General features: G+C 36.3%; 1 pseudogene; it reads left to right on the top strand.

Moving 5' to 3' along the window:
• Positions 1 to 32,262: 32,262 nt before the first annotated feature.
• Positions 32,263 to 45,971, top strand: LOC149203762 (UDP-glycosyltransferase 85A4-like; annotated as a pseudogene).
• The last annotated feature ends 26,118 nt before the right edge of the window (positions 45,972 to 72,089 follow it).

Raw genomic sequence — 72,089 nt, 5'->3', positions numbered from 1 at the left:
AATCAAATCCCATACCTCATTTCGGTATGCCTTCAATATTGGATGTTTAGTTTGGAATTCACTTCAATTTTTTTTCACCACCAGCTATGAATCCCCAAATACTGCCAAGCACCCAATGTTGAGATTTCTGATAGCTTGCAGACTTAGTAGAAAAGCTTCATATTCAACAAAATTATTTATGGCTTTAAACTCTATCTTGAAAGAGAGAGGGATCAAGATGCCTTCTGGGGATACCAATAATACACCTCCCCCATTTCCTTCCCTGGAATAAGCGCCATCAAAGTATAACTTCCATACTTTGTCACACTCCATTGATTGTTGGTCTAGTCAGATAGAACATTAAAACTATGTCTCATCCATGATTTGATAATCTTCCTCTAATAGTAAACAAGAGAGATATTTTACTTTACCATACACAAGGGAGTTATTGAACAGCTAGTCCTTGTAACTATATTTACAAATCTTGCTTCTCAATATAATCAGTGCTCTTCTCCACCAAAACCAAGAATTGTAGCATATGTTAAATCTATTTTAATGGATCCTCCAATTTTTTATCCCCATGATTTGGACAAGAGCATACCAAACCTCATAGGGATATCAACCACTACAATATCCATTACAACACTCTTCACAGGGATCTGATCCAAATTGACCACTAGGTCTTTAATGAACCCTAGACATTTTACTCTCTTGCAGTCAAAATAATACAAATCTTTATATGGTCTTTTATTTGTAGCCCCAATTACTCCATAACAAATAATGACATTAGATTGTGAGAAGCTCCTGAGTCAAACATGTAATTATCTAAGAGAAGTTCATGAATTACCAAAGTGACATAGAAAAGGGGAGTGTAAGGGTCTTGTTCCTCAACATGAGGTCCAAACATAACCATGGGTATTTCTTCTAGGAGGTTCAAGATATCTTGTAGAGGGGCCATGGTGGGAGGAAACATGAGCTAAGATACTTGAACTTTGTAATTTAGTTGTTTCAACAATTCAGTTAAGGGAACAAATATTTTGACCTTCTCTAGCTCTTTTTGAAGACTAAATGCATGGGGATTCCTATCAGCTGTGACCACATGAGCAAGCTCTTTTTCTTTATCAGAGACTGGTTTGGATTATAAGGGAAATTGTTTTATTTTAGAAAACTCGGTTTTATGGACAATGGAATATGAAGAGTATTTATTTTTGAGTGAGGCTTAGTCTGGTGGCTTCTTTCCTTTCTCTGCTCATTTGGGAGGATTGGTGGGAGAGGACTCCTCATTTTGATCTTAGATTCTAGGTATTTTCCTAGAATATCTAAGATCATATTTCATGTGTACTTCGGCCTACGTGAAGTCAACAAATTGTCTACAATAATTTTCGATCTTGCCATCATCTAGTGCGCCCTCCAAATCATCCCCTTGTACTTTATTGACCTCTATTTCATTTTCTCCCTCTGAAAGAGAAGAAAACTGATTTTCTTAGACTTCTATTGTTTGTTCGAGATTTTCCTTTGGATCATCTTCCAAATACAATGAGGGTGAATGTGATCTTGTTTATCCCTTCTCTCCCTTTGGAAGAGATGCAAAGGAGGTATCTTGTACTGAGGATTGAAACTTCGGTTATGAGCTGGTTGGTTTTGTCAAGTAGGGTTTTTGCTTTCTAACTCTAGTTTCACAAGCTCATTAGATGAGTTTCTTATCAAATTGTTCATCTCCTAGAGTTTCTACCCGTGAGTTTCCTTTCCCTGGTTTGAGGAATTAGCTTCCTCTTTTCCCCTTCTCCTATTTCCATGATCATTTCTCCCTCTCGACTTTCGAGTAGTGGTGAAATTTTCTTCAACTTCTAAAGCATCTATTTGAATATGGTCTAAGAAGCGAGACTTCCTTCCTCTGAGAGTGAAACCAAATTCTGGTTCAAAGTCCCCAACAAAAGCCACTTTAGCAGCAACCTGTGGAGGTTTTATTTCAACATGGATACTATTGTACAATTTGTTAAATTTTTTTATGAATTCTGACACATCTTCATTGTTCTTTTCTTGATAGCATTGAATTCAGTGAGGATATACCCATGGTTCCTTTTCTCTCCACATTTTTTATGAAAGAATTCTCCATCTCCTCCCAGGAAGTGATTGAAGAATTTGGTGGGGCTTTAAACCATTTGCTAGCTTCCCCATCAAGATACTAGACAAAAGTTCTTAACACCAAATCTAGGTGTTCTACATTGATCTTTTTTGCAAATGTATAGAAAGTTTCTACATGCCTTTGTGCTGAAATGTCATCTTCCAAACTGAAACTTGAAACAACTTGAGATAGTCTTGTGGTATACCATTCAAGGATTGTGGAAAGTACAATAGGGCATATTTGTACATGAGGAAGCTTGGGACAACCATAGTCAGCAAGGGAGGTGGTAGAATATTTATTACAGATCCTTGTTGAGGGGCTATCTGAGTTGCAGCTAATTGGATTTGGGTTGGGAAGTTATTCACACTCTACGTGGAACTGTTTATAAGGATTTCTTTAACTTCTTTAGTTTCAAGGGAGGGTTGCAATGAGAAAGAGGGTGAATTGACATAAGCTTCTTCATTTTTTACACTAGAAGGAAATGAGCCAAAAAATGCATAATGTTCTTCAAGATATTACAAGACTTTGGAGGTAGACTCAGGGTAGTTTATCACAACCTTTTGAGATATAGTTGATGATATTTGTGCAAAAGATATTTTGGAATCTAGAGTAACATGGGTCTGCTCTTTCCAAATCCTCTGGGATACAATTTTCTTAGGTTTGAATATGGGAGGAGCTTTTGGTTGGCTTGTATCAAAATGAGTATGAGGTCTCTAGAAAGCTAGGGTGCTCAAAATAAGATTCAGATAGTGGAGTTGGCAAGGTGAGAGATCTTCAACCCACACTTCCTTTTCTTACCAAAGGGAATGTAAAAATATAGTACCCAGGGAAAAAAAAATTGATTCGTTCCCTAACAATGGCACCTGAAGATGTTGTAGCTCCTAGAGACAACCCCTAGGTTGAGGAAAGGGTCAGTGCCTATGAAATATTAGAGGAGTGCATTGAGGATTTGCTGATATTTCATGTTACACTTGGTATTTAATATAAATAGAATTAGATCGATTCAGAACTTGTTTCAACCACCCTTCACCATGGTAGAATTAAACATACACACATATATATTTGTACATAGATATCGCTCATCCCAAGGATAAATTTCCTAATATGGTGGCTGACACATAGTAAAATGCAGCTTAATATTTTTCGTTGTAGTAAAAATGGAGGGAGAGAAAGTCAGGAAGAAATTCAATGCAAAGGGCTAGATAAAACAAAATCCTAAGCAATGAATCCTAGCAGAACTATGGAAGAATAAGGAGATGAAAGTGCAGAAATTGTGGAGCACATTTAAGGTTTCTAGCTCTATATTTTCATGGGTACATTCTGTCAGAAAATAACGTTGGTAAATCTGTGATCTCATAGGTGTTGTTTGCTACAATATAACAGTAGTAAATCTATAATTTCACATATACCACTTCTACCCTAAAACATAAGTAAATCCATAATTTGAGAGTGAAACTAACAACTTATTTACACAATTTGGGAGGAGGATAGACATACATGAAATGAGAAACACAGGGGAACACATACTACACATTACTCCACTTGGAATCACCATATATGCTTCATTAATATTTGAAAATGGAGTCCATAGCATAGGTTGATCCAAAATGGATCCTAAAAACCCTCTAAGTCTTCAAAAATAAAAAACTATCGCAAAGGATGGACTTTTAAAAATGGCAGAAAACACTATCGGGAGTGAAAAACATGAAGAAACAATGAAAAGAAGAGCTATAGAAGGTCAAACGAATGATGCATAGGAGCCGTCGGATCTGTCCGATCAATGGTCTAGATCCGATTGGCATATCGCAATTAGGGGTGACAAGCGGAGTCCATTGGAAGCGGCTTTATGAAAAATCGTGATTGCGATCAGCGCAATTAAATGAGAGCCGTTGATTTATGCGCATAGATCATCAGTGTAGATCTACTTGTGCACCATCGCATCACAATAAACGCACAAATGGACTATTGGGGCCCAAGGACTATGCGATATGCAATTTTGATATATCACATCACGACAATATAGAGTGGCGGGGCCAATACATATATGACTTGCGATAAAGCTGGACCTGACGGGTCTTATGGGTGGAAATATATATCTTTTGAGTTCCATAAAAAGGAGTTTTTCAATGTAAATTTGCGTTTTCGTTAAATAAATGAAAAACAAAGGAAATTTGAATGGAGTAATAAAACAGACCCGAAACGGTTTATACAGACATCGATATATGTTTTGAGTTCTGTAACGAGCAGGATTTTGGGCTGGCCTTAGGTGGTAAGTGGTATTGGTCGGGCTCCGCCCGAGCCCATACACTGGCTGCCACGTGGCCAGGCATCGGAGAGGGAAAACCACCCTTTTCAGGTGGGTAACCTTCGTGCGTGTAAGCCACCCGAAATCAATAATAACTGTTGGATCAATGATCTCTTGCGATAACACCCGAAGATGGATCTGAAGGGCTTATAGGGCAGAATTGATAATATTTCAGATTCGAAAAAAGGCATTTGGGCAGATTTTTACAGTGTTTCTCTGTATTCTTTGTGTAAATAGAGAACAACTATTTTGGGGATTTCTAAAGCACCGATGGTCCCTTTTGTTACAAAACAGGTGGCCACCATCCCTGAAGACATTACACCATAAGTGGTTAATGCTCAGAGGGGGTTTGAATGGATAGAGGTCGAAAGCCAAAGAGCCCATAAGAGGAAACGAACAGACAATGATGATTGGCTTAAAAGCCATAGAGTGATAGACACATAAGCAAGCAGTGCTGAGATAGAGAGAAAACAAAAATAGAGAGCGAGAAGGAGAGTCTGTGTACTCAGAGAGACTTGAGGGATTCAAGTAAACTTCTGTTGTTTTGTATTTGTTGTGTTGAGACTCAAATTGAGCTCACTTTTATAAAACTCTACTTTTGAAGACATAATAGAGTGGTTACCACTGAAGGCTGGACCAGGAGACGTAGCCTAGGAGTTTTGGGTGAACTCCTTGATTATCTTGTTGTGTTATGTGTGTGTGTCTGTTATGTATCTTTAACTGCTTCATTGTCTATATTATTCACAATCTTTTCGATCTGTTGCACTAAGTGATATAGGAAAATCCATGTGCATGAGTCTGTAATACCTTAATATTAGTATAATATATCATTTTCAGATCTAGTGGTATCAGAGCTTTAGGTTTGCTGAGGTTAGACAAGCTTGTGCTGGATTGTTGAATGCTGACTAGGTCAAAGTTCAAACTAGGATTAGGAGAACTCGTTGAGACTAATCCAGAGATTGGAAGAGTCTACTCTCAGAGGAGAATGGCCGGAGAAGTCCCATTGGAATCAAATTCTCAATTCATGGACAGTTTCATGACCATGAGAGCCATGGTGGAAGAGATGTATTGAGAATTTAAGAAAGGTCGAGGTGAAAGCACCTTAACACCCAAACAAAATAGAGGAGCAGAAGAACCTTCTCTAGATGCCCTAGAGGGAAAAGGTAAAGGGGAAAATCCTCCTCCATCATCACCTCCGTCATCCTTATCTCCTAGCCCTAAAAAGAAAAAGAAGAAAACATCTTTGATTAAATTAGATGTAAAATTTTATTTGCCAATCTATGATGGAGAATTAAATGTAGAAAAGCTATATAACTGGATTAGACAGATTGATGTATATTGCAGGGTGTAGAACAATGACATAGAAAGGAGAAAAATTCAGTTGGCTAGCCTTCACTTAGGAGGAACTGCACTAGTGTGGTGGGAAGGCAAGACACAAGCTGATTTGAAGAAGCATGGTAAAATTCTTTCTACCTGAAATGAATTTGTTTCTACCATTAAAAAACAATTCTATCCACTAACTTATATGTAGCAAGCAATGATGAGTTGGCAAACTCCTCGACAATTAAAGGGGCAAAGTGTGCAAAGCTATACCCAGGAATTTAGAAAAAGAGCGTTAACTTTAGGCATTTCTCTAGACTCACCTAAAACTTTGTTGAAGTATATATGTGGTCTACATATCTATTTGAAGCACACCATTCTCATGTTTAGCCCCACTAGCCTAGATGATGTATCAGTTCAGGCTACACATCTAGAGGCTAGGGCAAGAATGTGAACCCAGAGATAGGGGGATCATCAAAACCCTCTGCAAGCAAGAACAAGGAAAAGAAGAAGCTGAAATGGAAGGAGAGGAAAGGAAACACCACACAGAAAGACAAACCTTCATGCACTCACTGCAAGAAGGATGGACACGATGATGAAAATTGTTGGTCTTTACATTCGAAGCTGAAACCTAAGAAGTTCGGTGGTAAGAAGAAGAAGACTGTTTCTTCTATTGAGAAAGACTTGGGGTCAGACTCAGGTGATGAAACAACAGCCACAAACATAGGTATAAAAGGTAAAAATTCTGAAGCATCTACAAGTAATTTTAGCTCAATTTATTGATAATGAAGATAACGAGAGGAAAAGACACGAGCTTTTTCATATTAGAGTTATTTCCAAGCCCCAAAAGATTGATACTTTATTTGATAGTGGTTCACAAGTAAACCTGATTTCTGAAACAATTGTAAAGAATTTGGGATTACTAACAACACCTCACAAGAAGCCATATCCATTAGTTTGGGTATGTGATAAAGCAAAGCTACAAGTGACTAGACTATGTAAACTTATGTTTGCTATTGGGTCAACATTTGTAGATGAGGTTGAGTTAGATATAGTTCCCTTGGATATATGTGGTATTGTTTTAGGAGGTCCTTACTTGTATGATAGAAAAGCCATTTTCTATGGAGCTGAAAATAAGTATCAACTCACTAGAGACAAAATAAAATATTTTTTAAGAGCTCATAAACTCAAAAATAACTACTCTCTCATAAACTCAGGGTAGATGAAAAGAATTGTAAATTCATGCAATAAATTTTTACTAATGGTGGTAAAGGAAAAGAACCTTGATAAAACCAATGTATTTGAAGGCCATGATGCTAAAAAGAAAGCTGATTTAGATAAAGTTGTTTCAGAATATGATATCCTATTTCAAGAACCTAAAGGTCTACCACCAAAAAGGGAAATAGTACATGATATTCATTTGCAGCAAGATGCTTCATTGCCTAACATCGGAATGTATAGTTCATCCACTTTAGAGAATGTAGAGATCAAGAAGAAGGTATAGGAGCTGCTTGATAAAGGGTTCATAAGACCAAGCACATCACCATGTGGATCTCCAATCGTACTGGTGAGAAAGAAAGATGGTTCGTGGAGGATGTGCATTGATTATAGAGCATTGAATAAAACAACGATCAAGAATCGTTATCCTCTTCCCCTCATTGATGATATATTAGATCAACTGAAAGAAGCAGTTTACTTTTCCAAGTTGGACTTGCTTAGTGGCTATCATCAAGTCAGAGTTGCAGAATAAGATGCATGGAAGACTACTTTCAAGACAAGGCAAGGGCTGTATGAATCACTGGTTATGTCTTTTGGCTTAACTAATTCTCCTGCCACTTTCATGAGAGTTATGAATGATGTACTCCAACCTTTTAATGATGATTTTGTAATTGTATATTTAGATGACATTCTTGTTTTCAGTAAAACATGGGAAGAACATTTGAAGCATGTAAAGAAGACTTTAGATGTTTTGAAACAAGAAAATCTCTATGTGAAGTTATCAAAATGTGAATTTGCGAAAACATATTTAAATTATTTGTGTCATATTGTAGGGGGTGGTGAATTGAAGATAGATCCCTCTAAGGTTGAAGTCATTGTGAACTGGCCTAAACCCAAATCTGCTATAGAAGTTAGGATTTTCCTAGGAGCAGCACAATATTGGAGAAAGTTTATTGCTAACTTTTCCTTGATTGCAGCTCCCTGACATGCTTTAATAGGATTGAACAAGGTGTTTCTGTGGGGAGGCAAACAACAGAAATCCTTTGACACCTTGAAAGAAAAAAATAGTACAACACCAGTACTAGCATTTCCAGATCTTCAACGACCATTTGAGATTGAAATAGATGCCAGTGACTATGCCATGGGAGCAGTGTTGATGCAACTTGGTAAAACCATATGTTATCATTCTAAGAGATTTACCTCTGCAGTAGTTAATTATCCCACATATGATAAATAATTGTATGCATTAGTATAGAGTTCGAAAAAGTGGAAACATTACCTAATGGGCAAAGAAACAATCATACATATAGATAATCAACGACTTCAATATTTACACTCACAAACTAAATTGCAGCAATCAAGACACTATAGGTGGATGGGCTTTCTATAGCAGTTTCATCTTGTCATCAGATATAAGAATGGAATACAGAATAAGGTTGCAGATATGTTATCAATACCAATCATAAATGCATCTACTATACATAAGCATAACTCAGTATTGCATGAAATATACATTGAACAATATGCTCAAGATGTAGATTTCAAAGATGTATATGCAACTTTAAGTTAGGGAAAACAAGTAAAAAATTGGATTATCATATTAAGGACCAACTCTTATATCATTTGGAAAAGTTATGCATTCCACAAAATGAAAGAGTTAACATAATCAGAGAAGCACATACTTCTCTTAGAGCAGGTCATTTTGGTGTAAGTAAAACAATTGCACAGCTGCAAAGGTTTTGTTATTGGCCAAAAATGCATGAAACAATTTCTAGATATATTAAAGGGTGTACCACGTGTGCTACAAGCAAGCCCAATAATAGAAAATTAGGCTTTTACACTCCACTTCCAGTTCCCTCTCGTCCTTGGGAAAGTGTTTCCATGGACTTTGTTGGGGGATTGCAAAAATCTAGAAAAGGTCATGATTACTTATATGCTATTGTGGACAGGTTCAGAAAAATGTGTATTTTAATACCTTGTAATAAGAAGATTATAGCTGAACAGATAGTGAAATTGTTCTTTCAGCATGTATGGGTTCATTTTGGGTTACCCACTTCCATTGTATCTGATTGAGATTCCCGATTTTTTGGGAAGTTTTGGTCAAGTCTATGGGAATTGATGGACACCAGATTGAAGAAGAGCACAACATTTCATCCACAAACAGATGGCCAAATAGAGGTGGTCAATAGAATAGCGAACCAGTTGCTCAGGGGCTATTGCAGCAAGTATCCCAAGCTTTGGGATGAACATTTGTGTTATGTGCAACATGCTTACAACCGTGCCAAGAACTGTTCTACACAGAGATCTCCTTTTGAGACTTGTTTTGGTTTTACACCAAAGTCTCCCTTGGATTTTTTCTTTAGTAAAGACATAGCAGTTGAGGGACATAGTGATGTGGACAAAGCAACCAAGTTCATTGAACAAATCCAAGAAATTCACTAGGTAGTGCAGGAACAGCTGGAAAGAAGCCAGGCCAAGTATAAGGCAAGGCATGAGAAGCATCAGATTGAGCATAGTTTCCAAGTTGGTGATCAAGTCTGGTTGTACATCAGCAAAGACAGAATGCAAGGTGAAGGTAAGAAGCTAAAGCCAATAAGGTATGGGCCTTTCAAGACACTTGAGAAAATTGGTGAAAATGGTTTTCGCCTTGATTTTCCAGCCTATATGCATATCTATTCAATCATTAGTGTAGAGAACTTGAGACTATATGAACCTTCATTGATTGAAGATCCCAAAGAGCAAAGTCAGTTGCCTTCTATTGATGATCTATTGCCTGAATATCTCAACGAGTTGCAGGAAGACATAGTTCTGGACAGCAAGGTGAGAACTACGCGCAGAGGGGATGTTGAGTACCTGAGAATCGGACTCAAAGGTTCAAAACCAAGTTGTTCAAGATGGATAGAGATTGAACAAGTGAGGAAGTTGTATCCTTGCTTGATTGATGCTTAAAAACCAACTTTTGGTGGTCCAAAAGCCTTTTTAGTGGGAAGGTGTGATCCAAAATGGATCCTAAAAACCCTCTAAGTCTTCAAAAATAAAAAGCTATCGCAAAGGATGAACTTTTAAAAATGGCGGAAAACACTATCGGGAGTGAAAAACATGAAGAAATAGTGAAAAACAGAGCTATCGGAGGTCAAAAGAATGATGCACAGGAGTCGTTGGATTTGGCCGATCAATGGTCCAAATCCGATCGGCATATCGTAATCGGAGGTGGCAAGTGGAGTCCATCGGAAGTGGCTTTATGAAAAATCATGATTATGGTTGGCGTGATTAAAAGAGAGCCATTGATCTATGTGTGCAGATCAACAGTCCAGATCTACTCGCACGTCATTACATTGCAATGCACATGCAGAAGGACTACTGGGGCCCGAAGACTACGCGATAGGAGATTGTGATATATCGCATCACGACAATATAGAGGAGTGAGGGCCAATATATATACGACTTGCGATAAAGCTGGACCAGATGGGTCTTATGGGTAGAAATATATATCTTTTGAGTTCTGTAAAAAGGAGTTTTTCAATGTAAATTCACATTTTCGTTAAATAAACGAAAAATAAAGGAAATGTTAATGGAGCAATAAAACGGACCCGAAAGGGTTTATACAGGCAGCGATATATGTTTTGAGTTCCGTAACAAGCAGGATTTGCAGCAGGCCTTAGGTGGTAAGTGGTATTAGTCGGGCTCTGCCCGAGCCCATACACTGGCCGCCACGTGGCCAAGTGCTGGAGAGAGAAAACCACCCTTTTCGGGCGGGTAACCTCCGTGTGTGTAAGCCACCCAAAATCAATAATAACCGTTGGATCAACAATCACTTGCGATAGCACCGGAAGATGGATTCGAAGGGCTTATTGGGTAGAATTGATAATATTTCAGATCAGATAAAAGGTGTTTGGGCAGATTTTTACAGTGTTTCTGTGTATTCTCTATGTAAACAGAGAATGATTATTTTGGGGATTTCTAAAGCACCAATGGTCCGTTCTCTTACAAAATAGGTGGCCACCATCCCTGAAGACATTACACCATGATTGGTTAATGCTCAGAGGGGGTTTGAACGGACAGAGGTTGGAAGCTAGAGAGCCTAGAAGAGGAAACAAATAGATAGCATCGATTGGCTCAAAAGCCATAGAATGATAGAGACAAAAGCAAGCAGTGCAGAGACAGATAGTGATAGTCTGTGTACTCAGAGAGACTTAAGGGATTCAAGTAAACTCCTGTTGTTTTATATCTGTTGTGTTGAGACTCAAATTGAGCTCACTTTTGTAAAAATCTGCTTTTGAAGACATAATAGAGAGGTCACCACTGAAGGCTGGACCAGGAGACATAGCCTAGGAGTTTTGGGTGAACTCCTTCATTATCTTTCCGTGATATGTGTGTGTGTCTGTTATGTATCTTTAACTGCTTCATTGTCTATATTATTCACAATCTTTTTGATCCGTTTCACTAAGTGATATAGGTAAATCCATGCACATGAGTCTGTAATACCTTAATGTTAGTCTAAGATCTCATTTTCAGATCATAGGTCCAACACAATTGGAATTTGTATAAGAATTAACACCTTGGGAACAAGCAATTGAATCAAGAATTGGAACCTCTTTCTGTACACAAAACTAGAAATACCACCAAAGCATATCTTGGACCTCTGAGAATAGGATTTGGGAACATTTCAAATGAATCTCTTCCATATTTGTATAGAGAGAACCTCGATAAAACATCTTACAAAATATCTCGCAATGCTACAACTATTTGATCGACTAGTTGTCTCAGCGTGCAAATATTAATTACATAACATATTTTAATTCCTTCTTTAAAATGTAACAAATTACAAAAAAGAAAGAAAAAAAACATTTTAAAATTGAATGATGGCCATAGAAAAATATCTCCATGCCAATTCTTGTGATCGTCTATGATTAGACAGCGTATCTGCCATGTTGTTCCTCCGCAATTACCGACTGATATGCCTATCGCTTTCTCCCCTTAACTACTTGAATTCCCCCTTTCTGGAGATGGAAGCGATCAACTATGGTGGAATTAGCAGTGCTCTGTAACATAACTACAAACACATCCATCTTTGGTTATCTCCATGTTGTAGTATCAGGCCTTATCATATTGTAATTCTTATGAAATAACTTTGCCAATACAGAGAGTTCCAATCACCCTTGGCTCCTCTTTTTAAGCTCCTTTATCACTTATCAACCATGGGACCACTACCTGTGACCAAAGGATTAATGCATAGGTGTTGTAATATCAAAGCCTTCTATCCTCGTAACTTCATTTGAAATAACATTCTAAAAACATAAAGTTTTGATGCATTCAAGCTCCTCTTCCATTGGCCCTCTTCTTGTTTATCCCATGGGACCAGGTGTCATGACCTCAAGCTCAATGCTTGGACGCTAAAGGATTTTAGCTGCCATCGGTGGCCTATCTCCCTTTGTAATTCATGCTTAACCCTTGGTTCTTTCGATGGCTATCACCAAGCACCACCACTTAGCAGAGCCCATTCATCGGAACATTTTCAAAACATAAGTATAAAAGAGTTTCATTTTCTCTCACCTCAAAAATACAGAACTTTGAAATGAAATCATGTTGGCCTCATCATCTTCACATGGCACCCTCTGAGTGGTGACATGTGTCATTGAGATTTATCCCTTTAGGCCCTCCAAAATGCCAAAATATCCTACCATGTGTCCTTGTCCTACCCATAAGGGCTTCATTGAGTGAGGAATACCATACCACGTGGGTTCATATTGGGGGATATATATTGAGGAAAAAATGGCACAATATATTGGGGGATATATAGGGGGTAAAGGGTTTTTATATTGGCAGGTATAGAAAATGACCTAAAAGTTAATGAAATAATAAAAAGGGGTATAAAAAATGTTAATGAAAAAATGGATACCTACAATATCTAGTGTAAGTAGGAGTTTCATAAATTGGGAAGGTGTATTGGGTTTGTATTGGTAGGGGGTTAAATAATGTGATTTTTAGGGTTATTTTCTAATGTGTATTCAAATAAGGGTATTTTTTAATATGCCACGAATGCATGTGATAGGTTAGAGGTTCATTGAGTGAATCCCCCATGGTCCTACCACATCATGCTAAAGTAATCTATCCTATTAGCTTCTCGAAACCAATTATCTGCTGCCATGTGTCAAATTTTGAGGAGAGAGAAAGGGTCCCCAAGGTCCTCGTTTTTTCGTTGGTTTCATTTGTATTTTCATGACGAAGAGCCAGTCTATATCAGAGACCCTCTTCATCGAACTTTTTTCAAAAAGGAATTAAAAAGAGTTTAGATGCCTACAACCTTCGATATTTCTTCTTGGCACTTAGGTGCTCTACCCGCTTTACGACCTCAATTCTTTTGAATCTTCATGACCAATTGCTACATGAGACCAGAGCTACTTTCATCAGAGGTTCTCCCAAAATAATTAAAATAAAGTTCTGATGGCCTCTCCTTCTGAAATTCTTTATAACATTTGGGTGCTTGGCCTTGGTTTGAGCCCTTGGCTCTTTTAGGCATTTGTGACCAAGTGTTATCATATATCAGAGCTCCTCTCATCAGAAGCTTTTCAATTAAGGATTAAAGAAAATTTATGATACCACCATCTTCTAAAATTCCATCTTAGCACATAGGTGCTCCACCCAGGTTTTTAACCTTGGTCCCTTTAGTTTTCCTTGATTGGGTGACATATAATATCGAAGCTCCCCTCATCGGAAGATTTTCAAATGATAATTAAAGCTAAGTTCTGATGGCCTCCTCCTTCGAAATGCTGGCCTCCAAAGTGACATCATGCCAACATCATCACCTCCATGTGGCACCTCCTGAGTGGTGACACGTGCAACCCAAATTTGTCCCCTTATACGCCTCCAAATTCAAAAACTAACTTCCATGTGTGAACCATGCCACCACGTCATGGTTATGTGATCAACCATGTTTTCTTCTTGCGACTAATCATGAGTTACAATGTGAATTGTTCAAAGGAGAGAGGAAAGGTCCCTCGGGTCTTTGGATTTTCATGGATTTCCTTTTTATTTCCTATTCCTACATGACTTCAGTGCCTTCCCCCATGAAACTCCAATGTTTTGATGACACATTATCTAAGGTCCTGCCTTGTTCTATGCACTTAATCCTTTGGAATTCTTATTAGTGAGTGCTATCCTATATTAGAGTCCCTCTCATAGTAGAATTTTTGAAAAGGAATTTAAAAGGGTTATGGTGCCACCAACCTCTCATAAACCATCCTTCAATATGCCTTTTTTCGAGTCTTCTTGATATCGGGTCCCATTGTGATAAGGTCCTAAATTTCGACACTCCTCTTTAGATTTCATCCTCTCTTTGGATTTCGACTTTCATTTTGGCTTCGAGACTTAGGATTTCAATTTTGGCTTCCTCCTTGTGATTTCAGCCTCCGATATTTTCTCTCCTCTTTGGCATTTTTGCACCTAGGCACTCCCTTTTGGCCACTTCTAGACAATATTTGAATAAGGTGTAATAGGTGAAAACATACACAATGGTTATATTTTGAAAATTTTGCTTCAACTGTTGGATCTACCATCATACACGACACTTGCAAAACTCATGCTCACAAGAGAAAAAAAGGATAAAGAAGAGATCACAAAGGAAAAAGGGATGGAATTTTCTAGATCTGCCCTCTTCTAATGAAGAAGATGAAGAAATGGATGAGAGTCAACAAAATTCAAAGTCACATAATCAACAATGATCCCAAATGAAGGAGGGAGAAGAGACGTAGAAGGATCATGCCAAACATTTAGAGATACCTAATGAGTTAGTAATGATTGAGACTCCTAGAAATCAACATGAGGAAAAGACCAACAATGAAGGAAGAGGTGGAATAAATAAAACTCATGTTTCTGAGAGTTTAGACTTAGGCAAAGAACTAACATAGTTACCGATCAAATGAGAACTTTACACATTACCCATTTTTTTGAGGCAGAAAAAAAATCATCCGATTTTGAAACGTGTTGATTCAGAATATGACTTTTTTTAACAATAATTTTTACACTTTAAATTTTCTTATGTGTCACGAACATTTGTTTTTAAATGTTAGTGAATTTCGTGCCGATTTTGAAAAGTGTTGATGCAACATCAACCCATTTTTTTTAGAAGGCTTACTTTTAAAACTTTAAATTTTATTATGTATCAAGAATGAACAATTTTTTTTAAATGTTAGTGATTTTCATGTTGATTTTGAAAAGTGTTGATGCAACATCAACCTCTTTTGTTTAGAGGGCTTATTTTTTACATTTTAAATTTTCCAATTTATTAACTGTGGAATATTTTTTATAATTGTTGGTGATTTTCATGTGGATTTTGAAAAGCATTAACATTTTATTTAAGACATATTTTTGACATGTTTTTGAATATCACAATGTTTTTTTAAATGTTGATTATTTAACCATTTTTCAAGTTATCTTATTCCTCTTCTTGCTTTTCATCCTTAGATGTTTATTTTTTAACGGTTTTTCAAGCATGTGTTTTTTGTTTTCCTTTGCAATTTTTTTATCATCAAAATTTTAACGTTTTTGCGAAGCTTAAAAAAAACAATAACATTAATATTTTGAGGTTATGATTTTTTATATAATTATATATCACTAAATACTTCAATACAAAAAAAAATTATCACTAAAAAATAATAATTTTAAACACTCAACAAAAAATTCACATTATGCATATAGATATAATTAAAAAAATACATATTTCAGGATGTCTTCTCTAAAAATTACATGTTAAAAAAAAATCTTATGCAAACATTAAATAAAATAAATTGATAAAATAACAAATTTTATTAAATTTTTATTAATAACATTTTAAGTCAAAATAATAAAAAGAAATGTAAATAAAACATATAATTAAAAAAAAAATTTAAAGCATAAAAAATTAAAAATACAATTAAATTAAAAGAAAAAACATATCAAATACTAAAAACATTAAAATAATATTTTTACAAAAATTAAAGAAAATGAAACATGTGAAAATTTGGAAAAAAAATTAAAACAAAAAATAATTAAATTTTGAAAACATAAAAAAAAATAAAAAAAAAAAAAAAAAAATTAAAAATTAAAACACAGAAGCATAACGGGGCTTGGGTAGCCAAAGTTGATTTTGGGAATCGAGCTTGGCCGTCGAGGGCTTGCAGGGCCTTGGGCTTGGGCAGTGGAGTTGCTGCCCTGCCTAGTCCTAGGCCCCTGCGACCCCTGGGCGGCCAACGTCAATTCCCGAGATCAACCTGGTTGCCTAGGGCCGCGGGCCCTCCTGCCTAGCCGAGGCAGAGCTTCCAAGGTCATCCCCGAGCATGGCCATTGTGCAGCTCCGCTCTACCTAGGCCCGAGGCTCCACGACCTTGGGTGGTGAAGGCTAGGCTGGGCATGACCATGGCCACCTAGGGCCATAGGGCCTCGAAACTGGCCAGTGCAGAGCTGCACAAGTCCACCCTTGTTAGGACCAAGGCCCAAAAGCTTGGGCAGGGCATAGTTGCATGGCTCTGCAACCCCTAGGTCCGAGGCCCCATGGGCCTTAGGCAGCTAAGGTCAATTATTGGGATCAATCTTGGCTGCCCATGACCTACTCAGCCCAATTTTTTAACTTTTTATTTATTTATTTATTTTATAACTGTTTGAAAAAAAAATGTTTTTAATGTTTTTTATTTTTAAATTCTTAATGTGTATTATTTATTTATTTCAACGTTTTTTATTTTGTTTGTATTTTTAATTATCCAATAAAGTTTTTTTTTTTTTTTTTTTTTTTAATTTTTTTTCCATTAATGATATGTTTTTTTAATATATATATATATATAGTTATTATGAGTTAATTTTATGTTTGTTTTTTTATCTTTTTATGTATTTTTTTATATTTGATTTTTTTGGGGTCATGTTATTCAATTTTATTTTTTATAAATGTTTTTATATATATATATATATATATATATAAATATAATTTTATGTTTGTTTTTTTTAATCTTTTTTATGTATTTTTTTATATTTGATGTTTTTGGGGTCATGTTATTCAATTTTTTTTTTTTTAATGTTTTATTACTTGTTATTATTTTTTAAAACAATTTGTGTTTTTTGTTTAGTTTTTGTTATTGATTTTTTTTTTCGATGTTTGGATTTTTGTTTTTTTTTTTGTATTTTTTTTATTTATATATTTATTTATTATTTTGTTTTATTGTATTTTTTTTTATGGAGAGTCCATGTCGATGCTTGACTAGCAACCTGACATCATTATGTTTCAATTTGATAGTTGGTTTGAAAGTTTCCGTTATAATGAATTGAGTTTTCCCCTACAATTTTCAATTTTGTTGTTGATCTTGAAGCTTTTACTATAATTGATCGAGTTCACCTACACTGCATGCCAATCTGATGGTTGATTCTTATTTTTTTGTTGCAATGTATCAACTCATCTTAGGCTAAGATTTTAAAATTTCTATACATTTAAGATTTAAAAAAGAAATTACTCTTGGTATAATGACTTTTTCATTCAGGTGTTCATTTTTAAAGCCTTTTTAGTCATAATTTGTTTCTATAATATCATGCTTGAAATATTTTGAAAACTTAATAATTTTGTAGTCATAATCTTTGGTTTTAATTCCATGGTTGAAAATTTGTCAAGATTTTAAGGTTTTTCTAGGTCATGATATTTTATGTTTAATGCTATGGTTGAAAACAGTGATACATATTTTTTCTTGAGCACCATGACTGAAAATTGTTGGAATTTTAAGGTTTTTCAAAGATGTGATATTTTATATTTAATGTCATGCCTAAAAATCGTTGAATTTTAATGCTTTTCAAAGAAGTGACATTTTATCTTTAATGTCATGCTTGAAAGTCATTGTCATTGTAAGGTGTTTCAGAGTCATGATGTTTTATCTTAAAAACATTATTAAAAAATGTTGAAAATTTACCAAAAAAAATATTATTCCAGCATCAATGCTTTTCATTTTCAGAGTTTTCTTTGGACAAAACAATTTGGGATTTATTGGCTTTTACCACCATTTTTAGAAATTGTCAAAAATTAAAAAAAAATAAAAATAAAAAATGTTATTCCAACATCAACACTTTTCATTTTCAACCTGTATTTTCATGCTTTAAGGGGTTTTTGGCTAGAGTTCGTGTTTTGAGGTAATAGTTCTCGTTTAATCGATAACTTTTCTAAGTGTCAACAATATCAGAAGAAGAAAATTTGTCTATTGTTATGGCCACTCCAAATTGTAGTGTTTGGAATACAATTCAAAAGAAAAATGGTAAGAAAGGGAAACCCAACTTATCGTGGTAAATGTAAATTTTGGTAGCTATCTATGATGAGTTCTTTAAGCACATAAAAATGGTCTTTTAGGAAAATATTTGAATGCATGTGTTTATATACTGATGGAACCTTTTATTTCTATGAATAAAAAGTTGCGATTTTTGCTTAGAAAAAATAAAAAAGTATAAGATTTTAATTTAATAATTAATTTTAATATATTTTTGTTAATTACAAATTTATTTAATATTTAAAAAATAAATTTTAATTTTAATTGTATTATTTTTATGTAAAAAATTGACTAAAGTATTATATATAAATAAATTTGATACATCTTAGTAATTCATAAATTTAAAGTTAACATAGATTTAAGTTGGTAAGAAGTAGTATATCATAATTTTCTTTTCTTTTAGAAAATTATATTGTCAAAAGGCTGTATAATTTAAAGGTATTAAGAATTATTTACAAACTATATCATACTATTAAGAATGCTACATTAAAAATTATATATTAAGAATGCTACATTAAAAGTTATATAAAGAATAAGATGAATAGTAAAAAAATAATCATGTTCAAAATTTAATTTGAAGAAAATGCATAGAATAAATAATATAGTATTACATAATGATCAATCTATAGATGCCACCCTCTTTCTTGGGGGAGCCGCTAAAATAATAGTAAAGTGCTTTCAAAAAATTTATGAATTCCTATTTTGATCTATCAAGAGGGATGACCAATAAAAAGAAATGTCAACTATATGGTTGGAATTATTCTGAAACGACCCTGAATCATATCTAAGGGATCTTAGAATTGCCTCTTGTGCTCGATTGAAGATAATTTAAATATTAAATAATTCCAATTTCATTAGGAACAACCAATGCAGACAATTGGGAGGTAGTCTTGCAAGAAAATGTGGAAAAATATCCAATCCTAGGGTGCACAATGGTTAAACGTGGTAGGAAACATTGTATTAATCAAGTCATTGTTGTCATCATTTCCAATTTAATGGGTTCAATCTTGCTCACCCCAAAATGAATAATCCATCAAATTTGTGGTCTCTTGCGAAAGTTTCTTTATCTCATGATTTGAAGCACAGTGTCTTTACCCAAAATATTTAATGGATTAGCGATCAAAGATCCTAAGCTCATGAATCTAGCTTTGGGGACAAAGATAGTGTGGCATCTTCTCTCATATTCTGAAGAATGGTAGAAGCAAGCCTATGTGTACAAATATTTCTACAAGGGCAGACTCATAAGACATGAAGGATAAATATGGCCAGATCAGTGATCTAAAATTTGGAAATTATGCAAAGTGGTGGCCCTTGTCATCACTGATCATTTGGAATGGAAAGTTGCAAATGGAGCACACATTAGCCTATGGAAATATCAAATCCCATCAAGATATCTATTCGATAAGAATGAAAGAGTTAACGGATTGGCCAATTGGATGGAAGCAAATGGACACAATAGGATCACTGATATATCCAAATGGGATTCCAATCATCATCGGGTTGGTTGGAAATTTCCTAATATCAACGCTAATCTCCAAACTCTTTGGATAACATTGGTTAAAGAATTAAAGTTATCCACTCCAATAATAACCTCAAGGTTGTTTTGGAAAATATGAATGAACAATAAGAAGAATGTTTATTCAGTAGGGGTGGGATATGAATAATTAATACAAAAATTTCCGCACCCTAATCTAAAAAGGCTATGGGGAAAAATCTAGAATAAGGATGGTCTACCAAAAATTAATCTTTTCTAGTGGGAATTGGTCCATACGAAGGCTTTGACAACAAAAAATATTAAAAAAAATAGAATACTCAAGTTCCATCCTAATGCGTTTTATGAAAGAAGACAAAAGAAGACATGCCTCATGCCTTTTGTCAATGCTCCTTCAATATGGAGGTCTATAAAAATTCCTTCGAAAATGTTAGAGATATATCAAGCATCCTTGAGAATTGGCAAGAAATATTCGAGCAATGGAAATTAAAAATTCCTTCATAGAGAAAATAAACTTCAATATGCATGAGATGTTGGATGGCTTTACCAAATTTCCTGTGATGACATTTTGTATTTCTTGCAACCAAGCAATTTTTAATGATGTCTATGAAAATTTTATTTCCTCGGTTTCTGAAGCAACTCAGTTTCTTTTTGAGTCAATATGTGTATGTGGGAGAATTATGTAATATGTTGCCCAGTAAGAGGGAATGGCTCGATCTTTGTCAAATTGCATATTAGGTTGGAAGCTTTAATTAAAAGCAACCTATTAAGAAATCATATGCAATCAAAATGAACCCTAATTAATTACAGAACTAGAGGATCAACAAGGGACGATATTCTCTTTTTTCGATGGAGATTTGACAAGTAACGTCTGGGAGGTAGGAGCAAGAGGGGTTAATTTTTTCCATTATAAAGAAATAGAGATACAATATGCATGGGATTTGGGAAGTTAAAATAAAAACAAAGCCAAATTCTCAACATTTTGACAAGGATTAAAATTGGAAATATTAACGGAAATTAAACAATTAATAATGTTTGGAGACTTGATGATAGTTATCGAATTGGTGTGCATGCTTAAAGGTAATCCTATGCAGATTCAATCCTCATTTCTGCATAGAATAATTTTTCAAAAACTAAAGTTTGGTGTTATTGATTTCTATCACATCAAGAGACATCTCAATTCAAAGGAAAACCCATTAGAAAATAAGGGTGTCTCCCTAGAACAAGGAATGATGGCTCGGGATGAAAGAAGTATTCTAATTATATCCTTACCATGAAAATCTCAAATACAAATAAGATTTCAAGGGTAGTGAAAGTCTTAAAAAGCATTAAAGAAATAATGAGTGGGTTGGCTATCCGACAATCTAATGTCAAAATGCAACTTGGTTTGTTGATCATGTAATTTGTCTCTCTATTGTTTTGGAAGCTTATCTTCTCTCCTGAGTGCTCGGTTCATGCATACATTTTGAAAGCCCACATGATCATGGTCACTGTAAGACACATGTCGAAGTTGGCTCATTTCCTTAATAAATTTGAAAGGATGCAAAGAGTTGGTATTTTTATACTTGATATGCAATAGACGCGTTCATGGAAATTGGCTTTAGTAGAGTGGAATGTAAGTTGCAAAGACATTAATTTAGTGATTTGTCTCTAGGTTTAGTGAAAGCACATGGATGGTTGTCACATTAAAGACGTTGAGAGAAGAAATGGTGTAGTGGGGAAAGACACATATGGCTATAAGGAGAGCACACACATAATCATTTCTCTTGGAATTTGTGTTTAGTTATTCAAAAGGCAACAAGGGAGGGAGGTGTTTTTTTGTTTGTATTAAAATAGAGTTCTTTTATGGTGTAGAGAAAGAATAATTCAATCATAAATTGGATCATTTGATAAAAACTATGGGATACATGTTGACATTGTTAACCAGGCAGGGGAAGTGGGGAAGGTAGAATTACAAGCTCAATTCCTCCTCTTAAATAAGAAAATTGGTCTGGTGCAGATGAACATAGACAAATTGCAAGTGGAATATGATATTCTCAACCTCAATCTTACTAGAATGACACCTTTATACGTTGCAAGGACAATTGGGGTGAATAAGAAAATTCTTTTGGAATTTGATGTTCAACAGGGAACAACACTAGAACAATAGGAGACAACAGTTGAGCAGGAATTTATGGAATTGGTTTCTACTCCTTTTCATCCAAGGCTTGAAAATGATGGAATTGAATTCAATCGTGTTATTAGGTTGAATAATGAAGCTTATCTATTTTCTTTTAATTTTAATCCATTTTATGCAAGTATGTAGTTATTTTAGGAGTTTTCTTAAGGATATATTAAAAATGCCAGATTATATTAGTAGTATGTAGACATAAAATTAGAAGTTCGGGTATTTTTTGGGTACTCTCAAACTTAGTAGATGAAGATATTGTAGCAGATGTAAAAGTTTATGTCCTTCGGACCAGATTGAATCAATAGAAAATAACCTACCCTTTTCATTTCAAAAACATGATCAATCTATATCTTACAAATGAGTAAAGAGGTGGAAATTAAAAACTTTAACATAGATATTATTGTAAAAATCACTCACACTTTACCTTTTATTTAAAATATTAATATATTTTTTTTTGGAATTATATATATTTATCATAATTTTGTGTATATTCTATAACATGCTCTTGATTATATTGAATGATAAAAAGATGTATCTTTTATTTGATGGTCCATTCATTATCAAATTGTTTAATGTTTGAGTTTTTGTATCAGTAGTTGGTACAACCAAATTACAGTTTGCGTACTAGTATGTTGGATGAAATCCACATTAACTCGTAGATTGGATGAGATCCATAATTTTTTTTAAATAAATAATAAGGTTTTTCAAGTCATTGAAAGAAGATAAAGGTGAGTGATTCTACTTGAGTTTATTCCCAGAGAATCTAAGAACATAATAGATGTTTACTAACTAAGAAAAACAGTTAGGGGATGATGTAAAGTAGTTGCAATAGAATGAATTAGAAATACATACAAAAATTATTAGAAGTAAATTAATGAAATATAAGAAATAGAATAAGCTACCATAATAAATAAAATTTATGGAAATTTATATAAACAAGAAAATTGCATGTTCTTTGAACATTAATATGTTATTTTTCACTAAAATATAATTCATATGTTAATGTTAATATATTTATTTTGTATCAGACGCAAAAACTTGGGAGAGAGGAATAGTACAATGGGATAATAAATAGAAGCAAAAACTTATGTCACAAGTTATCAAACAATAAGTTCTTAAGTTATTTTGTAATGGAGTTATTTGAGCCTTTAAATGCACTTAACCATATGTGATAAGATGGGCTACCTGATGTCATGAGCTCATTAACAAAGAATGATAAACCCATCAAAATTAAGATTATCTTAATTATTCTATAACTAAGTCAAGATTGACCGAAAATTTCAAACTTTAAATTTGACTTGGATGAATCCTCCTTCAAATTTTATTTTTGGATTGTAACAATACTACATATCATGTATCACCACCTAATTGTTTCTCCAATGCATCATCAAACCAATATGTGTATACCTAGATAGCCTTACTACCATATGCCTAATTACATGTGTAAACTTGAACGAGCCTTAGGGTTAAGAACATGTGTTTCCTTCTTGGAAATAGAAGAGTAGATTTTGTAAATATTAATTGATTAATATTGGTATACATGTGGGACCCAAAAATGAGCATTAATGGGACTGTATACAAGCATATACAACCTTTCCAAATCACAAGTTCCAACTAGTATTTCCCAAGCGCACATTGCTATGAAACATCAACATGTTTGATTACTAGCACATCGCTTTGTTCTAATATGATTTTATTACAAGAATCCCTCTCTACTCCAAATAGAGTAAGTTAAATCAAACACTTCTTATATAATTATTTTCTCATCAAAAGTATAGTAGGTCTAGTATTAATTCAATATTTGGCATCCTACCATAATTAATATTTTTTTTAAGTTTGTACGTCTCCATCTATACTATGCACTATACAATTTATTTTCTAGATCGGTTAGGGAATAAGATGTTATGCAAAATAAAAGGCATACATATTTTAAATTATGATATATATACAAATAAAAATAAATAAAAAATAGAAAGAAATATTTTTTTCTTAAAAAAATATTTAAAATGTACATAAAAATCTCTATAGTTATGTATATTCTTTATTAGCCTCCAAATTAGACACAAATTAAGGGCAATCTAGCCTTTCATAGGCACATAAAGGCTATATTAAATATCTCCTTCCACACTTAATAATGTTTTTTTAGCTTTAATATGTTCTTCGGAAGGTTTAGAGATAATTACATCTTATGTACCTAATATTATTTATTTTTGTAGAATATTGAGTAAATTCTGAATGAGATAATATAGTGACTTTATCCCTACTACATGATGGACTAAGATAGGATAGTAGATGAAAAATATATTATGAAATTAGTGAACGAATTCTGGAGCTCCAATGATTGCAAAAATATAGGAATGTGTTCCCTGTCACTACATGAAGATTCCTCATGTTGGGAAGCAGATCCATTTTTTGAGGGTTTTGGAGGGGAAAACTGCATTCTTTCAAGGAGTATGCTTACCCATCAATTTGTATAAGTAAAATTTTGAATTTTCGTCTAGTGGCATGTATTTCTTGGTATTCTTGTGGATAAAGCTCCACTTTCATTTCTTGCAGGGATGTAGTTGGATTGATTTAGATAACGAAGTTTGGTGCCAGTTTTAGCTTATAAATCTTGTTTCCCTTCATCTAACTATGAGTCTACTTAGGCTTGACCATCATAGGAGCCTTATATCCCTTATCTACAATTTCTTTATCTTCTTTGATTTTTTTCACTTGCATCTTTTATTCTACTTTTTCTTATTTTTGCATTTAGTATTCATTCTTCCTTTGTTTTAGGTTATATTTTTTAAATAAATGAAGTTTTTTGTTTGTAGGTTATTTATAGCATCAAAATAATGATACATTTTTTAATTTTGAAGGTCATATTCATCATTGACCTACTTGGATTGGTTTACTAGTTCACAATTCTGGAATTTCTGGAAATCTCTTATAGCAAAATAGTAGTCATTTTCTAATATTTTTAGCACATGTTAATGGAGATATTTTTAGTTGATTCCACTTGTATTGAGTCCTAAAACTATTCAAGTTATAAAAAAAATTACCCCATAGAATTTTCACTTGGTCAGGTTAGGCATTTGATAGGTTAACTAGCTCACTGATTCTTGAATTTCTAGTTTTGGGAGTAATAATGTTCTTCTATTTTTTAGCACATTTTAAAAAGAGTATTTTTGAGTGATTCGACTTATGTGACATCCTTACGACATCCTAATTAATAATTAAATTTATCCCATGTCATTTTCGTTCGATTTTCTTGGTCATTCAAAGAGATGAATGGAAAGACAAATTTGCTGGAAGATTTGGTATTTTAGTCTTTGCAAGTATAAAAATCGTAATCGTTTTGTGGCATGCATGTGCTACTATTGATTTTTAGGGTTATCATTTTCATTCTACATTCCTCCAACCGTTTTCAACCTCTTTCACCTCACTACACAATGCTCTCAAAACTCTGCCACCAAAAGTACATTTCTTATTCGTTGAAGGACACTGTGTGCACTTGTTTTTGTGTAAGATGGGCATATGAGAGGTGCTAAGCTTAGGAAAGTCCTCATACAACCTTCATATACCTTAATTTTCCCTTTCCCTTCTTTATATCACCTTTTCCACCCTTTGAATGCTCACAGATCTAACCTTGTAGAAAAATAGGGAAATTCTGTAGCATCTTGTAGCACCAAGTAAACTTTGCCAGATTTACACAAAAAGATTGATTTTTGGCTCTTAACCTTCAATAATGACCCTTAGGCTCTGAAACCATGATCTAGGAGTACCAAATACCACTCAGGACTTGCCTTTTTACCACTGCAACACTTTCCAACAATTAAAGGTTTGCAGACGGGTTCATGATTTGAATGACATAGCGATGATTTTCATGATTAATTTATGAAGCACCTGATGAAATTTGTTACTAGGTCTAATTTGTTTATAATGCAGTGATGGAGATTTGGTTCATGCTCATACTTTATGCAATTATAATAAGTTTTATTTCCCTGTCTTTTGTTTCCTGCAATAGGTAAAGGTTTTCATTTCAATCATTTTCATTTGTACAATTAGTTTAGGTTTGATTTCATGATATTCACTTCATTGCATTAGAACAATGAAAGAAGGACACGTTGGATGTTGCACATATATTATCGAAACCTCTTAAATTTGTACAAACCATGAGTTAATAATTTAAGTTGGTAGCCTTTGGAGTTGCAACATTCTTGTTGCAATACCAAGGCTCGTCACTATTTTGGTGTCGTTATCGAGGAGGTGTCAAAGAATGAAATGTTTTCTTCCATAATCAATCCAATTCTTTTACTTCTACAAGAACAAAAATTTCATTAGGCATATTTCATTTAAAAAATTTGCATTATATAAGCGTTCTTATTGAATTTTGTTTTACAAAATAAAAAAAGTACTTCTCCAACACCAATCTCCCCCATTTAACGATGTGGTGCAGTAAGAACCACATCACCATCTAATTTTGCATGAAGAAGAAGAAGAGGTGGTAGAGAAGGTAAAAGAAATGGGTAAAAGTGATGACAATCAGGAATATCCTCTTGGTTTTCCCATTCAGGAAACTGATATAAGTGTTCATATGAAGAACGTCCCTCCATCTTTCCTTCTCGACTTCCATGGTATGAGGTCAGAGGATCCGTAAACCTTTCTCTTTCAATTTGAAATAACTTTTAGATTGTAACAACTGTGGGTTAAAATTTCATGTAATAAAATTTAATAAAGGAAAAATAAGACCAAGGTCAAGGAACACATATTCCAAGCTGAATGTTGGGAAAAATATCCTAGCGGGCATCAGTTGTTGTGTTTATGGCTAAGGGAAATTGGCAAAGGCAATGGAAAAGGATTCGAAAAGGAAAATAGGAATTAATTGACATTTTATTTATGAAAATAAAGGAAATTAGGAGAAAATGGAGGTGAAATGTCATAGGTTGCACATGAGAAGGAAATTGAAGGAAAATAGAGGGAAAATGAAGAAATTAGATATATCAATAATAGAAATACATCAGAGCATTAGTTGGCAGCCAAGAGAGAGGAGAAGAGCACCAAGAGGAAAAGGACAAGGAAAGAAAAGGAGACAAGGAAGTAAAAGGAATGTAAGGATTAAGAAAGGAAAAGTTGTATCAAGTAGCTTCAATAGGAATAATTACAGGTAATAGGTTGCATGTCTAATTTCCTAGTTGGTTTTGACATGCATGGTATGTGCATGCTGGTATTTGGTTCTTTTGTTGTCAGTGTCATGGATTTTGCTAGGTTTGGTAGTGGATTTTAGTCGTGCCTTGCAATTTCTAGATAGTCGTGGTGTGATGGGACTTTTCTCAGTTTGAGCTTTGGATTGCCGAAAAAAATTGGATCCGGGTGAGGTGGTCTTAGGAAAATTCCAAAACTCCTAGGAATCCCTTGAACAATAATCATGGGATACACAGTAAATCTTGAGGGTGGAGATGGGAAAATTCCTCAAGGTATTGGAGAAGAAATTCTGAGGCATCCAAGCTTAGTAAGCTTGGCATGGTGAAGGTGGAGGTGGTTTAAAATTTATATTCCCTTGGTTTATTATCAATTGGTTTATCCCATGACATTCCACATTCATGTTTGGAATATGGCACGAGGGTGATTTGCTAAAAGAAAGATTTGGTTTAGCCAATATATGGTCGAGTGGTACATGAAAGTATCGAATCTGGTTGGATCTTACCTATGTTTAATAAGAGCTAAGTTTCTCTTGCTTTTGAGGAGTAAATGTATTTATTATTATGTGGCTATAATGGTTGTTCTCTCATTGTTATTTATTTGGTTATATGTTGGTTATAAGCATGATTATTTGATAGTTTGTAGTCATGGTTTTTTCCATGTTTTTACTTGTAACTGAATGAATAATTAATGAAAAACCTAATTAATGTTATGACAGCTAATGCAAGAAGGAAATGATCATTCTTGTTAAACCTCAAACACGTTTTTAGCTCCTTATGTTCATACTTGAATTCATGACCTATAGGCTACATGTTTACCAAGTGTTTGATGGAATGTCAATCCTAGTTAGGGAAGGTCGGGTCAAGTCCTGGTTTCAGTTTTGTTTTAAAATAATTGTTTCAATGTCATATATCATCTCTAGAAGTTCCATTGACTTCTGGGCAGAGGCTTGAGTCTTGGCCCTGAAAATGTGACTCGAAATTCAGGGCCGGTCACATAGAACTGAGAAAAAAATTCCACAGTTGCATGGAGCCAGGCTTATCCATGTGAATGGAGGGCCCTAGTTGTTGGCATGCCTTGGCAAGGTAGCACTGGGGTTTTAGGACAGTGGAAAGGAGAGTCATCTTAGGGGTTGGACACTTGGAGGGGTTGGGTTGCTGCTACAGGTCCTCTAGCACCTGAGGAAAGTCATTAAGTCCTTAAATGGTCAACTCCATTTCCTTAAGTTGATTTAGGAGGTTGAGTCTTAGTAGTGACCCTCATCTCATGTTTACCATGGGAAAACCAGTGAAAGTGGGTAAATGTGGGAGGTGGCATTACAGGGTGGTATCAGAGTGGGTTGTGGCCTCTTTGTGTAAAGTCTAATGTTGTCAAGGTTAATTTTTCATGCATGGGGCCATGGTATACAATTGGTATGGTCATGCATGATGTTGTTATGTTGTTGTGATGCTGATGTGCTGATATCATTATATGGATATGCTTATGATTATGCATGTACATGCTAATGTGGATTGATATTTCATATGAGATAAGCCTCCCCTGAACATCACTTAGGCATGGATTTGATTTTGGTATCTATTTGGTTTATCTGACATGGTACACTTGCAAGAAGAAGAGAATCAAAGATGACGATAATAATGGTAGACTACAATTCTCATGACTCTCCTCGCAGATTAGTTGGGTGGCAAGGAGAAGAGTATTCTCCTAGTATAGCATATACATTGAGGAGCTATAGGGAAGAAATCAGAAGTTGCAATGAAAACAATGATAGGTTTGTTAAGGCTCAAGAAATACTTGAAATTTCTTAGGAAAAGTAGGTAGAGGTTAATGTAGTGATCCTTTAGATCTTTTCAGAGTTACAAAAACAGGGACGATTGTGGATCAGTCAAGAATAGGAAAATAAAACTAATGGAGCTTATGGTAGTAGGTCTCGGTACGGATACAAATGGGATAGAGGGGATACTTTTTAGAGGTGGAAGATCACCAAATACACCTGACAGAAGGACTAGTATGTATGGGAATCATTCGAGTTCCTCATTTAGGCGACATCATCACAATCATCATCCTTGTAGGAGGGCTGAATACTCACCTGAGGAGTTCAAGAAATTCTAGCCACCTACATTTGATGGAGAGATGAAGAAGGTAGAAGATGCAGATGCATGGTTGCTTGGGTTGAAGAAATTCTTCAGATTGCATAGTTATTCAGAGAACGTGAAAGCCAAGATGGCCACCTTCAATCTTAAAGGGAAATAAAATATATAATGGGAACATGTGAAAAATTTCAAGGGCATTCGGGAAGAGGGGTTGATTTGGGAAGAGTTTGAAAGACTCTTCAAGAAGAAGTACTTGTTAGAAAGGTACTATAATGATAGAGCTATGGAGTTGTATGGGTTTTAGATGGGTTCTATGACAAATGATGAGTACACTAGCATGTTCATGGAGTTCTTTAGGTATATTCCTTAAGACATGACATATTTACACATCACGGTCATATATAGTTGTAGAATGCGCCTCTAAGTCATACCTCTAGCGCAATAACACCATTCAACTCTATAAAAAAGTTTACTACACATTAAAAAAATGGTCTTACATTAAACTCTCATGCTAAACTCTCATCTTAAAAGGAAAAGAAAGCTTTTACTCAAAAGATTCATAAAATAAGATTTTATGAAATAGTGATGTGATTTAGTCCAACTCTTATTTGAAATCCATGTGATTTACTCTCAACCCTATCCATGTGGTTTACTCTCAACCTTTTTCTTCCCAAGGAATCAAATATACTTTGTTCATTTGAATCCTAATTCTACCTAGGATTCTCTATTTGAATCCTAATTCTACCTAGGATTCTCTATTCGAAGTTCTTTGTGATCTCATTCCTCTCTAGTTTGGGATTTGATTCGGCAATTTGCTCATCTTACTCCATAACACCCTCATGGAACTCATATAAATCTTCGACGTTGAAAGTAAGTATGGTATTTGAGGCTTTAAATAGTTCAAAATTATATACATTATCACAAAAATGCTTAAAACTCTTACATAACTTTATCTTCCTCTTTTTGGCTTCTTATATATGACCTTGAAAAATATTATAACATTTAGATGTAATATACAAGGCGTCCTTCAAATTTATACACTCTTCTTATCATCATATTTTTGTAGTATTCTTAAATGTTATAATATGATTGTTATACACTCTTCTTATCATCATATTTTTACAGTATTCTTAAATGCTATACTATAATTGTTATTGCATTTGCTTGTACATTCCTTTCGTATTTCCTTTGTTTTGACGAGGTGGTTAGTTGACAGCCACGAGCGTCGGCGTCATCGCTGAACGCAGTCATGACAATACCCTAGGCGTGGAAAGAGGTCGAGCAGCGGACTCATTATTACTTGGAGTCGACGACTGCAGCGAATGGTCGACAACTCGTCGCAGAATCTGCCATCTGCGACTTGAAAAGAGCCACGACCGCGGAACCACTAAGCTCACCCCGTTGTCCTCATCGTGTCGCCGAGTCCGAGGTCCTCCGTGAGCAGTATCAGTTCGATATAATTCATCAATGTGTCTGACAACGAATTAGGGGAAGGAGTAGTGAGTCAAACTATGGTGAAATTATTGTAAACGTCGCTCATTTAATGCCTTGGCCTGGTATATTAATAGAATTATATTTTTGAGTATATTAATAGAATTATATTTTTGAGTATATTAATATAATTATATATTTGATTTCGGCTGGGTTCAATTTTATGACTGAGGATGGATATTGATATAGAAATATATTAAATATCTTCAATGGTTCTAAGGGTAATAATTCAAAGGCATCCATGGAATTCACGTGTTTGTATATAGCGTTGGGAGATTTTTAATATAAAGTATATACAATTTCATTACCTGTCCAATTATGACAAAATTGCATTGTCCTAGAGTCTTCGAAAGATAGCTCCAGTAGGCGAGGTAAGAATGTCAATCTTATCTATATGACAATATACTAAATTCGCCACGTCATGGAAACGTTTCAAAGGCGGCGTACAGTCACTCGCTTTCGTTGGAGTAATGTAAGTGGGCAAAATAATTTTCGGTTGTTGCAAATAGGAATGATGCGGACATCTTCGGCCATCAATATTTGCACTTCCACAGCGCTTACCTATTTGGTGTTTTCTGAAATGATGTTGCCACTCATTGCCTAAGTGCACGGATACACATAACCATGTAATCTGATATTACGGATACACATAACCATGTAATATGACACAGCGTTTGCGTCTTCGGAAAAGCATCTGTAAATTGTCGTTTTTAAAATGAAATTCTCATCATACTTTATCCTCTCTGTACTGTCACAATCTTCTGGGGATGACCGTTCATCAGCATTTTTGGAAAAGCATTGACAGAGTGTCATTACGTGGAAAAGCAAAATGGTTAGAATTTGAGATATATTTTTTGGAATGAATTTTTCAAGATCAGTGTCTCAGTGATTTTTTAACACATTTCAATTAACAAAAATCATGATTTAACCATGGGTATTAGGTCGGTGTGCCGACCACGTCATATTGAGTTTTGTACGTGTTATTATATTGAATAATTGGAGATTATCATCGTTGTCCATATGCGATTTTGGTTAAGTATCATAACTATTTTACACACTTAACTAAAAGAAGCGAAGAAAGAGTGCAAGTTTGGGTAAATTCCATTTTACGAAAACATGTGAAATGAAAAAACATTGGTGCCACATCCCTATGAATTCACAATGTTCCATGAACCGTGTAGTTACCCGTGGGATTACGACATCCACTCTCTCCTCTCCTTTATTCCTTTTTCTTTCACATCCAACCAATTCTATTAAAACATCACAATGTTCCATGAACCGTGTAGGTTCCCGTGGGATTACGCCATCCACTCTCTCGTCCCCTTTCTTCCTTTTTCTTCAACATCCAACGAATTATATTAATGTTTTAATGATTGTCCACATGCTCACTTTTTCTAAATTCATGAAATACATTACTTTCATCAGCATTCTTTTTTCCTATATTCATAAAACCATTGCCTTCCTTAGACTCACTCCACATCAACCATAATCAAGTAGATTAATAATGTGAACTATTTACATGGATTATTCCCCTGAAAGCAGTCATGATGGATATCCTAACCATTCTCGTTAGAAGTACTTGTCAATTGAAATCAAGACTAGCCAATGGTGTTAAAATCGATGGCAAAACGTCGCCTCGTGGACTGTCTGGCGCATACTAACCATTCTCGCACTAGGTACTTGTGACTTGGACAGTCTGCTAAACAAGAGCATCCTTACCATTCTCATTAAAGTACTTGTCACTAGAACTGAACCGAGGTGTAAAGTTCGCAACTTCAAGAAATAAGAGGGAAAAGTGAGCGGATAGGCCTGCATATTACTGTAATGGATACTGAAAATCAATGTGCTTCGCACGCAGTGATTGTTCCATATCCTGGGCAAGGTCATGTTAACGCTCTCATGAATTTGGCGCAGCGGCTGGCTATGCGAGGATTTTTTTATCACTTTCGTCAACACTGAAGGAACCCATAAACGCCCGGTCAAAGTTTCTGGCAGAAGCAACCATTCTGTTGCTTCCTGTTGGGGATTTCTCTGGTAAAATCCCAAAAACAAATAAAAACTGAACACACAGAGGCAATGCTTTGTTTCCTTCTCTCCAAGGATTGCCTCTTTGTTTCCTTCTCTCCAAGGATCTTTTGCACAGGGAAGCTTTTTAAAAAAAAATAACTGAGAACAGAGTATTACACCACCATAAAAAGATTTCTATTCATTAAAATATAATGCCTGATACATATTTCTTCCTCTTTTACTGAGAGGGATTCACCCAAAAATACATTCAATAGAACTCTGTCTCACTTGACAATTTACACTGCTGGTGTGTAAAAAAAAAACTCATTTACATTTACTGATATGTAAAGATTTTACATAAACTTCTGTAAAAATCCTTCTTTCACTTACTGGTGTAAAAGTCTTCTTTTACATACTGCTGTAAAAACAAATTTTTACACATGCTTGCCAAGGAAAATTATATGCCTCCCCTGCTTGCGGTATTTTACTTTTCTTCACCACCAGTTAACAAAAAGACATGCATATTTCATATGCGCTCCTCTGCTTTTCCTTTATGCACTGCTGTGCAAAATTAATTCATCGTTTTTCGCTGCTCCTCCGTTCTTTTACAATGGTCAACGCACATTTTTAAAACATATTACAAACCCCTCACGAGCACTTTCCATTTTGGCTCATACAACAAAAAAAACTAAACAAAAACATATATATCAAAACATACTACGAACATAAATAAATGCTTTACGTGCCGTATATAAAAACTTAACTATTCACCTACGCATATGACACTGCATTAATAAAAGGTATGGTCAACCAAACTTAATTTTACTCTACGCAAAGCTTTTAATGCAGGCTCGTATTCAACTCTGGTTGATGAACGGTGAAGAACGAAGAAGCAAATCGGACGGCTGACAAGAATATCGGGAGACCTTTTGCTGCTGAACGATAGCGTCCGAAAAGTCAGTTCTGTTGACGTATGTAGAGAACCACGTGGCTGCATTACATTGTATCGGGCTCGATTATACGGAAACTGCTTGCTGGTCGAAGGCGGTCCGATATGCCGGTGGTTTTTGCTGAGCGGTTTTGTGCTGTCGTCGTTGTCCACGTCCGCCTGCAGTTGGAATTAATATTCCAACACTCCCCTTTAATTTCAACTGCTGGGCATTCAATCATACCCAAACACTTCCTCACATAGAGGGATTCACCAACACTGCTGTTACAAAGACATCTTCCTCACATAGAGGGATTCACCAACTGCTGTTACAAAAATATCTTCCTCACATAGAGGGATTCACCAACACTACTGTTACAAAGACATCTTCCTCACATAGAGGGATTCACCAACTGCTGTTACAAAAATATCTTCCTCACATAGAGGGATTCACCAACACTGCTTTTCATGCAGTTCCACAAACAATCAAAGTTGTCTTCCTCTTAACAGAGGGATTCACCTGAGACTGTGCTTAAGAGCACCTTCCTCATGACAGAGGGATTCACCAGTGTATGCTAAAAAGCATCTTCCTCTTGACAGAGGGATTCACCATGACACTGTGCTGAAAAGCACCTTCCTCTTTAACAGAGGGATTCACCAAGAACTTCACTTCCTCTCACAGAGGGATTACAACCAAACACTGCTTTAGATGCAGTTCCAAAACAACCGAAAATATTACTCTGTTTTCCTCCTGAAATTTTACACTGCTGTGTGTAGAAATCTCATTTACATTTACTACTGTAAAAACAGAGTATTACATATACTTCTGTAATAAAAAAAATTACTTACATTTACTGCTGTAAATGTAATTCCTTACACACAAAAAAAATCTCCTTCACTGTCACGCTGCTGCACCTCTCTTGCTCTTCATGATTGCCCTTTTCACTGCTGTGTAAAAACACATTTCTTCATTCTCTCTTAGCTCTGGTTTCATTTTCTTCGCACTGCTGTGCTTGTCCTTCTTGCCATCACGCTGCTGCCTTTTTCTTATGCACTGCTGTCCATACCCATAACCATAGACTCTGTCTCCCCTGGGTTTTTATTCGCTGCTGCGTTGCCTCTGCAATTTGCACTGTTGTGCGTATTTCATTTCATCACACTGCTGTGCCCATACACTAACTCTTTACTCTGCATTACTTGCATATAAAAAGAAATCATCCTCACGCTGCTGCGCTTCATTCTCCACACAAAAAAAATTAACACGGGCTGCCCCTGTTCCTTTTTACACCCTTGCTTCACACAATCTTCGTCTTCATTTTTTTTATTTACACAATGCACTGCTGTGCAATTCCTTTCGTTTTTCTGCTGCCACACACATTCTCATTCATCCCATGTGCATTAAAAATATACGTTGCCCCAGTTTTTCTTTATGCACTTCTGTGCATATTGCATTGCATATGTGATAAAAAAAATTACATTTTTCAACACCGCTGCATATTACATTTCAGAGGGATTAACAACAAAAAAAAATTCATTTGCGCTCTGCTGCGCTGCAATACATCCTCCACGCAGTCTCCATGCCCTGCAGACTTTTCTTCTCTGCTTTTATGGCAGATTTAATTCCATATCTCTCCCCTTATAAGAAGATCTTCATCAAAGAATGACTGTTAAAACAGTTCAGTAATAATGATCAATAATTACAGGCTCCCCTTTAATGTATGCATTGTTTTCTTTCAGCAAAGTTTTCTCAAAAGAAACTTAGATCAGCTAGAGAGCTCAAGGGGCTTTCAGGCTCTATTTCCTTCCTTCTCCATACTTGTGTAACTTTCTTCTTTTGCATGGGTCTAGCTTGTGTAAGAGCCCATGTTAAGTTACAATCACGTGCCATATGCCCAATGTTATGACACTTGAAACATTCTACATTGTTCATGAATAAGATTTCATGATTTCTTCTTGCAAAATTGTTTCTTGGAGATTGTCGGAGACTACAACATCTATCTCTATGAAATGCTCTACAGTCTTTTGCCATATGACCAAAGTTTGAACAAGAGTAACAATAACCATAAAATGAACTTTGGTACCTGGGAGATGGAGGTTTCCTTGATGTACTTCTGAAGCCTTGCTGCCTTGAGATTCTTTGATGATAACCATTGCATCTTGCCTCTTTGACATCAGCTACATTTCTTCTTGGAGCTGGTTTTCTGCTTGGAGTAGGATTTCTTCTACTGTAGCCTTGATCTTTCTCCTTGCCTTTGCTGGAACTAGGAGCATCACCATTTCTTTCTGGCTTCTTCACATCTCCTTTGCTTAAAGCATTTTCATTCTTGTTTGAGGGTTCACCTACATACCCAAGTCCTGATTTATCAGATGGAGATCTGTGATAGCTGAGCATATCATCCAAGGCTTGAGATCTCTTCATGAGTTTGTTCATCCCTTCAACCTTTTTCCTAAGGAGGACAATCTCTTCTTCCAATCTTTCACATTCATTATTTTTCTTTGTAAGTTGTTCCTCAGTTTCTTCCTTGATACGAGTAGCTTCAGCTGCTGCTATTTTAAGAGAGATAATATCTGTTTTCATTTTGGAGATTTCTGCTTGACTGCTCTCCATTTTCTTTTCAGCTCCTTGTGCCTGCTTCCTGGCTTCTTGTATTTCAGACTTAAGGGAGGAGACCTCTACCTTGTACTGTCCAATCTCTTCTACAAGTTTGTTCACTCTCTTGTGCCTTTGTTCAAGTTGACTTATCAAGGCGTCTTCTTGTTTCTTTGCTTTATTCAATTGATTTGTCATGGATATGACTTCTTCATGATGTTTCCTTTTGCTTTCATCAAGTTCCTTCTTAAGCTTAATGAGCTCTTCATCCCTTTCTTTTAATTGAAGCTTGATGAGGTCAACCTTCTCATTTTCAGCTTCTATGATGGGTTCAGAATTTTCTTCTTCACTGATGGTCATGGTCAGTGCTCCCTTTGCATGAAGGTCATGTAGTCTGTCCCATATCTCCTTTGCTGATGAATATTTTCCTAGATTCCTCTTTACAGAATCAGGGAGTCCATCCAAGATAGTCTTTGCTTCTTTTGCATTGTACTCCTTGGATTCTTTATCCATCTTGCTATCATCAATCACTGATTCCCAGATTTCAATCCCTTCAGACTTTAAGAAAGCTCTCATTTTTATTTCCCATATATCAAAGTTCCCATCGAACCTTGGAACCTCAAATAGAATGCTTTCAAATAGATTGTTTTCTATTTTAATAGAAGAGGGAGACACAACCTTAGGAGGATTGGAGGCTTTTTTCTTTGACCTTGCCATTCTTAACTATGCTTCAAATTACCTGACTGTGTTTTTAAAATGACTCTCTGTTTCTTCAACAGCAACACAGAAAATTAATTTGAGAAATACCTGAATCCTTTTGCTGAGTCTTCACACTGCTGGAGAAGCTTTTTCTGCTGCAACAAAAGACTCCTCCCTTCAGCTTCTTGAACACCTTCAAAGAGCTTAAGCCTGCTCTGATACCACTGTTGGGGATTTTTCTAGTAAAATCCCAAAAACAAATAAAAACTGAACACACAGAGGCAATGCTCTGTTTCCTTCTCTCCAGGATCTTTTGCACAGGGAAGCTTTTTAAAAAAAAATAACTGAGAGCAGGGTATTACACCACCATAAAAAGATTTCTATTCATTAAAATATAATGACTGATACATATTTCTTCCTCTTTTACTGAGAGGGATTCACCCAAAAATACATTCAACAGAACTCTGTCTCACCTGACAATTTACACTGCTGGTGTGTAAAAAAAAAACTCATTTACATTTACTGATATGTAAAGATTTTACATAAACTTCTGTAAAAATCCTTCTTTCACTTACTGGTGTAAAAGTCTTCTTTTACATACTGGTGTAAAAACAAATTTTTACACATGCTTGCCAAGGAAAATTATATGCCTCCCCTGCTTGCGGTATTTTACTTTTCTTCACCACCAGTTAACAAAAAGACATGCATATTTCATATGCACTCCTCTGCTTTTCCTTTATGCACTGTTGTGCAAAATTAATTTATCGTTTTTCGCTGCTGCTCCATTCTTTTACAATGGTCAACGCACATTTTTAAAACATATTGCAAACCCCTCATGAGCACTTTCCATTTTGGCTCATACAACAAAGAAAACTAAACAAAAACATATATATCAAAACATACTACGAACATAAATAAATGTTTTACGTGCCGTATATAAAAACTTAACTATTCACCTACGCATATGACACTGCATTAATAAAAGGTATGGTCACCAAACTTAATTTTACTCCACGCAAAGATTTTAATGCAGGCTCGTATGCAACTCTGGTTGATGAACGACAGAGAACGAAGAAGCAAATCAGACGGCTGACAAGAATATCGAGATACCTTTTGCTGCTGAACGATAGCGTCCAAAAAGTCAGTTCTGCTGACGTATGTAGAGAACCACGTGGCTGCATTACATTGTATCGGGCTCGATTATACGGAAACTGCTTGCTGGTCGAAGGCAGTCCGATATGCTGGTGGTTTTTGCTGAGCGGTTTTGTGCTGCCGTCGTTGTCCACGTCCGCCTGCAGTTGGAATTAATATTCCAACACGGGCGATGATCTTCATCTCCGAAGCGGGAAAATTCGATTTCTATCTCTTTCTGATGGCTTATTGTTCAACGACGGCCGCCCCTCCAACCTCGGCGTGTATATGTCAGCACTGCAAAAATTGGGCCCTGCATTGGAGCACCTCCTTTGTAGCAGCAGCAACCCTACTGGTGATCAGGAAAAATATTCCTTTCCACCAATCACATGCATCGTGGTAGATGCTTTTATGTCTTGCACGAATGAGGTTGCCACAAACATGAAAGTGCCCAGGGTTGTCTTCTGGCCATTTTGTGTTGCTGCCTCCATTGCCCAGCGCTACACTACCCTCCTTATGTCTGAGGGATATATTCCGATCAGACGTAAGCGCGTCTCCACTGCCGTGCTGTTTTTCGTTTTTCCTCAACAGTTTTTTGTTTTTCTTGAACTGCAATAACTAACTTTAATTCCAATTACTCGCTCGGGAGGGCCTCTGGAAGTGCAGTAGGCAAAGCGTACAATAGAGAGAAACTGATCACTTATCTGTCGGGTAATATCCCACCTTTGAGGCCAGCCGATTTGAGTTCCGTCTTTCGCGCGGAGGATCCGTCAGATAGTCGTTTCAATGCCTTTCTCTATGAAACGCAGATGCAGAATAAAGGGGACTATGTACTGGTGAACACGTTTGAGGAGCTTGAAGGGAGGGAGGCTGTGGCAGTGCTCTCTTTGGATCGATGTCCTGCCTTGGCCATAGGACCTGTATTCCTTCCCAATTTCTTACAAGGAAGGGATTCCACCACCAGTCTATGGGAGGAGGAGTAGGAGAGCTGCTTGGCATGGCTGAATATGCAACAACCAGCATCTGTTATATACATTTCCTTTGGCAGCCCAGCCGTTAAATCTCAGGAGCAATTGCGGGAGCTGGCCCTAGGGTTAGAGGATAGTGGGCATCCTTTCCTGTGGGTTCTCGGCTTGGATATCGCAGAAGGTAACCCTGTAGTTTTACCAGATGGCTTTGTAGAAAGAACCAAGGATCGAGCACTGCTTGTAGCATGGGCGCCTCAGGTTAAAGTCCTTGCCCACACATCGGTTGGATTATTCCTCACTCACGCCGGATGGAACTCGATTTCGGAGGCCATTGGCATGGGAGTTCCCGTGGTAGGTTTTCCTTATTTTGCCCATCAGTTTCTAAACTGCAAGTTTGCGAAGGAAGTGTGGGAGGTCGGCCTGAAGTTTGAAGGGGTGGACGTGGATAACCAGAAGGTGGTGCCAAAAGAAGAGGTAGAGGAATTGGTGAAGAGAATGATGAAAAGTAGCCAAGGAAATGTTGAAATATTAATTTCAACTTGCCGTGCTGCATTTAATGCACAAAACCACCAGACCTTATCGGACTGCTTTTCACGAAAAGTGGTTTTCCTTCACTTTTTGACGCGTGTTCATTGTACTTCTCCAAAAACCACTTTTCATCGGGACATAAAGTTCGGTAGAAAAGATCTGCCCGATATTGATTGCGACTGTCCGATTGCGACCCTCCGATTGAATTCAACGTTTTGCATCGTGTGATTAATCCAAAGCTGCATTCAGGCCTGTAGGGAATGACATTGCGTGAAGTTTTTGGTTGATCACCTGTAAAATATAAATGAAATTAAATGTGTTCGTTGAGTATTGGTAAAAAGTTTTTAATTTTAATGTTTTTTATTTTTTTACTAAGGTATGGGCATAGTAAAACGCATTGACGTGTTATGTTTTTGTGTTGTTGTTAGTTGACTTTGTATTGTAATGCAAGGGTTAAAAAAACACACAGCAATGCGAAACAAAAAAACAAAAAAAACAAATACAGAAGAACAGGGGCAGCGTGGAAATTTTTTTTGTGGAGCTCATGCATTGAAATGCATAGCAATGAAATGTAATGTTTTTTTTAATCTCAATATATGAAATGTAATATGCGCAAAAGTTTTTTTGGAGATTGAAGTGTAATGTGAAGAATGGATATGTAAGAGAATTTATTTTATTTACAGCAGTAAATGTAAATGAAAAATTTACACACAGAAGTGTAAATCTTTTCATAAAGAGATAGAGTAATTTTGTTGAAATGTTTTTTTGGTAAATCCCTCTGAGAGAAAGAGGATGAATTTTGTATCAGGCATTTTATTTTAATGAATACAAAGCTTTTGTGGGTGTATGTAATACTCTGTTCTCAAAAATCAGTTATAGCTTCCCTGTGTTAAGATCCTGGAGAAAAATAGAGCATTGTCTCTGTGTTCAGTTAATTTATTTTTGGAATTTTACCAGAAAAATTCCCAACAGTGGTATCAGAGCAGATCCAAGCTCTTTGAAGGTGTCAAAGAAGCTGAAGGAAGGAGCTTTTTGCTGCAACAACTTCTCCAGCAGAGTGAAGTCTCAGGCAAAAGGATCCAAGTATTTCTCAGATTAGTTTTTTGTTACTGCTGAAGAAATAGTCAGTGTTTTTAAATACACAGTCAAATATTTTAAGCATAGCTGAGAATGCAAGGAACGGCTAGCACTAGCATGGGTATGTTTAATACTCAACTCCCATGGTTTAATGGGAAAAACTATGACTATTGGGCAATAACCATGAGAACCCTGTTTGCCTCACAAGATTTATGGGAATTAGTTGAGGATGGTTTTGAAGAACTAGCAGATGAAAATGAGTTTAATAGATTAACTCAGGCAGAGAAGGATCTGTTGAAGAGCAATAGGAAGAAGGATTCAAAAGCCCTTGTGTTTTTGTATCAAGTAGTGGACCGGAGTGTGTTTCCAAGGATAGCAGCAGCTAAGACATCCAAAGAAGCATGGAAAACTCTCAAGACAACCTATCAAGGCATGGAGAAAGTGAAGACAGAAAAACTACAATTGCTGAGGAGAGATTTTGAGAACCTGTGCATGAAGGAGTCAGACAATATTGACTCATTCTTCACACATGTGATTGGTCTGGTCATACAGATAAAGACTCATGGAGATACTCTTGAAGAAAGGAGGATTGTGGAGAAAATACTGAGGGTCCTACCCTCAAAGTTTGATGTGATTGTCACCACCATAGAAGAGACAAAGGATCTCTCAAACTTTTCAGTTGATGAACTTCATGCATCACTGATAACACATGAGCAGAGGTTGAGTAGAAATGAAAACTCATCTCTAGAGCAAGCCTTCAAGACCCAGATGTCCTTTGGAAGAGGAAGAGGTCAAGGCAGAGGAAACAAGAGAGGAAGAGGCAGAAGCCAAAACAGAGGTGGAAGGAACAGTCCAACAAATGCTCAAGGAAGAGGCAGCAATCCAAATCAGAACCAAGGCCAAGGCAGCAGTCATCAAAGTGGACATCATCATGCTCAAGGACAAAGGTATGAAAAATCAAATGTCCAGTGTTATTATTGTAAAAAATATGGGCATTATGCAAATGAATGTAGGAAGAAGCAGCATGATATGAGTAATAGATCAAGTGCAAATATCACTAGATAAAATATCAGCCAAGATAATGTGTTTTTAGCTTATAATATGGCTGAAACAAACAGTGATGATATATGGTTTTTAGATTCCGGTTGTAGTAACCATATGACAGGAAACATAACCCTGTTTTCTGCTCTAGATCAGAGTGTGAAGTCACAAGTCACACTTGGGACTGATAGTAAAATTTCTGTTATGGGAAAAGGAGAAGTAAAAATATTTACAAAGAAAGGTGAAAAGAAAACCATAGCAGATGTCTATTATCTTCCTGGAATAAGATGTAACCTCTTGAGTATTGGGCAGCTTGTTCAAAAGGGTTACAATGTTTTCTTTGAGAAAGATGTTTGCACCATCATGGATAGAGCACCCAGCAAACGATGTATTGCTAAAGTGAAGATGACGAGGAATAGGACATTCCCTCTCAGAATAGGGGCAGATTTGAAAAACAAAGAAGTAATTGCAGCAGTTACCCAAGAGGCTTTCCAAAGCGTACCAAAGGATGAAAATTGGTTGTGGCACTTGAGATTTGGACATCTAAACTTTGGAGGTCTTAACTTGTTGTGTAGAAATGGGATGGTAAGAGGATTACATTGATAGAGAAACCAGACAGCCTTTGTGAAGGTTGTATCTTGGGGAAACAACACAGAGAAAGTTTTCCATCAGGGAAAAGCATAAGGGCAAAGGCACCCTTAGAGATTGTCCACTCAAACTTATGTGGACCGATGCAAACTCCATCATTAACAGGCAGCCAATACTTTCTAACATTCATTGATGATTTTACTAGAAAGACTTGGGTTTATTTTCTAAAGAACAAAAGTGAAGTGTTTGAAAATTTTCGGAATTTCAAAGCACTTGTGGAAAACCAAAGCGGGCTACATATCAAAGTTCTGAGAAATGATAGAGGAGGTGAGTATATCTCCAAGGAATTCCTACGGTTTTGTAGAGAAAATGGAATTCACAAACAATTTACAGCTAGGTACACCCCACAGCAAAATGGAGTAGCTGAAAGGAAGAATAAGACCATCATGGATATGGCGAGGAGCATGTTGAAGGCAAAGCATTTGCCAAATGATTATTGGGCGGAAGCTGTACACTGTGCAGTATATATTTTGAATAGATGTCCTACAAAAGCTATGCTGAACAAAGTGTCAGAAGAAGCATGGAGTGGGAGAAAGCAAGGAGTCACCCACATGAAAGTTTTTGGTTGTGTGGCCTATGCACACATTCCAGATCAGCTAAGTAGGAAGTTGGACAACAAAGGGGAGAAATGTATTTTCATTGGATACAGTGAGGAATCCAAAGCTGACAGGTTGTATATCCCATCTACCAATAAGTTTTTTGTGAGCAGAGATGTTCAGTTCATTGAGGAGGAAGCTTGGGATGGAAGAATAGAGAAAACAATGAATGTTAAAAACTGTTTATCTCACGATGAAGATGATGAGGAGATGGCTGAAATACATCCCCAAACAGCAGCGCCAACACAAGGGCAGCAAGAGACACCCTTGAGGAGAAATGAAAGTGCTTCTCCTAGCACACCACAAGGAGGAAATTCAAGTGCGTCTTCAAGCACTTGCACAAACCAAATGAAAAAAGTAAGAAGTTCAGAAATTTAAGTGACATTTATGATGAAGAAATGAATTCCTTGTTTGCTTTGTATTATCATGTTGATGACCCTATTCATTTTGAAGATGCTATTAAAGATAGGAAATGGATAGAAGCTATGGATGAGGAGATGAATGCCACAGAATGAAACAAGACATGGGATTTGGTTGAAAGGTAAAGAAGCCATTGGAGTTAAATGGGTCTACAAGACCAAGAGTAATGCTGAAGGCAAGATAGAAAGGCACAAGGCAAGACTTGTTGTCAAATGATACAAGCAGCAGTATGGGAGAGACTATGAGGAGACTTTCGCACCGGTTGCAAGAATGGAAACAGTGAGAGTAGTGCTATCCATATCAGTACAAAACAAGTGGAAAGTTTACCAAATGGACGTGAAGTCAACATTCCTAAATGGAGTGTTAATGGAAGAGGTTTACATTGAACAACCTCTAGGCTATGAAAAGAAAGGCCAAGAACACAAAGTGTGCAAATTGAAGAAAGCTCTTTATGAGCTGAAGTAAGCGCTAAGAGCATGGTACAGTAGGATAGATTCCTATCTACTGAAAAAAGGATTTGAAAAGTGTGAGGGAGAACCCACCCTCTACATCAAAGAAAAAGATGGTAAAATTTTAATTGTTGTGTTATATGTTGATGATGTTATTTTCACAGGTAATGATGATCATCTTATTGAAAACTTCAAAATAGTCATGAAGGAAGAATTTGAAATGATTGACATGGGTTTGCTAAGATACTTCTTAGGAATAGAAGTAGATCAAAATGAAAATGGAATTTTTATCTCACAAGCAAGATATGTAAATGAAGTGTTGGACAGATTTAATATGCCAGACAGTAAGGCAGCGATCACTCCCACAGTGATGGGATTAAAACTCAGCAAAGAGGACAGCAACAAGGATTTTGATCCTAGTTTGTACAAGAGCATAGTTGGCATCATCATGTATTTGACTGCAACTAGGCCAGATATAATGTTTGTTGTTAGTTTAATTTCTAGGTTCATGGAGAGGCCAAAAGAAGCACATTTGCAGGCAACAAAAAGAATTTTGAGGTATGTTAAAGGTACTAAAAGGTTTGGCATTTTATATACTGTCTCAGAATGTTTAGATTTAATTGGGTACACTGATAGTGATTGGGCTGGAAGTGTAGATGATCGGAAAAGCACATCCGGTTATGTTTTTCACATGGGTTCAGGAGCTATTTCATGGGCTTCTAAGAAATAGCCTATTGTAGCGTTGTCTATAGCAGAGGCTGAATAAGTGGCAGCTACAACAACAGCATGTCAAGCAGTTTGGATGAGAAGAATGTTAAGAAGCTTAGGCCAAGAGCAGGAAAAAGGAACGGTGATTTTTTGTGACAATAGCTCAGCTATTACATTATCCAAGAATTCGGTGTTTCATAAGAGAACGAAACACATTGACACAAGGTTTCATTACATCAGGGAATTGGTAAGAAATGGAGAAATTGTTTTACAACATTGCAGGACTCAGGATCAGGTTGCAGACATTTTGACAAAGCCATTGGACCAGAAAAGCTTCGAATTTTTGAGGAAGTGTTTGGGTATGACTGAACGCCCAGCAGTTGAAATTAAAGGGGAGTGTTGAAATATTAATTTCAACTTGCCGTGCTACATTTAATGCACAAAACCACCAGACCTTATCGCACTGCTTTTCACGAAAAGTGGATTTCCTCCAAACACACCCGATGCAATCACTTTTTGACGCGTGTCCATTGTACTTTTCCAAAAACCACTTTTCATCGGGACGTAAAGTTCGGTAGAAAAGGTCCGCCCGATATTGATTGCGACCGTCCAATTGAATTCAGTGTTTTCCATCGTCTGATTAATCCAAAGCTGCATTCAGGCCTGCAGGGAATGACATTGCGTGAAGTTTTTGGTTGACCGCCAGTAAAATATAAATGAAATTAAATGTGTTCGTAGAGTATTGGTAAAAAGTTTTTAATTTTAATGTTTTTTATTTCTTACGGAGGTATGGGCATAGTAAAAACGCATTTACGTGTTATGTTTTTGTGTTGTTGTTAGTTGAATTTGTATTGTAATGCAAGGGTAAAAAAAACGCACAGCAGTGCAAAACAAAAAGACACAGAAGAACAGGGGGCAGCGTGGAAATTTTTTTTGTGGAGCTCATGCATTGAAATGCATAGCAATGAAATGTAATGTTTTTCTTAATCTCAATATATGAAATGTAATATGCGCAGCAATGCAAGAAGAAGTTTTGTTTGGAGATTGAAGTGTAATGTGAAGAATGGATATGTAAGAGAATTTATTTTATTTACAGCAGTAAATGTAAATGAAAATTTTACACACAGAAGTGTAAATCTTTTCATAAAGAGACAGAGTAATTTTGTTGAAATGATTTTTTGGTAAATCCCTCTGAGAGAAAGAGGATGAATTTTGTATCAGGCATTTTATTTTAATGAATACAAAGCTTTTGTGGGTGTATGTAATACTCTGTTCTCAAAAATCAGTTATAGCTTCCCTGTGTTAAGATCCTAGAGAAAAACAGAGCATTGTCTCTGTGTTCAGTTAATTTGTTTTTGGAATTTTACCAGAAAAATTCCCAATAGGAAAGCAGTTGAGAGAGAATGTTTTGAGGCTTAAGGAGTGTGCAACGAGGGCAGTCCTCCCTGGGGGCTCATCTTTTAATAACTTAAACACCTTTGTTAAAGACATGGCCAGTAAAGCAGTAGCTCAATCCCAGGATGAAACCAAGTGACTAATAATGTGGAGAATGAATTTAGATTACAGAGGTTGTTGCGTTAGAGGCTACAGTGCAGTGCATGACTTATCACTTTAGAGTTTATGTAACTCCTGATAAATTGTGATGGTGTCATCCATATCATCCAAAAAAACTCGATGGAGTAAGGGAACCATCCAAATAATACTGATTTCGCTGCATAGAGAATAGCATTATAGTACTTAAATTACTTAGTGCACACTATCCATGTTGTTTTTTTATTTGTGGTCACACATAAAATTGGAAAAAAGATTGTCTATTTAATGTAATAAATGTATGGTGAGGATTTTTTTTTTTTTATAACGATGTCATGTTGTATAGATTAAATCATGACAATTTTCGATAAAATCATTAAGTTGTGCTATTTAACATTATGTTTTAAAAATTAATGTTCTATATATATATGAATGAGAGAAAGAGAGGGTCTACACACTTTTGTGTGGATAGGGCTCCCAAAGTTAACCGAATTGGAGGGATTTTTGAGAAGAGGTGAATTTACAATTCACTTTTACGATTTTGAGTAAAGAGATCAATTTACGATGTGTTTTTGTCTTCTTCCTTTTAATTTTTATGATGGAATATAATGGAAATGTTATTTTAAGGGTGATTTTATTATAGGGTTTGATAAAAAAAAAAAAAATAGGCTTTAAAAGATTAAGGTAGGAGAAGATGCAATGGTTAAGGTTTTTTCACTTGTTGAGGTTGTCGAATACATTGTCGAGCTACGGATTACCACTCCAAGCTCTCATGGCAAGCTCTTTGGAGGGATTCGGCAAACCTTGGGGGCTTTCTGTAGCGAGGGGTTTGCATGTGCTTCATTTTCTCAATGGTTTTCCACTTGTACCGAAGGCCTTTGATGGAGAGGTATGCCATGGCTTTTTTTAGCAGCAGAAGTTTGCAAATCCGGTGGCTTTATGCGGGATCTATCATCTTTTTCTGGCTTTTATTGGTGATCTCGGTCCCAACTTTTTCGAGCGAGGTTGTGTTCTCTTAATGCAAGTCGGTGGATAGATGAGGGATTGGCTGGATGAAGTGTGAAAAACATCCCCCCAGACATACATTAGAGGGTTTTTTTTTTTTATGTCCAGAGACATGAATTCACAAATCTAGAGAGTGAGGAAGAATTTCAAGTGTTTTTGAAGACCTTAAGTGGAGAATAAATTCTTAATTCTTGTAGGTGTTAAGAAAAATTGGGTATACCTAACAATATACAAAATGTACTCCATGAAGGAAAAGTTTTACAAGATGTCACCCATTTGAATGAGTATGCCATTGAAAGTAATTCTACAATATTTATAAATTTGAGGCTAAGGTGTGGAGCCTCAGAAACTTGATTTCCACTCGGATCATCTTCTGTTGCAAAGGGCCCAAGCTCATTCAAAGAAATAGTGGGTGGGAAAATGGCCACACCAGAAAGACAAACTCCAAATCTCATAATTCCATGTCCTTACCTAGTTGAGAAGATGGAGAAAGCAGTAAAAGTACAAGAGGTGAGTGGCCTTTTTTCTGTTATCCAATCTAGAGCTATTATACGTTGATTTAATGCTTTCTAGCACAAGTCTGAAGATTTCCATCAATGGATCTACCTCAACTGGACTAAAAATTGTGATATTTACCTATGTGCGAAGGGATTCTTTGTTGTTCAATTCAATAATCAAAAAGTTCTGGAATTTGTCAAAAATGATGAGCCATGGTTTTGGGGAAGGGCGGGTCTTTTTGTAAATTCATGGTTTCTTTATTTCGAGGCCACAACAATGGTGGTTATGAAGAAGCCAGTTTGGGTAAGATTAGACAGTCTCTTTCTCCCTTCTTACACCAAGAAGTTCTAGAAGGCATTGGGAATTCATTGGGGATATTTCTAAACATGGATTGAGAAAGAATGGCCAAAGGTATCTTCACTTTTTCTGAATATATGTGGTGATATGCTTAAGAAAATTCCTTTTATATCACATCTATTTGATTAATCACGACTTCAAATGGACACTATTGTAGCTGCTAGAGACAACCCCGGGGTTGAGGAAAGGGTCACTACCTAGGACATCTTAGAGGAGTGCTTTGCGGATTTGATAATATTTCATGTTGCACTCCATATTTAATATAATTTGAATTATATTGATTTAGAACATGGTTCAATCACCCTTCACCAAGGTAGACTTAAACACACACACACACACACACACACACATATAGCCATATATCGCTCATCCCAAAGATAAATGTCCTTATATGGTAGCTGAAGCACAGTAAATGCAGCTTAATATTTGTCATTGTAGTAAAAATAGAGAGAGAGAAAGTAAGGAAGGAATTCATTGCAGAGGGTTGGATAACACAAAATCCTAAGCAACGAATCCCAACAGAAAAATGGAAGAATAAGAAGATGAAAGTGCAGAAGTTGTGGAGTGCATTTAAGGTTTTTAGATCTATATTTTCATGGGTACATTCTGTCACAAATAACATTGGTAGATATGTGATCTCATAGGCATTGTTCGCTAAAATATCACACTGATAAATCTGTAATTGCACAGGTGTCGTTGCTACCCTATGACATAAGTAAATCCATAACTTGAGAGTGAAACCAGCAACTTCTTTACAGAATTTGAGAGGAAGATAAATATATATGAAATGAAAAATAGAGAGGAACACATACTACACATTACTCTGCTTGGAATCACCAGATACACTTCATTAATATTTGAAAATGGATTCCATATCATAGATCCAACATAGTTAACATTTGTATAAACATTAGCACCTCATGAACAAGTCATTGAACCAAGAGTTGGAACCTCTTTCTGTAGACAAAACTTGAAATACCTACAAAGAAAAATTTCAAACCTATGGGAACAAGATTTGGGAACCTTTCAAATAAGTATCTTCCCTCTTTTTATAGAGAGAACCCCAACAAAAAAATCTTACAAAATATCTCCCAATGCTACAATTGTATGATCGACTTGTTGTCTCGGTGTGCAAATATTCAAAAGATTACATAATAGATTTTGATTCCTTCTTTAAAATGTAACAAATTACAAAAAAAATGGGAAAATTGAATGATGGCCATAGAAAAATATCCCCATGCCAATTCTCGTGATCTCCTTTGATGAGGCAACGTCTCTACCATGGTTTTCCTCTATAGTTACCGATTGATATGCCTTTCTCTTTCTCCCCTTAATTGCTTGAAAACCACCTCTCTGGAGCTACAAGAGGTCAATTGTGGTGGCATTATCAGTGCTTTGTAACATAGTTGTCGACCCATCCATCTTTAGTTATATCTATGTTGTAGTAGCGGGCCTTATCATATCAAAATTTTTATGAAAGAACTTTATGAAAATATAAAGTTCTCATCGCCCTTGGCTCCTCTTGCTTAAGCTCCTTTATCACTTATCAACCATGGGACCATTTCTTATGACCAAAGGCTTAATGCATAGGCGTTGCAATATCAGAGCCTTCTATCCTCGTAACTTCATTTGAATTAACATTCCGAAAATTGTAAGCTTCCATGCCTTCAAGCTCCTCTTCTATTGACCCTCTTCCTGTTTATCTTATGGGACCAGGTGTTGTGACCTCAGGCTCAATGCTTGGGTGCTAAAGCCTTTGGGCTCCTATCAGGGGCCTATCTCCCTTTCTAATTCATTCTTCACCCTTGGTTCTTTGGATGGTCATGACCAAGAGCCACCACATATCGGAGACCCTTCACCATCAAAACTTTTCGAAATTAGAATTTACACATGAGTTATGATATTCGCATCCTCGATATGGCCCATAACAATTAGGAGCTAAATCTTCCCTTGGTTCTCAGTTATGTGGATTTCTCATGAACTTGTGTCAATTTGCATTGGAATCCCTCTTCATCAGAGGTTTTCAAATTAAGAATTAAAATTGGAGTTATGAAAAATCCTACTTCCGATGAGCTCATAGCTCTTGGTGCTCTGCCCCATCTTTGCGCCCTTGGTTTTTTGGGGTTACCATGACTGGGTGCCATATAATATCAGATCCCCCTTCATTGAAACATTTTCAAAATCTAAATATAAAACAGTTATGATTTCTCTCACCTCTGAAATACAGACCTCTGAAATGTTGTCATACTGGCTCCATCATCTCCATGTGGCACCTCCTGAGTGGCAACATGTGTCATCTAGATTTGTCCCTTTAGGCCCTCAAAATGCCTAAATTTCCTACCACATAATATGCCCAATTAGCTTCTCGGAACCAACTATTTGTTGCCATGTGTCTAGTTTTGAGGAGAGAGAAAGGATCCCTAGGGTCCTTGGTTTTGCGCTGCTTTCCTTTGTAATTTGATGACCAAGTGCCAGTGTGCATCGGATCCCCTCTTCATCAAAAGTTTTTCCAAAAATAATTAAAAAGAGTTATGATGACTTCAACCTCTGGTATTCCTTCTTATCACTTAGGCGCTTTTCCTGCTCTACGCCCTTGATTATTTTGAGTCTTCATGACCATCTACCACAACATATCAGAGCTCCTTTCATTGGAGGTTCTCCTAATAAGAACTAGAATAAATTTCTAATGGACACTTCCTCCAAAATTATTTATAACACGTAGGTGCTTAGCCTTGGTCCAAGCCCCTGGTTCTTTTAGCCCTTTGCGACCAAGTGCCAGCATATATCGAAAGCCTTTCAATTAAGAATTAAAGTAAAGTTATGATGCCTCCATCCTCTGAAATTCCAGCTTAGCACTTAGGTGCTCCACCCGGTTCTGCGCCCTTGGTCACTTTGGTTTTCCATTACTCAATTACATATAATATTAGAGCCCCCCTCATCAAAAGATATTCAAATGCTAATTAAAATTGAGTTCTGATGGCCTCTTCCTCTGAAATGTCGCCCTCTGAAGTGATTTCATGTCGATATCATCACCTCCATGTGGCACCTCCTGAGTGTGGACATCTGTCACTCAGATTTGTCACCTTAGGACCCTTAAAAGTCTAAAATTTTCTTTCACGTGCCCTCCATGGTGCCACGTCATGCTGACATCATCAACAATGTCCACTTCTCGGGACCAATTGCCAGCTACCATGTGCCTTCTTCATAGGTGAGAGAGAAAAGGTCCCTTGGATCTTTGGATTTTCAAATGTTTCCTTTGTATTTCCCCATCATCCATGATTTCGACACTTTCCAAGGAGATGTATTTGTTAAGGAGTTTTGAAACTTTGATGTTTCAATGACATATGCTCTGAGGTCTTGCCTTGTTCTATTCTCTTGATCCTTTGGAACGCTTGTGAGTAAGTTTCAACATACATTAAAGCCTTTCTCATCAGAACTTTTGTGAGAAGGAATTTAAAAGGGTTCTCATGCCACCAACCTACAATAAATTGTCCTTCGACATGCCTTCCTCCTGATCTTCCTGAAATCATGTTACGATGTGATCGGGTCCTAAATTTTAGAACTCCTCTTTAGATTTCAGCCTCCAAAATTTCAGCCTTCCTTTGGATTTTGGATTTCCTTCTGGATTTGAGACTTAGGCTTCTGATTTTTGCCTCCTCCTTGTGATTTAAATCTTTGATATTTTCTCTCCTCTTTGGCCTTTTTGCAGTTAGGCTCTCCATTTTGGAAAATTTTAGACACTATTGCAACAATGTGTAATAGGTGACAACATCGGCTCCGATAGGGGACAATGCCTTGCTAGCAAGGTCTTGAGAACATACATATTAGTGCCTTCTATCCATTTGGCATGGAGTCATTTTATTCAAGTAGATAGAAATTTAAAACAGGAACATTAAGAACTTAAAGCATTACTAGTATATACAATGGATCAACGATATGTACAATGGGTGAAAATGGACCTCTTCAGTGCTAGAAGTAAAGCTTGAGAGACTTCTTATTCACATGCAGTTGAAGCACTTGACTATCCAAGTTTGATAGAAAGAAACTTTCGTTCTCCTTTGTCTCAGTAATCTTGAAAGGTCCAAACCAAAGAGGGTCAAACTGGCCATGTTTTCCTTTGTCATCCCTTCTTACATCCCACCTGAGCACTAAATCTCCTGGATACATACATCTATCTTTTTCTTTTCTATTAGACAGAGCCTTCATCTATTCTTGATATTGGATCAGATTATGCATCACCTCCCCCCTAGTTTCTTGAAGTTCTACCAGTTGATTGGCCCTCCTAGTTATAGAATTTGGCTCTTCTTCAACATCCTGTAGATTTTTATCCACTGGAATTGCTATTAGTATAGGGAAAATTGCAACTTCCCATACACTAATTCAAAAGGCGATTTCCCAGTTGACCTCTTGATAGTAACTCTATTGGTCTGTAAAGAAAAATTCAGTTGTGATTCCTAGTTTTTCTGATATTGCCTTCTTTAGAATATTTACCAGGGTTTTATTTAATGATTTAGCCAATCCATTTCCCTATGGATAGTAGGTAGTGGAGTGACTTGCAATGATGTTATACTTCTGGAAAAAGCTAAAAAACATGGCATATTTAAAAACTTGAGCACTAGCATTGATAATAATCCTTGGGAAACCAAAATTGGCAAGGATATTCTGGTCCATGAATTTGATAACCACTGCATCAGTTGCATTTCTAGTTGGGACTACTTCCACCCACTTAGTGAACTAATTAGTGGCTATAAGAATCCATTTGTGTTGACCGTTGGAGGGTGGGTGTATTTCCCTAATGACATCTAACCCCCATTGTCTAAAATTTTCTTCAACAAAAACAAGCATTAAAGGAAAAGGTGCTAATTTATGCTTGTCAGCAAACATTTGGCACTTCTCATAGGCTTGAACATATGCATGTACCTCGCCAAACAGATTGGGCTAATAGAAATCTTATTTAATAATTTTATGGGTTGTAGCTCTCCAATTATAATTCCCCCCACACAAACAATTATGGAATTCATCCATCACTTTATGGATCTCTTCTTCAACCAAGCATAAAATAAAAGTTCCCACTAGGTCTTTCCAATACATTTCGCCATTTGAAATGAAAAACTTATGTGCTTGTAGCCTCGAAGCCTTGTATTTAACTTTATCAAAATTGACTAGACAGATCAGAAAAAACTAAATAATGGATTATATGTTTATACCAGTGAGACGTGAGGTACTTCATTTGGATTTTGTTTGTTGCATCCTTGAGCTTATTTTTCTCCTCTTCTCTTCGGATTTCTCCTTCTTTTGTCAATAAATTTATACCCAAGGCTTGGCAGTTTGATTCAGACAAGATTTTAACTAACACCTTCTTCTTGATCAACTTCTTGGGTTTGATCTCCAGGTCCTATTCTTCAATTTTAGCAATCCATTTACCTCTTTTTAACTCACTATCCCCTTGTACCACAATGTCTTTCACAACAACTGTAGGAACATAAGCTGTTATGCTTGATTGTAGGAAATATATTCTGATGGTCTTTACGGATTTGACCAAGGCATATGCCTGCTTCTCTAAAATGTTATACTTAGGTCATAATCCCATAACACCTTGTTGAAAAATGCTATTGGTTTCTCATGTTCTTCATTGTTTTTCTACAATAAGACAACAACCACTGTATGAGGAGAAGGAAAAGAGAAAATGAAAAATGGTTTTAGATAGTTAGGGTTGACTAATATAGGAGCTTCTGCATATGCCCTTTTGATCCTCGAGAACGACTCCAGATCTTCTTTATTCCATTTTACCTCCCTATCCTTCTTCAACATCTCTATAATTTCTTTAATTATCTCAGCATAATTGGGTATGAGCCTCCTTCAAAACTTGATTCTGCCCATGAAGGTCTAGATTTATTTCTTATTTCTTGGTAATTGGATGTTGTTGATGGCTTCCACCCTTGTGGGATCTATCTTCAACCCCTATTTTTCCATGATGTGTTCTAGCAACTTTACCTTACTTAGAGAAAAATGAGACTTCTTAGGATTTAAAGACATTCCATATTTTTTTCATTTCTCGAAAGTAAGTCATAGATGTTGAATATGATCCTCATCTATTTTTTAAAAAACAATGATATGATCTCGGTAAATTACCACAAACTTGTCTTGTTCTCCCACAACCGCTATGTCCATTTCTCTCTAAAAAGTGGCTCCTGCATTAATGAGGCTGAAGGGCATTCTGGCATACATAAACATTCCCCAAGGCATGGTGAAAACAATTTTATTTTAAACTTCGAGATGCACAAATACTTGATTGTATCTAGAAAAACCATCCATCATAGACATACGAGTAGATCCCACCACCTTTTGCAGAGTATAGTCCATTTTAGGCAGATGGTAATTATCATTTAGTGAAGCCTTGTTCAGATTCCTTAAGTTAATACACAACCTTATTTCCCTGTTCTTCTTCCCAATAGGAACTAGATTTTCCACCCAATTTGAATACCTCAGAGGTATGATAATTTTACTTTAGAGAAAATTCCTCACCTCTTTCTTAATTGATGGAAGTAACAAAGGGTTAATCTACCTAAACTTCTGTTTGTATGGTTTCGCCCCACTCTTCAAGGGAATTTGATGTTGGATGATATTAGTATCAAATGTTTTTAAATCATCATAAGACCAAGCAAACACATCCAGATACTGCTTAAAAAGGTCAAAGTACCTTTTTTGGTATTCCTTAGGGACTCCTTTGGCCAACTTAATTATTCGGGGATCTTGATTTGAACCAATATTGCAGTCTTCCACTTGTTCTTCAATTACTTGCTCAGTTGGCTTGGCAGCCATACCATTTGAGTTGAAAAATATTTCCAAGGTAACCAAACCCATGGGGATATTATTACCTTTCAATTGTAAAATATTGTGCCCTACAATGGTTTCTTCCCACTTAGCCTGGTGTTCATCTATCACTTTCTCTTCCTCCTTATCAATCTCCGAGCTTGAGAATTCTCCGATGACCTCCATGAAGCATTTTATTTGTTCCTCATCTTCAAACACCTACCAATACTTAACATTGTATGGTATTTAATGCTTGTATATGACTTCAATTTCATATCTGAGGAAAGGGTTTTGAGGAGGCTTGAAGTTACTGGTATCTATAGTTAAGGAATCAGCCATTTGATTTACATCTCTAGGAAAAAACTAGATGTTAAAATCTAAGAAAAAGTTCTCAATCAAATTCCATACCTCATTTTGGTATGCCTTTAGTATTGGATGTTTAGTTTTGCATTCACTTCAATTTTTTTTCACCACCAGCTATGAATCCCCAAATACTGCCAAGCACCCAATGTTGAGATTTCTGATAGCTTGCAGACTTAGTAGAAAAGCTTCATATTCAACAACATTATTTATGGCTTTAAACTCTATCTTGAAAGAAAGAGGGATCAAGATGCCTTCTGGGGATACCAATAATACACCTTCCCCATTTCCTTCCCTGGAATAAGCACCATCAAAGTATAACTTCCATACTTTGTCACACTCCACTGATTGTTGGTCTAGTCAGACAGAACATTACACCTATGTCTCATCCATGATTTGATAATCTTCCTCTAACAGTAAACAAGAGAGATATTTTACTTTACCATACACATGGGAGTTATTGAACAGTTACTCCTTGTAACTATCTTTACAAATCTCGCTTCTCTATATAATCAATGCTCTTCTCCACCAAAAGCAAGAATTAAAGCATATGTTAAATCTATTTTAATGGATCCTCCAATTTTTTATCCCCATGATTTGGAAAAGAGCATGCCAAACCTCAGAGGGATATCAACCACTACAATATCCATTACAACACTCTTCACAGGGATTTGATCCAAATTGATCACTAGGTCTTTAATGTACCCTAGACATTTTACTCTCTTGCAGTCAAAATAATAAAAATATTTATATGGTATTTTATTTGCGGCCCCAATTACTCCATAACAAATAATGACATTAGATTGTGAGAAGTTCCTGAGTCAAACATGTAATTATCTAAGAGAAGTTCATGAATTACCAAAGTGACATAGAAAAGGGGAGTGTAAGGGTCTAGTTCCTCAACATGAGGTCCAAATATAACCATGGGTATTTCTTCTAGGAGGTTCAAGATATCTTGTAGAGGGGCCATGGTGGGAGGAAACATGAGCTAAGATACTTGAACTTTGTAATTTAGTTGTTTCAACAATTCAATTAAGGGAACAAATATTTTGACCTTCTCTAACTCTTTTTGAAGACTAAATGCAGGGGGATTCCTATCAGCTGTGACCACATGAGAAAGCTCTTTTTCTTTATCAGAGACTGGTTTGGATTATAAGGGAAATTGTTTTATTTTAGAAAACTCGGTTTTATGGACAATGGAATATGAAGAGTATTTATTTTTGAGTGAGGCTTAGTCTGGTGGCTTCTTTCCTTTCTCTGCTCATTTGGGAGGATTGGTGGGAGAGGACTCCTCATTTTGATCTTGGATTCTAGGTATTTTCCCAGAAGATCTAAGATCATATTTCATGTGTACTTCGGCCTACGTGAAGTCAACAAATTGTCTACAATAATTTTCGATCTTGCCATCATCTAGTGGGCCCTCCAAATCATCCCCTTGTACTTTATTGACCTCTATTTCATTTTCTCCCTCTGAAAGAGAAGAAAACTGATTTTCTTAGACTTCTATTATTTCTTCGAGATTTTCCTTTGGATCATCTTCCAAATACAATGAGGGTGAATGTGATCTTGTTTATCCCTTCTCTCCCTTTGAAAGAGATGCAAAGGAGGTATCCTATACTGAGGATTGAAACTTCGGTTATGAGCTGGTTGGTTTTGTCAAGTAGGGTTTTTGTTTTCTAACTCTAGTTTCACAAGCTCATTAGATGAGTTTCTTATCAAATTTTTCATTTCCTCGAGTTTCTGCCCTTGAGTTTCCTTTCCTTGGTTTGAGGAATTAGCTTCCTCTTTCCCCTTCTCCTATTTGCATGATCATTTCTCCCTCTCGACGTTCAAGTAGTGGTGAAATTTTCTTCAACTTCTAAAACATCTATTTGAATATGGTCTAAGAAGCGAGACTTCCTTTGTCTGAGAGTGAAACCAAATTCTGGTTCAAAGTCCCCAACAAAAGCCACTTTAGCAGCAACTTGTGGAGTTTTTATTTCAACATGGATACTATTGTACAATTTGTTAATTTTTTTTTATGAATTCTGACACATCTTCATTGTTCTTTTCTTGATAGCATTGAATTTAGTGAGGATATATGCATGGTTCCTTTTCTCTCCACATTTTTTATGAAAGAATTCTCCATCTCCTCCCAGGAAGTGATTGAAGAATTTGGTGGGGCTTTAAACCATTTCCTAGCTTCCCCATCAAGATACTAGACAAAAGTTCTTAACACCACATCTAGGTGTTCTACATTGATCTTTTTGGCAAATGTATAGAAAGTTTCTACATGCCTCTGTGCTGAAATGTCATCTTCCAAAGTGAAACTTGAAACAACTTGAGATAGTCTTGTGGTATACCATTCAAGGATTGTGGAAAGTACAATAGGGCATATTTGTACATGAGGAAGCTTGGGACAACCCTAGTCAGCAAGGGAGGTGGTAGAATATTTATTACAGATCCTTGTTGAGGGGCTATCTGAGTTGTAGGTAATTGGATTTGGGTTGGGAAGTTATTCACACTCTACGTGGAACTGTTTATAAGGATGTCTTTAACTTCTTTAGTTTCAAGGGAGGGTTGCAATGAGAAAGAGGGTGAATTGACATAAGCTTCTTCATTTTTTACACTAGAAGGAAATGAGCCAAAAAATGCATAATGTTCTTCAAGATATTCCAAGACATTGGAGGTAGACTCAGGGTAGTTTATCACAACCTTTTGAGATATAGTTGATGATATTTGTGCAAAAGATATTTTGGAATCTGGAGTAACAAGGGTCTGCTCTTTCCAAATCCTCTAGGATATGATTTTCTTAGGTTTGAATATGGGAGGAGTTTTTGGTTGGCTTGTATCAAAATGAGTATGAGGTCTCTAGAAAGCTAGGGTGCTCAAAATAAGATTCAGATAGTGGAGTCGCGAAGGCGAGAGATCTTCAACCCACACTTCCTTTTCTCACCTAAGGGAATGTAAAAATATAGTACCCAGGGAAAAAAATTTTGATTCGTTCCCTGACAATGGCACCTGAAGATGTTGTAGCTCCTAGAGACAACCCCCAAGTTGAGGAAAAGGTCAGTGCTTATGAAATATTAGAGGAGTGCATTGAGGATTTGCTGATATTTCATGTTACACTTGGTATTTAATATAAATAGAATTAGATAGATTCAGAACTTGATTCAACAACCCTTCACCATGGTAGAATTAAACATACATACATATATATTTGTACGTAGATATCGCTCATCCCAAGGATAAATTTCCTAATATGGTGGCTGACACACAGTAAAATGCAGCTTAATATTTTTTCGTTGTAGTAAAAATGGAGAGAGAGAAAGTCAGGAAGAAATTCAATGCAAAGGGCTAGATAAAACAAAATCCTAAGCAACGAATCATAGTAGAACTATGGAAGAATAAGGAGATGAAAGTGCAAAAATTGTGGAGCACATTTAAGGTTTCTAGCTCTATATTTTCATGGGTACATTCTGTCACAAAATAACATTGGTAAATCTGTGATCTCATAGGTATTGTTGGCTACAATATAACAGTAGTAAATCTATAATTTCATAGATACCACTTCTACCCTAAAACATAAGTAAATACATAATTTGAGTGTGAAACCAACAACTTATTTACACAATTTGGGAGGAGGATAGACATACATGAAATGACAAACACAGGGGAACACATACTATACATTACTCCACTTGGAATCACCATATATGCTTCATTAATATTTGAAAATGGTGTCCATATCATAGGTTGATCCAAAATGGATCCTAAAAACCCTCTAAGTCTTCAAAAATAAAAAACTATCGCAAAGGATGGACTTTTGAAAATGGTAGAAAACACTATCGGGAGTGAAAAACATGAAGAAACAGTGAAAGGAAGAGTTATCGAAGGTCAAACGAATGATGCATATGAGCCGTCGGATCTGGCTGATCAATGGTCTAGATCCGATTGGCATATCGCAATTAGGGGTGACAAGTGGAGTCCATCGGAAGCGGCTTTATGAAAAATCGTGATTGCGATCAGCGCAATTAAATGAGAGCCATTGATTTATGCGCATAGATCAACAGTGTAGATCTACTTGTGCACCATCGCATCACAATACATGCACAAAAGAACTACTGGGGCCCAAGGACTATGCGATATGCAATTTTGATATATCACATCGCGACAATATAGAGTAGCGGGGCCAATACATATATGAATTGCAATAAAGCTGGACCTGACGGGTCTTATGGGTTTGAGTTCCGTAAAAAGGAGTTTTTCAATGTAAATTTGCGTTTTCGTTAAATAAACGAAAAACAAAGGAAATATGAATGGAGTAATAAAACAGACCCAAAACGATTTATACAAACATCGATATATGTTTTGAGTTCTGTAATGAGCGAGATTTTGGGCTGGCCTTAGGCGGTAAGTGGTATTGGTCAGGCTCCGCCCGTGCCCATACACTGGCTGCCACGTGGCCAGGCATCGGAGAGGGAAAACCACCCTTTTCGGGTGGGTAACCTTCATGCGTGTAAGCCACCCGAAATCAATAATAACTGTTGGATCAATGATCGCTTGCAATAACACCTGAAGATGGATCCAAAGGGCTTATAGGGCATAATTGATAATATTTCAGATTCGATAAAAGGCATTTGGGCAGATTTTTACAGTGTTTCTCTGTATTCTTTGTGTAAATAGAGAACGACTATTTTTGGGATTTCTAAAGCACCGATGGTCCCTTTTTTTACAAAACAGGTGGCCACCATCCCTGAAGACGTTACACCATAAGTGGTTAATGCTCAGAGGGGGTTTGAATAGATAGAGGCCGAAAGCCAAACATCCCAGAAGAGGAAACGAACAGACAATGCTGAATGGCTTAAAAGCCACAGAGTGATAGAGACAGAAGCAAGCAGTGCTGAGACAGAGAGAAAACAAAAATAGAGAGCTAGAAGGAGAGTCTGTGTACTCAGAGAGACTTGAGGGATTCAAGTAAACTTCTGTTGTTCTGTATTTGTTGTGTTGAGACTCAAATTGAGCTCACTTTTGTAAAACTCTACTTTTGAAGACATAATAGAGTGGTTACCATTGAAGGTTGGACCAGGAGACGTAGCCTAGGAGTTTTGGGTGAACTCCTTGATTATCTTATTGTGTTATGTGTGTGTGTTTGTTATGTATCTTTAACTGCTTCATTATCTATATTATTCACAATATTTTCGATCTGTTGCACTAAGTGATATAGGAAAATCCATGTGCATGAGTCAGTAATACCTTAATATTAGTCTAATATATCATTTTCAGATCAAGTGGTATCAGAGCTTTAGGTTTGCTAAGGTTAGACTAGCTTGTGCTGGATTGTTGAATGCTAACTAGGTCAAAGTTCAAACTAGGATAAGGAGAACTCGTTGAGACTAATCCAGAGATTGGAAGAGTCTACTCTCAGAGGAGAATGGCTGGAGAAGTCCCATTGGAATCAAATTCTCAATTCATGGACAGTTTCATGACCATGAGAGCCATGGTGGAAGAGATGTATCGAGAATTTAAGAAAGGTCAAGGTGAAAACACCTTAACACCCAAACAAAATAGAGGAGCAGAAGAACCTTCTCTAGATGCCCTAGAGGGCAAAGGGAAAGGGGAAAAGCCTCCTCCATCATCCTCATCTCCTAGCCTTGAAAAGAAAAAGAAGAAAACATCTTTGATTAAATTAGATGTAAAATTTGATTTGCCAATCTATGATGGAGAATTAAATGTAGAAAAGCTAGATAAATGGGTAGACAGATTGATGTATATTGCAGGGTGTAGAACATTGACACAGAAAGGAGAAAAATTCAGTTGGCTAGCCTTCACTTAGGAGGAACTGCACTAGTGTGGTGGGAAGGCAAGACACAAGTTGATTTGAAGAAGCATGGTAAAATTCTTTCTACCTGGAATGAATTTGTTTCTACCATTAAAAAACAATTCTATCCACTAACTTATATGTAGCAAGCAATGATGAGTTGACAAACTCTTCGACAATTAAAGGGGCAAAGTGTGCAAAGCTATACCTAGGAATTTAGAAAAAGAGCTTTAATTCTAGGCATTTCTCTAGACTCACCTAAAATTTTGTTGAAGTATATAGGTGGTCTACATATCTATTTGAAGCACACCATTCTCATGTTTATCCCCACTAGCCTAGATGATGTATCAGTTTAGGCTACACATCTAGAGGCTAGAGGCAAGAATGTCAACCCAGAGATTGGGGGATCATCAAAACCCTCTGCAAGCAAGAACAAGGAAAAGAAGAAGCTGAAATGGAAAGGGAGGAAGGGAAACACCACACAGAAAGACAAACCTTCATGCACTCACTACAAGAAGGATGGACATGATGATGAAGATTGTTGGTCTTTACATCCGAAGCTGAAACCTAAGAAGTTCGGTGGTAAGAAGAAGAAGATTGTTGCTTCTATTCAGAAAGACTTGGGGTCAGACTCAGGTGATGAAACAACAGCCACAACCATAGGTATAAAAGGTAAAAATTCTGAAGCATCTACAAGTAATTCAGCTCAATTTATTGATAATGAAGATAACGAGAGGAAAATACATGAGATTTTTCATATTAGAGTTATTTCCAAGCCCCAAAAGATTGATACTTTATTTGATAGTGGTTCACAAGTAAACCTGATTTTTGGAACAATTGTAAAGAATTTGGGATTACTAACAAAACCTCACAGGAAGCCATATCCATTAGGTTGGGTATGTGATAAAGCAAAGCTACAAGTGACTAGACTATGTAAACTTAGGTTTGCTATTGGGTCAACATTTGTAGATGAGGTTGAGTTAGATATAGTTCCCTTGGATATATGTGGTATTGTTTTAGGAGGTCCTTACTTGTATGATAGAAAAGCCATTTTCTATGGAGCTGAAAATAAGTATCAACTCACTAGAGACATAATAGAATATATTGTAAGAGCTCATAAACTCAAAAATAACTACTCTCTCATAAACTCAGGGTAGATGAAAAGAATTGTAAATTCATGCAATAAATTTTTACTAATGGTGGTAAAGGAAAAGAACCTTGATAAAACCAATGTATTTGAAGGCCATGATGCTAAAAATAAAGCTGATTTAGATAAAGTTGTTTCAGAATATGATATCCTATTCCAAGAACCTAAAGGTCTACCACCAAAAAGGGAAATAGTACATGATATTCATTTGCAGCAAGATGCTTCATTGCCTAACATCGGAATGTATAGTTCATCCACTTTAGAGAATGTAGAGATCAAGAAGAAGGTATAGGAGCTGCTCGATAAAGGGTTCATAAGACCAAGCACATCACCATGTGGATCTCCGATCGTACTGGTGAGAAAGAATGATGGTTCGTGGAGGATGTGCATTGATTACAGAGCACTGAATAAAATAACGATCAAGAATTGTTATCCTCTTCCTCTCATTGATGATATATTAGATCAACTGAAAGAAGTAGTTTACTTTTCCAAGTTGGACTTGCTTAGTGGCTATCATCAAGTCAGAGTTGCAGAATAAGACACATGGAAGACTACTTTCAAGACAAAGCAAGGGCTGTATGAATCACTCGTTATGTCTTTTGGCTTAACTAATTCTCCTGCCACTTTCATGAGAGTTATGAATGATGTACTCCGACCTTTTAATGATGATTTTGTAATTGTATATTTAGATGACATTCTTTTTTTCATTAAAACATGGGAAGAACATTCGAAGCATGTAAAGAAGACTTTAGATGTTTTGAAAAAAAAAAATATCTATGTGAAGTTATCAGAATGTGAATTTGGGAAAACATATTTAAATTATTTGTGTCATATTGTAGGGGGTGGTGAATTGAAGATAGATCCCTCTAAGGTTGAAGTCATTGTGAACTGGCCTAAACCCAAATCTGCTACAGAAGTTAGGATTTTCCTTGGAGCAGCACAATATTGGAGAAAGTTTATTGCCAACTTTTCCTTGATTGCAGCTCCCCGACATGCTTTAACAGGATTGAACAAGGTGTTTCTGTGGGGAGGCAAACAACAGAAAGCCTTTGACACCTTGAAAGAAAAAAATAGTGCAACACCAGTACTAGCACTGCCAGATCTTCAACGACCATTTGAGATTGAAACAGATGCAAGTGACTATGCCATGGGAGCAGTGTTGATGCAACATGGTAAAACCATATGTTATCATTCTAAGACATTTACCTCTGCAGTAGTTAATTATCCCACATATGATAAATAATTGTATGCATTAGTATAGAGTTTGAAAAAGTGGAAACATTACCTAATGGGCAAAGAAACAATCATACATATAGATCATCAACGACTTCAATATTTACACTCACAAACTAAATTGCAGCAATCAAGACACTATAGGTGGATGGGTTTTCTATAGCAGTTTCATCTTGTCATCAGATATAAGAATGGAATACACAATAAGGTTGCAGATATCTTATCAAGACCAATCATAAATGCATCTACTATACTTAAGCATAACTCAGTATTGCATGAAATATACATTGAACAATATGCTCAAGATGTAGATTTCAAAGATGTATATGCAACTTTAAGTCAGGGAAAACAAGTAAAAAATTGGATTATCATATTAAGGGCCAACACTTATATCATTTGGAAAAGTTACGCATTCCAAAAAATGAAAGAGTTAACATAATCAGAGAAGCACATACTTCTCTTATAGTAGGTCATTTTGGTGTAAGTAAAACAATTGCACAGCTGCAAAGGTTTTGTTATTGGCCAAGAATGCATGAAACAATTTCTAGATATATTAAAGGGTGTACCATGTGTGCTACAAGCAAGCCCAATAATAGAAAATTAGGCTTTTAGAATGCATGAAACAATTTCTAGATATATTAAAGGGTGTACCATGTGTGCTACAAGCAAGCCCAATAATAGAAAATTAGGCTTTTACACTCCACTTCCAATTCCCTCTCGTCCTTGGGAAAGTGTTTCCATGGACTTTGTTGGGGGATTGAAAAAATCTAGAAAAGGTCATGATTACTTATATGCTATTGTGGACAGGTTCAGAAACATGTGTATTCTAATACCTTGTAATAAGCAGATTACAGCTGAACAGATAGTGAAGTTGTTCTTTCAGCATGTATGGGTTCATTTTGGGTTACCCACTTCCATTGTATCTGATTGAGATTCCCGATTTGTTGGGAAGTTTTGGTCAAGTCTATGGGAATTGATGGACACCAGATTGAAGAAGAGCACAACATTTCATCCACAAACAGATGGCCAAACAGAGGTGGTCAATAGAATAGCAACCCAGTTGCTCAGGGGCTATTGCAGCAAGTATCCCAAGCTTTGGGATGAACATTTGTGTTATGTGCAACATTCTTACAGCCGTGCTAAGCACTGTTCTACACAGAGATCTCCTTTTGAGACTTGTTTTGGTTTTACACCAATGTCTCCCTTGGATTTTTTCTTTAGTAAAGACATAACAGTTGAGGGACATAGTGATGTGGACAAAGAAACCAAGTTCATTGAACAAATCCAAAAATTCACCGGGTAGTGCAGGAACAGCTGAATGAAGCCAGGCCAAGTATAAGGCAAGGCATGAGAAGCATCAAATTGAGCATAGTTTCCAAGTTGGTGATCAAGTCTAGCTGTACATCAGCAAAGACAGAATGCAAGGTGAAGGTAAGAAGCTAAAGCCAATAAGGTATGGGCCTTTCAAGACACTTGAGAAAATTGGTGAAAATGCTTTTCGCCTTGATTTTCCAGCCTATATGCATATCTATTCAATCATTAATGTAGAGAACTTGAGACTATATGAACCTTCATTGATTGAAGATCCCAAAGAGCAAAGTCAGTTTCCTTCTATTGATGATCTATTGCCTGAATATCTCAATGAGTTGTAGGAAGACATAGTTCTGGACAGCAAGGTGAGAACTACGCGCAGAGGGGATGTTGAGTACTTGAGAATCGGACTCAAAGGTTCAAAACCATGTAGTGAAAGATGGATAGAGATTGAACAAGTGAGGAAGTTGTATCCTCGCTTGATTGATGCTTAAAAACCAACTTTTGGTGGTCCAAAAGCCTTTTTAGTGGGAAGGTGTGATCCAAAATGGATCCTAAAAACCCTCTAAGTCTTCAAAAATTAAAAACTATCGCAAAAGATGAACTTTTAAAAATGGCGAAAAACACTATCGGGAGTGAAAAACATGAAGAAATAGTGAAAAACAGAGCTATCGGAGGTCAAAAGAATGATGCACAGGAGCCGTTGGATTTGGCCGATCAATGGTCCAAATCCGATCGGCATATCGTAATCGGAGGTGGCAAGCGGAGTCCATCGGAAGCAGCTTTATGAAAAATCGTGATTGTGATTGGCGTGATTAAAAGAGAGCCATTGATCTATGCATGTAGATCAACAGTCCAGATCTACTCGCATGTCATTACATTGCAATGCACATGCAGAAGGACTACTAGGGCCCGAGGACTACACGATAGGAGATTGTGATATATCGCATCGCGACAATATAGAGGAGTGAGGGCCAATATATATACGACTTGCGATAAAGCTGGACCCGATGGGTCTTATGGGTAGAAATATATATCTTTTGAGTTCTGTAAAAAGGAGTTTTTCAATGTAAATTCGCATTTTCGTTAAATAAACGAAAAACAAAGGAAATGTTAATGGAGCAATAAAACGGACCTGAAAGGGTTTATACAGGCAGCGATATATGTTTTGAGTTCCGTAACAAGCAGAATTTCCAGCAGGCCTTAGGTGGTAAGTGGTATTAGTCGGGCTCTGCCCGAGCCCATACACTGGCCGCCACGTGGCCAAGTGCCAGAGAGAGAAAACCACCCTTTTCGGGCGGGTAACCTCCGTGTGTGTAAGCCACCCAAAATCAATAATAACCATTGGATCAACGATCACTTGCGATAGCACCCGAAGATGGATCCTAAGGGCTTATAGGGTATAATTGATAATATTTCAGATCCAATCAGAGGCGTTTGGGTAGAGTTTTAGAGTGTTTCTGTGTATTCTCTGTGTAAACAGAGAATGACTATTTTGGGGATTTCTAAAGCAGCAATGGTCCATTCTGTTACAAAATATGTGGCCACCATCCCTGAAGACATTACACCATGATTGGTTAACGCTCAGAGGGGGTTTGAACGGACAGAGGTTGGAAGCTAGAGAGCCTAGAAGAGGAAACAAATAGATAGTGTCGATCGGCTTAAAAGCCATAGAATGACAGAGACAAAAGCAAGCAGTGCAGAGACAAAGAGTGAGAGTCTGTGTACTCAGAGAGACTTAAGGGATTCAAGTAAACTCCTGTTGTTTTATATCTGTTGTGTTGAGACTCAAATTGAGCTCACTTCTGTAAAAATCTTCTTTTGAAGACATAATAGAGAGGTAACCACTGAAGGCTGGACTAGGAGACATAGCCCAAGAGTTTTGGGTGAACTCCTTCATTATCTTTCCGTGTTATGTGTGTGTCTCTGTTATGTATCTTTAACTGCTTCATTGTCTATATTATTCGTAATCTTTTTGATCCGTTGCACTAAGTGATATAGGTAATCCATGCACATGAGTCTGTAATACCTTAATGTTAGTCTAAGATCTCATTTTCAGATCATAGGTCCAAAACAATTGGCATTTGTATAAGAATTAACACCTTGGGAACAAGCAATTGAATCAAGAATTGGAACCTCTTTCTGTACACAAAACTAGAAATACCACCAAAGACATATTTCGGACCTCTGGGAATAGGATTTGGGAACATTTCAAATGAATCTCCTCCATATTTGTATAGAGAGAACCTCGATAAAACATCTTATAGAATATCTCGCAATGCTACAACTATTTGATCGACTAGTTGTCTCAGTGTGCAAATATTCATTACATAACATATTTTAATTCCTTCTTTAAAATGTAACAAATTACAAAAAAGAAAGAAAAAAAAATTTTGAAAATTGAATGATGGCCATAGCAAAATATCTCCATGCCAATTCTTGTGATCGTCTCTTATTAGATAGTGTATCTGCCATGTTGTTCCTCCACAATTACCGACTGATATGCCTATCGCTTTCTCGCCTGAGCTACTTGAATTACCCCTTTCTAGAGATGGAAGCGATCAACTATGGTGGAATTAGTAGTTCTCTGTAACATAACTGCAAACACATCCATCTTTGGTTATCTCCATGTTGTAGTATCAGGCCTTCTCATATTGTAATTCTTATGAAATAACCTTGCCAATACACAGAGTTCCAATCACCCTTGGCTCCTCTTTTTAAGCTCCTTTATCACTTATCAACCATGGGACCACTTCTTGTGACCAATGGATTAATGCATAGGTGCTGCAATATCAAAGCCTTCTATCCTCGTAACTTCATTTGAAATAAAATTCTAAGAACATAAAGTTTTGAAGCGTTCAAGCTCCTCTTCCATTGGCACTCTTCCTGTTTATCCCATGGGACCAGGTGCCATGACCTCAGGCTCAACGCTTGGATGCTAAAGGATTTTAGCTCCCGTCGGTGGCCTATCTCCCTTTGTAATTCATGCTTAACCCTTGGTTCTTTCGATGGCTATCACCAACCACCACCACTTAGCAGAGCCCATTCATCGGAACATTTTCAAAACATAAGTAAAAGAGTTTCGTTTTCTCTCACCTCAAAAATATAGACCTTTGAAATGAAATCATGCTGGCCTCATCATCTCCACATGGCACCCGCTGAGTGGTGACATGTGTCACTGAGATTTATCCCTTTAGGCCCTCCAAAATGCCAAAATATCCTTCCATGTGTCCTTGTCCTACCCATAAGGGCTTCACTGAGTGAGGAATACCATACCACGTGGGTTCATATTGGGGGATATATATTGAGGAAAAAATGGCACAATATATTGGGGGATATATAGGGGGTAAAGGGTTTTTATATTGGCAGGTATAAAAAATGGACCTCAAAGTTAATGAAATAATAAAAAGGGGTATAAAAAATGTTAATGAAAAAATGGATACCTACAATATCTAGCGTAAGTAGGAGTTTCTTAAATTGGGAAGGTGTATTGGGTTTGTATTGGTAGGGGGTTAAATAATATGAGTTTTAGGGTTATTTTCTAATATGAAGTCAAATAAGGGTATTTTTTAATATGCCATGAACGCATGTGATAGGTTAGAGTTTCATTGAGTGAAGCCCCCGTGGTCCTACCACATCATGCTAAAGTAATCTATCCTATTAGCTTCTCGAAACCAATTATCTGCTGCCATGTGTCAAATTTTGAGGAGAGAGAAAGGGTCCCCAAGGTCCTTGTTTTTTCGTTGGTTTCATTTGTATTTTCGTGACGAAGAGCCAGTCTATATCGGAGACCCTCTTGATCAAACTTTTTCAAAAAGGAATTAAAAAGAGTTTAGATGCCTACAACCTTCGATATTTCTTCTTGGAACTTAGGTGCTCTACCCGCTCTACGACCTCAATTCTTTTGAATCTTCATGACCAATTGCTGCATGAGATCAGAGCTACTTTCATCAGAGGTTCTCCCAAAAATAATTAAAATAAAGTTCTGATGGCCTCTCCTTTTGAAATTCTTTATAACATTTGGGTGCTTGGCCTTAGTCCGAGCCCTTGGCTCTTTTAGGAATTTGTGACCAAGTGTTAGCATATATCAGAGCTCCTCTCATCGGAAGCTTTTCAATTAAGAATTAAAGAAAATTTATGATGCCACCATCCTCTAAAATTCCATCTTAGCACTTAGGTGCTCCACCCAGGTTTTTACCCTTGGTCCCTTTAGTTTTCCATGATTGGGTGACATATAATATCGAAGCTCCCCTCATCGGAAGATTTTCAAATGATAATTAAAGCTAAGTTCGGTTGGCCTCCTCCTCTGAAATGCTGGCCTCCAAAGTGACATCATGCCAACATCATCACCTCCATGTGGCACCTCCTGAGTGGTGACACGTGCCACCCAAATTTTTCCCCTTAGACCCCTCCAAATTCAAAAACTAACTTCCATGTGTGAACCATGCCACCACGTCATGGTTATGTGATCAACCATGTTTGCTTCTTGGGACTAATCACGAGTTACCATGTGAATTGTTCAAAGGAGAGAGAAAAGGTCCCTCGGGTCTTTGGATTTTCATGGATTTCCTTTTTATTTCCTATTCCTACATGACTTCAGTGACTTCCCCCATGAAACTCTAATGTTTTGATGACACATTATCTAAGGTCCTGCCTTGTTCTATGCACTTAATCCTCTGGAATTCTTATTACTGAGTGTTATCGTATATTAGAGTCCCTCTCATAGTAGAATTTTTGAAAAGGAATTTAAAAGGGTTATGGTGCCACCAACCTCTCATAAACCGTCCTTCAATATGCCTTTTTTCGAGTCTTCTTGATATTGGGTCCCATTGTGATAAGGTCCTAAATTTCGACACTTCTCTTTAGATTTCATCCTCTCTTTGAATTTCGACTTTCCTTTTGGCTTCGAGACTTAGGATTTCAATTTTGGCTTCCTCCTTGTGATTTCAGCCTCCGATATTTGCTCTCCTCTTTGGCCTTTTTGCACCTACGCACTCCCTTTTGGCCACTTGTAGACACTATTTGAACAAGGTGTAATAGGTGACAACATACACAGTGGTTATATTTTGAAAATTTTGCTTCAACTGTTGGATCTACCATCATACATGGCACTTGCAAAACCCATGCCCACAAGAGAAAAAAAGGATAAAGAAGAGATCACAAAGGAAAAAGGGATGGAATTTTCTAGATCTGCCCTCTTCTGATGAAGAAGATGAAGAAATGGATGAGAGTCAACAAAATTCAAAGTCACATAATCAACAATGATCCCAAATGAAGGAGGGAGAAGAGACGTAGAAGGATCATGCCAAACATTCAGAGACACCTAATGAGTTAGTAATGATTGAGACTCCTAGAAACCAACATGAGGAAAATACTAACAATGAAGGAAGAGGTGGAATAAATAAAACTCATGTTTCTAAGAGTTTAGACTCAGGCAAAGAACTAACATAGTTACCGATCAAATGAGAACTTTACACATTACCCATTTTTTTGAGGCAGAAAAAAAATCATCCAATTTTGAAACGTGTTGATTCAGAATATGCCTTTTTTAACAATAATTTTTACACTTTAAATTTTCTTATGTGTCACAAACGTTTGTTTTTAAATGTTAGTGAATTTCGTGCTGATTTTGAAAAGTGTTGATGCAACATCAACCCATTTTTTTTAGAAGGCTTACTTTTGAAACTTTAAATTTTATTATGTATCAAGAATGAACAATTTTTTTTAAATGTTAGTGATTTTCATGTTGATTTTGAAAAGTGTTGATGCAACATCAACTTCTTTTGTTTAGAGGGCTTATTTTTTACATTTTAAATTTTCCAATTTATTAACTATGGAATATTTTTTTATAAATGTTTGTGATTTTCATGTGGATTTTGAAAAGCATTAACATTTTATTCAAGACATATTTTTGACACATTTTTGAATATCACAATGTTTTTTTAAATGTTGATTATTTAACCATTTTTCAAGTTATTTTATTCCTCTTCTTGCTTTTCATCCTTAGATGTTTATTTTTTAAGGGTTTTTCAAGCATGCGTTTTTTGTTTTTCTTTGCAATTTTTTTATCATGAAAATTTTAACGTTTTTGTGAAACTTAAAAAAACAATAACATTAATATTTTGAGGTTATGATTTTTTTATAATTATATATCACTAATTAATATTTCAATACAAAACAAAAATTGTCACTAAAAAATAATAATTTTAAACACTCAACAAAAAATTCACATTTTGCATATAGATATAATTAAAAAAATACATATTTCAAGATGTCTTCTCTAAAAATTACATGTTAAATAAAAAAACTCTTATGCAAACATTAAATAAAATAAATTGATAAAATAACAAATTTTATTAAATTTTTATTAATAACATTTTAAGTCAAAATAATAAAAAGAAATGTAAATAAAACATATAATTTAAAAAAAAACCAAATAAATTTTAAAAATAAAAATTTAAAGCATAAAAAATTAAAAATACAATTAAATTAAAAGAAAAAACATAACAAATAGTAAAAACATTAAAACAATATTTTTACAAAAATTAAATAAAAGGAAACATGTGAAAATTTGGAAAAAAAATTAAAACAAAAAATAATTAAATTTTGAAAACATAAAAAAAAAAAAAAAAAAATTAAAAATTAAAACACGGAGGCATAACGGGGCTTGGGTAGCTAAAGTTGATTTTGGGAATCGAGCTTGGCCGTCGAGGGCTTGCAGGGCCTTAGGCCTGGGCGGTGGAGTTGCTGCCTTGCCTAGTCCTAATCCCTTGCCACCCCTGGGCGACCAACGTCAATTCCCGAGATCAACCTGGCTGCCTAGGGCCACGGGCCCTCCTGACTAGCCGACGCAGTGCTACCAAGGTCATCCCCGAGCATGGCCATTGTGCAGCTCCGCACTACCTAGGCCCGAGGCCCCACGACCTTGGGTGGTGAAGGCTAGGCTAGGCATGACCATGGCCACCTAGGGCCATAGGGCCTCGAAACTGGCCAGCGCAGAGCTGCAAAAGTCCACCCCTGCTAGGACCAAGGCCCAACAACTTGGGTAGGGAATAGTTGCATGGCTCTGCAACCCCTAGGTCCGAGGCCCCATGGGCCTTAGGCGGTTAAGTTCAGTTATCGGGATCAATCTTGGCTGCCCATGACCTACTCAGCCCAATTTTTTAACTTCTTATTTATTTATTTATTTTATAACTGTTTGAAAGAAAATTGTTTTTAATGTTTTTTATTTTTAAATTCTTAATGTGTATTATTTATTTATTTCAACGTTTTTTATTTTGTTTGTATTTTTAATTATCCAATAAAGTTTTTTTTTGTTATTTTTGTTATTTTATTTTTTTTCATTTATGATATTTTTTTTAATATATATATATATATATATATATATATATATATAGAGAGAGAGAGAGAGAGAGAGAGAGAGTTAATTTTATGTTTGTTTTTTTATCTTTTTTATGTATTTTTTTATATTTGATTTTTTTGGGGTCATGTTATTCAAATATATTTTTTTTTAAATGTTTTACATATATATAGTTATTATGAGTCAATTTTATGTTTGTTTTTTTTATCTTTTTTATGTATTTTTTTATATTTGATGT

The sequence above is a fragment of the Pinus tabuliformis genome, chromosome 2_1 (assembly GCF_031772625.1).
Source record: "Pinus tabuliformis cultivar Carrire ecotype Pingquan chromosome 2_1, CPIR1, whole genome shotgun sequence".
Lineage (NCBI taxonomy): Eukaryota > Viridiplantae > Streptophyta > Pinopsida > Pinales > Pinaceae > Pinus > Pinus tabuliformis.
This window is presented reverse-complemented; position numbering and strand designations above follow the sequence as displayed.